The sequence below is a fragment of the Monodon monoceros genome, unplaced genomic scaffold (assembly GCF_005190385.1).
Source record: "Monodon monoceros isolate NGI ecotype Baffin Bay Population unplaced genomic scaffold, NGI_Narwhal_1 Super_Scaffold_14, whole genome shotgun sequence".
NCBI classification, from domain to species: Eukaryota; Metazoa; Chordata; class Mammalia; order Artiodactyla; family Monodontidae; genus Monodon; species Monodon monoceros.
This window is the reverse complement of record NW_021703770.1, coordinates 72,667,942-72,740,030: the sequence shown is the minus strand read 5'-3', so window position 1 is coordinate 72,740,030 and position 72,089 is coordinate 72,667,942.

Below are 72,089 nucleotides of genomic sequence, written 5' to 3'. Positions count from 1 at the left end.
CATATTCTTTCTTCTTTAATATAAGCTTGAGTGTATTACCATAATTTCTCATTACTTCAGTTCTCTTACTGATCAACTCTTGAAGTTCACTCCAAAGAAACCTGGCAAAATTAAATTAAAATTGTAGGAAGTAATATCATACCACTATCAATGTGTTATGATGTTTAGTTAATCTCAGTTATGTTCACCAGGAACCATACATTTTCTAGCACTGTTTTTATTTGTTGCTGGATGATACAAAATTTATTTAACATTTGTGGAACTCAGGTTAATTTATCTATTAATTAGGAATACTTAAAACAATAAGTGAAGAAATTGTACCAGATGACTTTTGAATTCCTAACTTATCTGATTCCAATTTTTATGTTTATATAAATTATTACATAATTTTTAATTTTGGAAAGTAAACACCTAAACTCAAAATATCTTAAAAGGTATAATTCTGAATGCACATGTTGGTTTGGCCAAAAAGTTTGTTTGGGTTTTTCCATAAGATGTTACAGAAAAACCTGAATGAACTTTCGGGCCAACCCAGTGTTATATGTCAGAGCTAAGACTATTGGAGATATTTTGTTAAAATGCTGGGAACTTAAGAGAACTTATATAGTGACTCTCTTGTTGTCCAGGCATGATCAACTATGACAACTTTATTAAAGATCTTCTAGAAATATTCTCCCAGTTACACTGTAGGACATAGTCATTTTATTGAGTATTTATTTATTTTTAGAAAGGATATTCATTTTTTTATAACTTTTATTTTTTAAAATTTTTTTTATTTTTAAATTTTATTTATTTTTGGCTGTGTTGGGTCTTTGTTGCTGCGTGTGGGCTTTCTCTATTTGTGGCGAGCGGGGGCTACTCTTCCTTGCGGTGTGTGGGCTTCTCATTGCAGTGGCTTCTCTTGTTGTGGAGCACGGGCTCTAGGCGTGCAGGCATCAGTAGATGTGGCGCATGGGCTTAGTTTCTCTGCGGCATGTGGGCTCGAACCCGTGTGCCCTGCACTGGCAGGCGGATTCTTAACCACTGCGCCATCAGGGAAGCCTAAACTCTCCCAGCTTTATGATGACCTTTCTTCTGAGTCTTCCATTTTTATAAGTTGTTGTAATTCTCTGTGTTATTTGTGCTTCTTATAGGTGGTAAATGGAAAGTTTCCATAATCACCAGTGACTTGCCAAATGCTGGGACAAGCTCACAGATTTATATTATATTTTATGGACATCATAGAAGTTCAGCCCCCATATATCTTTATGGAACAGATGGAGCTCGATTTCATGGCCATGAAGACATATTTACTGTAAGTAATAAAACTGAATAAAACCTGGTAATATAAGGGATACAGCTAGTAGGTAGGTAGTTTGGAATGAATGCAATCTATGGAATTGAGTGCTTCCTATTATAGCAACGTGTCCTGTAGAAGATCAATCAAAAGTAATTCATGGCAGTTTTTGCTCAAGTGGGTTAAAACACCAATAAAACTGCAATACAATAAGAGACAACAGCTAGAGAGAAATACTGGATGACCAGCATTTGCTGTTTGTATACTCATGAATGCCAGGAGCAAGGGCTGTGCCTTTCTGTCTGAGGCTCTAACAGATGAGCCTGAAAGTCAAGGTCAAAAAGGGAAAAATAAATGATCAAATAAAGGAAGGCGAAGTTGTCATCACATTATTATGTCTTGGCTGGACACATTGAGATCAAGATCTAGGGAGAAACAGAGGTAGCAAAGATGAAGCAGGGGGGACCCGGGTCACATTGTTAAACTAGAGACAGAAAGACTCGCAATCAAAGGCAGGACTTGATGTGAGCCCAGCACCTTGCACTTCAGATGCTTAGCGATGTCCGTGGAACCAACGACTGGAGGTACAGAGGGATTGACTAGAACCGGGTAGAGACAGAGAATAAAGTCACAATCAGAAAAAAGGGTCCTTGAGTATCTTTGATCTGCACACAACACCCCTTCCATGTGGTCCTGGGTGTTTGATTTACTACAACCTGTGTACTCAGCCCACATACATCACAGAAGAGGTTGAGCTATCTAGAATGAAACTAATAGTTTAATTTGAACTGTGCTTTCCATACTTTCTATATGAGTCAATATTTGAATAAACTCTTTCTTGTGTCAATGGTCATTAACGAGTAAAAATGAAAAACGAAGATGTTGTTGTTATTTTGCATGAGTAAGAAATAGTTTTAGAGGTGATTGTACCAAAAGAGTCTGGGCTGTTTTGCTATTTTATTGTTTCACATTTACTTTTAAATCAAATTATACCTTCACATGGTGAAGGGTTAATCATTAAATTTAAGGTGAATTCTGTAGTAAGATAGGAGCACCTATAACCCCCATTCCCTTTTCCTTTCCCACAGGAAACCATTTTCATAGTTTGATGCTTCTGTTTTTCTTAGCACTGCTACCTGCATTTCAGCTGTTTCTGTTGTCTTGGCCTCTCTTGCTTGACCCTGGGATTGCTACATGTATGTCTTGTTTGTAGAAGTGATGGCTTCATTAGCGTTAGTAATTTGTTTTTGATTTTGATCATAGTGTTCATTTATTCTCATGAATTGTTTTATTCTAAGGGTTTTTAAGAAAGCTTTTGTTTTCCCCTTTCCTTTTCTTTTTCCTTACAGTTTCTTTGTATAGGTCTTTTCTTTCCTTTTTTATTGTGGTAAAATCTACAATACAAAACTTACCATTTTAAAGTTAACAATCCAGTGGCATGTAGTACATTCACAATATTGTTCAATTTTCACCACTACCTAGTTCTGGAACATTTTAGTCACCCCAAAAGGAGACCTCATTATGCCGTCCCTCCCAATTCCCTTTTCCCCAATCCCTAGCAACCTCTAATCTGCTCTGTCTTTAAGGATTTGCCAATTCTGGATATTTTATATAAATGAAATCATATAAAATGTGGTCTTTTGTGTCTAGCTTCTTTCACTTAGCATGTTTTCAAGGTTCGTCCATGTTGTAGCAAGTGTCAATACTTCATTCCTTTATACGGTTGAATAATATTTCATTGTATGGAAATACCACATTTTGTTTTTCCATTCATCTATGGATGGATACTTGGTTTTTTCCTACCCTTTGGCTATTGTGAATAATGCTGACATGAACATTTGTGTGCAAGTAATATTTTTTGAATCACTTATTTTGGGGGTTTTTTTTTGAGTATATATCTTGGAGTGACATTTCTGGGGTCATATGGTAATTCTATGTTTAACTTTTTGAGGAACCACCAAACTCTTTTCCACAGTGGCTGTACCATTTTACATTTCCACTGGCAATGTATGAGGATTCCAGTTTCTCCACATCTTCACCAACACTTGTCAATTTTCGAAAAAAAATTCTAGCCAATCCTTATGGGTATGAAGTGGGATCTCATTGTCATTTTGATTTACATTTCCCTAATGATTAATGATATTATCTTTTTATGTGCTTGTTGGCCATTGGTGTATCTTCTTTGGATATATATTTATTCAAATCTTTGGCCCATTTTAATTTCTTGTTTTCTTTTTTAACATCTTTATTGGAGTATAGTTGCTTTACAATGGTGCGTTAGTTTCTGCTTTATAACAAAGTGAATCAGCTATACATATATCTCCATATCCCCTCCCTCTTGCGTCTCCCTCCCACCCTCCCTATCCCACCGCTCTAGATGGCCACAAAGCACCAAGCTGATTTCCCTGTCTTGGCCCAGTTTAAAAAATTTTTTTTTTTTCTTTTTGCTGTTGAGTTGTAAGAGTTCTTTATATATTCTGAATACTAGACCCTTATCAGAAATATGATTTTCTCCCATTCTGTGGGTTCATTCATTTGATAGTATCTTTGGATGCACAAGAATTTTTAATTTTGATGATGTCCAATTCATCTAATTTTTTTTATTCCTTGTGTTTTTGGTGTCATATCTAAGGAACCATTGCCAAATCCAAGGTCACGAAGACTTACCACTTTGTTTTCTTCTATGTTCGTTCTTTGATCTATTTTGAGTTACAGTTTATATATGGTATGAAGTAAAAGTCCAGTTCCATTCTTTTACAGGGACATGCCTAGTTGTCCTCGCTTTGTTTCTTGAAGAGACTATTCTTATTCCCATGAATAACCCTATGCCTTTGTCAAAAATCAACTGGCCATAGATGCATAGGGTTTATTTTTCAATTCTATTCCATTGATCTATGTATATATCTTTATGTCCGTACCCCACAGTTTTCAATACCATAGCTTTGTAGTAAGTTTTGAAATCAGAAATTTTGGGTCCTCCAGCCTTGTTTTTATTTTTTCAAGATTGCTTTGGCTATTTCTGGCCCTTTGCAATTCCATATGAATTTTAGGATCAGGTTTTCCATTTCTGCAAAACAGGCCATTGAGATTTTGATAGGGATTATATGCTGAATCTGTAGATCACTTTGGTAGTATTGATATCTTTTCAATATTAAGCCTTCCAATCCATGAACATGATATGTTTATATTTATTTACTTTCTTTCAGTGATATTTTGCAGTTTTTCTTGTGTAAGTCTTGCACCTCCTTGGTTAAGTTTATTCCTAAGAATTTTATACTTTTTGATGCTATTATAAATAGAATTGTTGTCTTAATTTCTTTTTCATATTGCTCATTACTAGTTATAGAAATCCAACAGATTTTTGTGTGTTGTGAGTATTGTGTAACTTTGCTGAATTCATTTTTTAACTCTAATAGTTTTTTTTGTGTGTGTGTGGAATCTTTAGGATTTTCTATATATCAGATCATATAGTCTGTGAATGGAGATCGTTTTATTTATTCCTTTCCAATTTGGATGTTTTAAAATTTCTTTCTCTTGCCTAATTGCTATACCTACATCTTCCAGTACAATGTTGACCAGAAGTCATGAAAACTGGCATTCTTATCTTGTTCCTGATTTAGGAGGAAACTTTCAGTCTTTTATCATTAAGTATGATATTACTTGTTGGTTTTTCATAGATGCCCTTTATTATGTTCAGGAAGTTCCCTTCTATTTCTAGTTTGTTGAGTGTTTTTATCATGAAAATGTGTTGGATTTTGTCAAATGCTTTTTTTTGCATCAGTTGAGATGAGTTTTTTTTTTTTTTCCTCTTCATTCTATTTATGTGGTGTATTACATTGATATTTGTGTATTGAACCACTCTCCATTCCTGGGATAAATCAGGATGGTTTCGTCAGGATGTATAATCCCATTGGTCAGAGTGTATAATCATTTTATTATGCTTCTGGATTCAGTTTGCTAGTATTTGTTGAAGATTTTTGCCTCTATATATTTTTCTTTTTTTTTTATATTAGTGCATTTTATTTTTATTTTTTAATTTTTTTAACTTTTTTAAAAAAAATCTTTATTGGGGTATAATTGCTTTACAATGGTGTGTTAGTTTCTGCTTTATAACAAAGTGAATCAGTTATACCTATACATATGTTCCCATATCTCTTCCCTCTTGCGTCTCCCTCCCTCCCACCCTCCCTATCCCACCCCTCTAGGTGGTCACAGAGCACCAAGCTGATCTCCCTGTGCTATGCGGCTGCTTCCCACTAGCTATCTACCTTACGTTTGATAGTGTATATATGTCCATGCCTCTCTCTCGCTTTGTCACAGCTCACCCTTCCCCCTCCCCATATCCTCAAGTCTGTTCTTTAGTAGGTCTGTGTCTTTATTCCTGTCTTACCCCTAGGTTCTTCATGACATTTTTTTCTTAAATTCCATATATACGTGTTAGCATACGGTATTTGTCTTTCTCTTTCTGACTTACTTCACTCTGTATGACAGACTCTGGGTCCATCCACCTCATTACAAATAGCTCAATTTCGTTTCTTTTTATGGCTGAGTAATATTCCATTGTATATATGTGCCACATCTTCTTTATCCATTCATCTGTTGATGGACACTTAGATTGCTTCCATCTCCTGGCTATTGTAAATAGAGCTGCAATGAACATTGTGGTACATGACTCTTTTTGAATGATGGTTTTCTCAGGGTATATGCCCAGTAGTGGGATTGCTGGGTCGTATGGTAGTTCTATTTGTAGTTTTTTAAGGAATCTCCATAGTGGCTGTATCAACTTACATTCCCACCAACAGTGTAAGAGGGTTCCCTTTTCTCCACACCCTCTTCAGCATTTATTGTTTGTAGATCATTTGATGATGGCCATTCTGACTGGTGTGAGATGATACTGCATTGTAGTTTTGATTTGCCTTTCTCTAATGATTAATGATGTTGAACATTCTTTCATGTGTTTGTTGGCAATCTGTATAGCTTCTTTGGAGAAATATCTATTTAGGTCTTCTGCCCTTTTTTGGATTAGGTTTTTTGTTTTTTTGATATTGATATACATGAGCTGCTTGTAAATTTTGGAGATTAATCCTTTGTCAGTTGCTTCATCTGCAAATATTTTCTCCCATTCTGAAGGTTGTCTTTTCATCTTGTTTATGGTTTCCTTTGCTGTGCAAAAGCTTTTAAGTTTCGTTATTGCCTCTATATTTACAAGTGGCTTTGTCTCTAGTTTTCTTGTCATGCCTTTGTCTGGCTTTGGTATCAGGGTAACGCTGACCTTGTAGAATGCATTAAGAAGTGTTCCCATCTCCTCTGTTTCTTGGAAGATTTTGAGATGAGTTGGTATTAATTCTTCTTTAAGTGTTTGGTAGAATTCACCAGTGAAGCCAACTGTCCTAGATTTTTCTTTGTTGGGAAGTTTTTGATTACTGCTTCAGTAACTTGTTACAGGCGTCTTCAGACTTTCTTTTTCTTTTGTTTTGTTTGAGTACATTTTGATAGTTTGTGTGATTCTAAAGATTTGTCCATTTCATCTAGGTTATCTAATTTGCTGGCATAACTTGTCCATGATGTTCCTTTATAATCCTTTTTATTTCTGTAAGGTTAGTAGTAATGTCCCTATTTTCATTTATAATTTTAGTAATTTGAGTTTTCTTTTTTTTTCCTTAGGCTAGCTAAAAGTTTGTAAATTTTGTTGTTTTTCTTTGCAAAGAATCAGCTTTTGGTTTTGTTGATTCTACTGTTTTTCTATTCTCTATTTTATCTCCATTCTAGTTTATTATTTCCTTTCTTCTGCTAGCTTTGCATTTAGTTTACTCCTCTTTCTTCTAGTTCCTTAAGTTGTAAAGTTAGAGGTTATTTATTTGAGAACCTCCATTTTCTTCCTCCTCTTCCCACTTTCCTCCTACCCGCACCCTCTTCTTCCTTCATTCTCTCCCTCCCTTCTCCTGCCCCTCCTCCTTCTCCCTCTCCTTAGAGTCTCTGGATTTATTGGATCAAAATCTCCAAAGAAGTTTTCTCTCACAGCAAGCTTGCCAGTCTAGTTGATGGACATTCACCTGAAATGGTTTTCTCCTTTTAAGTACGTTCATATTTTATGGTTTACAGCTAAAACTTCCCTGTGACCTCTGCTTTCAGCAATAGCCACTATTTGTGTTTTTTCATTCATCTCAAGGTATTTTTAAATTTCCCTTGCAATTTCTTTGTTGCTTAAGAGTATGTAGGTTAATTTATATGTATTTGTGGATTTTCCAATTGTCTTTCTTGTATTTATTTCTAGTTTCATTTCATTGTAGTTAGAAAAGATACTCTGTATGATTTCAATCTTACTCAATTTTCAAAACCTCTTTTTTGACATAACATATAGTCTATCCTGGAGAATGTTTTATGTGCACTTGAGAAAACTGTGTATTCTTGCTGTTGTTGAGTGGAGCTTTCTATAAATGTCTGTTAGATTTAGTTGGTGTATAATGTTTTTCAAGTCCTCTATTTCCTTACTGATCTTCTGTTTAGTTGTTCTTTCCATTATTCAAAGTGGGGTGTTAAAGTCTCCAACAATTATTGTAGACTATTTCTCCATTCAGTTCTGTCCATTTTTGCTTCATATATTTTGGCACTCTGTCATTAGGTGTATAACTTTTTATAATTCTAAAACCTTGTTGATAGATTGATTACTTTATCAAAATATAATGTCCTAATATAAGGTTTTAAAAAAAATGGATTTTGTGGGCTTCCCTGGTGGTGCAGTGGTTGAGAGTCTGCCTGCCGATGTAGGGGACACGGGTTCGTGCCCTGGTCTGGGAAGATCCCACATGCCGTGGAGCGGCTGGGCCCATGAGCCATGGCCGCTGAGCCTGCGCGTCCGGAGCCTGTGCTTCGCAACGGGAGAAGCCACAACAGTGAGAGGCCCGCGTACCACCCCCCCCAAAAATAAAATGGATTTTGTGAAATTACATCGAAAGAAGTTCTCTTGGTTCCTTTATAGATCACAGTTGGAGACAATGGAACACTCTTTAAGATTCGTATTGTTCATACGAACTCCAGAGTCTCCCCTTCCTGGCACTGTAAAGAGGTAAATACATATCAATACTTCCATCCTTTGCAAGATCCTCATAAATTCTGCTTAAGAATCAAACCTCAAGGGGGCATTTCATACCTATTGTGAGTGGATGGAGTCAAACCTGGACTTTTTAGTGTATTCCTCAAGGCAGCAGCATCATGTGCCCTTATTAATAACTGTAATCCCTAATTAATTGAGGGAAGCACCTCAACCAAGCAATCCTTTTGCCTCTTTGCAAAGAAAAGAAAATACTTGGGAATCTGGATAAACTCCCATTGCTTCTTGATATGGTTGCAATAATGATGAAAACGTGACTAGGAGGTTGTTACCTGCTCCAGAAGGGCAGTAAAATAGCCCATTCTTGTTGGTGAAATAATTTTCTACTAGACTTGAATGCCAGCCCTCAAATTTAGTCTACTCATGCCAAGTGAGATAAAGCCCCTGAGTGCTTTTAGGAGCAAAAAGAGGCTTCAATTTTCTATATTGTTCAGAATCTAAAATTTTACTTATTACTGTGCTTGCCAATATTGCATGTCTTTAACACTGGATATCATGCAGCTTGTAATCCATTTTTGTGTATGGTGTATTTCCCTCTTTTGTCATTTCCGAATAAATAATCTTTAAACAAGTTCTCAAAATGCAAAGAACACCTAGTCAAACCCCTGATATTCTTGGCAAACTTGATCTACAGTTTTATAACACATGAGAAAATTAATGAAAAATTCATGGTAGATGAGTAATCCCTTAAAAACATATTTTTTCTTTCATTAGCAGAAATATACAGTTGTTAATAATGCCATCTTCTTTACATTAAAGTCACAAGAGATCCTGAAGCAGAATGAATCAATGAAACTCACTTTATGAAAATACAGAATGTAGATGTTAGATTTCAAAATTCAAAATTACTACCTGGCTTCTATATGAAATAATTTTCTCTTTTATGCTATTGATATATAGAGCTTTTGAAGTATAGTATTCAAACTGATACGTAAGTGATCATATATGATAATAATATCTTTTACTTTTTCTCTCCTAGTAAGCTAAACTAATTTATGAAAATTAACACTCATCTCATTTGATCAGTAACCAATAAGCAATATTATATTCGTTATGAAGCTGGGATGCTGAGACAGTGGTTAAGTGATCTGAAGAAATTATATAGTATTGAAGAGGAAAGACAAAAAAATCAGGCTGAAAATTCTTGGTGTCTTTCTCTCTATGGCGAGTACTCTGTCATTGCAAGGCCATGTGTTTGCCTGAGGTTTACCTCACCTGTCCTTCAGTACCAGTGAAGAGGAGATATTCTTGATCCAAAGTCTTATTCCGAGTATATAACGCCCGTATATAATCTACCCATTTGGCAAAATTAAGATGTTAGATAATGAGTTTAGAATTTTCTGTTGAATTTTTATAATACAGTTTAGAAGTTTGAAATTTAAAATTTTAAGTAAGCCAACCTGTGCCTATAAGTTGAAGGGATTTGATTTAAAACACTGAGTCTATTATAGCAATAATGATACAACATTTCCACAATCCATAAAATAATTACATTACTTTTATGAACTTAATCTTGATTCTTTAAGTTTAGTTAAGGAAGATTACAAAATAAAACATTTTGAATGGTGATTTTTTTTGTATTTCTCAAATGATCTGCCTTGGACTGTAATCTAAAAACTGAATCAAATAGTGGTGGCAGCAGTGTTAACCTTGCAAACCAACGGTAATTCTGTGCGGCTCTCAGGGAGCCTTTCTAAAGTGTGATTGCTCCAGAATCACACTTGATGTGAATTTATGAAAGTAAATTTCTGGGCCTTACCAAGACCCACAGAGATAGTAAGTTTAAGGATTGAAAATCTACCTTTATAACAACATGATTTTCTAAGCACATTAAAGTTGAAAATCTCTGATGTAAGGCATTTTAAAGACAGTAAGATTAATTTAACAGATAAAACAATACCTCACAGAAGTTTTTAAAAGAATGATAGTACCCTTCTCATGAAAGGCTAGATTTTAGAATCAGAAAACATATTTCTACTTTTCGATGATTTTTGGCATTCATCTGAACCTATCAGAATGTATTAACACCTTTGTTTAAGTCCAGGATGAATGGATTAGATATAATATGGTATAATAGGTACCCAAATAAATAATTATAGCTTGAATTTCATTAATTGCTAAGGACCCAAGGAGGGAACTATATTAATTTGAATCTGTAGTGCATGGACTCTAAGCTCATGCTAGTAGTCTAGAAAATCACTTTAAAGTAAAAAGAAATTCATTACTAAGAGGTTGGAACAGGGAAGGAATAGATTTTTAAAAATTGTAAGTATCTCTTTCTAGATAGGAAAATATTGATGACAGAAAATTTGGGAGGAAATTGACATGTCTAGCATTTCAATATGGAGAAATTAGAAATAGAAAAATTTCAAAGTAGAGAAAAGAAATGCCATTGTACTTGAGATGGCAATAAAAGAAGAAATTAACACTTTTCTTGTCAAGTATTCAACGACTTATACTAAAAAAAAGGGAAAAGGCCTTCTTAAGTGTCAGGCTTGGATAAAAATTTTTATTTGACTCTTTGATAAAGTATTCTTACATTTTTTATAAGTAATATTGTTGCTGTTATAAACACAATTGTGGGACATGAATGCTGGAAGACAGTTTTATATACCTGTTCAACGATGGTCGGCACGCGATCAAGAGGACAGGGAAGTCTGTTGAGAATTTCCTGTTTTAAACAAAGGGCAGTCGTCCATCCTTCCAGGTAGGGAAGGTCCGCTCCAGGCAGCACAAGTAAAACTTGTTTGCCTAAATGCTGAAGGACAGAGAAGTTCAATACGTGTTGAGTAAATGAATAATTGAATGAATGAGTGATTAAGGAACCGCTTATTCCTCGCCAGTTGCCTCTGCTGGTGTGACAGCTGCATCTAAATATTTTTTAGTTGTTTCATGTACTGGCATTCAGGAGTCTGTTCTTGTCAACAGTTAAACCTGTAGGAATGTCAGCTGAAATGCCTCCTAATCAAAAAAAGAAGATTAATTCTTAGAAGGTCATGAGAAAATTGAATGTCCAATGAAGTTATTCCTGGGTTAAAAAATGCAAAATCAGTGTATGCGTTCCTTATCAGGCTCAGCCTCATTTTTGAAAATTTATCTATTTGATTAGGAAATGAAAACAGAACTGCCCAATGACTTTCTAAGCTTTGGGCCAAAAGCAGAGGTGTGTTTAAGACTCGTGTAAATGTGGCTGAGAAATAGGCTGTGCTCCGTGTCAGTCACTGCTCATGGCCACAAGAATTCAGGGTGACTGTGTCCAGAAGAGCTGTTTGCTCTTGTGTCTGCTGGCTTCTACTTTGGAAGAGAATAGGAAAAGGATATATGAGAATTATTATATGGGCAATTGATAAAAACAGATTTTTCTCCAGTTCACAACATTTTCCATTAAAAATGTGATATCTTAGTTTTCTAAAGAAATAAATGATAAATACTATGTAAAGATTAAGAAAAGCTCCATGATGTCATAGAATCTAATATCAGGTTTAGATACATAATAACTTGTATAACTTAATAGGGACGATGAGCTGCTACACTTGCAGAGACTGACGATTCCTCTGTGGGTTTAAATAAGGTGTAATGAACTCTTTGTTAAGTTTCTGAAGTTAAATTTTTAACTTTTGAAAAGATATGAATAGTTCCATTTGCTGAAAAGTGAAGGCTTGTGTGAGCACTGTTCCCATCATTCATAAGCATTTCCCTCAACATTTATGAGTATTTTTCTCAACACTCTTCCTCGTCAGCCCCCCCATTCACCTGGTAGGAGGAGTTCGCCAGGTGCCCTGTTCTACCTACCGTTAGTAATGATGCAGAGATCACTTTTGCTTCTTCATCTCTCATTTTTAAAAGAAAAAAAATTATTTTATATTGGGATATAGTTGATTAACAATGGTGTGTTAGTTTCAGGTGTACGGCAAAGTGATTCAGTTATACGTTTACATGTATCTATTCTTTTTCAAATTCTTTTCCCATTTAGGTTATTACAGAATATTGAGCAGAGATCCTTGTTCTATACAATAGGTCCTGTGTGTGTGTGTGTATATATATATATATTTTTTTTTCTTTTTTAAATTGTGGTAACAAATACATAAAATTTACTGTCAGACGTTTTGAAGTGTGCCTTTCACTTAGATATACTCACATTGTTGTGCAGCAGACCTCACAAAGGTGAAATTCTGTTTCTTCTTGTGGGAGCTTTGACACAGTGTGTCTCTCAAGGGGTTGGTCCACTTCATCTAGGTTATCAAATTTGTGGACATAGAGTCCTTCATGGTATTCTTTTATTATCATTTAAATTTTCCACGGGATCTGTAGTGGTTCTCCCTGTTTCATTTCTTTTTCTTTTTTTTTTTTTTTTTTTTTGCGGTATGCGGGCTCTCCCTGTTGTGGCCTCTCCCGTTGCGGAGCACAGGCTCCGGACGCGCAGGCTCAGCGGCCATGGCTCACGGGCCCAGCTGCTCCACGGCATGTGGGATCTTCCCGGACCGGGGCATGAACCTGTGTCCCCTGCATCGGCAGGCGGACTCTCAACCACTGCACCACCAGGGAAGCCCAGTCAACTGTATTTTTAAGTGCGCAGTTCAGTAGTGCTAAGGATATTTACCTTGCTGTGCAGCAGATCTCCAGAAATTTTTCACCTTGCAAAACTGAAACTCTATACTCATTGAATAACAGCTCCTCGTTCCCCTTTCCCCCATCCTTAGTAACAACGATTCTACTTTCTGTCTCTCTGATTTGAATATATAATCGGAATCATACAATGATTGTCTTTTTGTGAACTAGCTTATTTCACTTAGCATAACGTCCTCAAGGTTCATTCATGTTGTAGAATCTAACAAGATTTCCTTCCTTTATAAGTCTGAATAATATTGCATTGTATGTATACACCACCTTTTCTTTATTCATTCATCCATTGATGGACATTTTGGTTATTTCAAACTTTTTTGTTTTTTTACTTTTTAATTTTTTTGGCCACACCACGTCTTGCACCATCTTACTACCCTGTCCAGGGATCGAACCCGGACCCCCAGCAGTGGAAGCGCAGAGTCCTAACCACTGGACCGCCAGGGAAGTCCCTCAAACTTTGGACTGTTGTGAATAATGCAGTGGGTGTCCTCTGCATACCATTGAATTGGTATCCCCAGTTCAATTCTTTTGGGTATATACTTAGCAGCAGGAATGCTGGATCATATGGAAGTTTTATTTTTAATTTTTTTGAGGAAACAGTATACCGTTTTCAATAGCGATTGCACTATTTTACAATCCCACCAACAATGCACAAGGGTTCAAGTTTCTTCACATCCTTGGCGACACTTGTTATTTTCTGTTTTTTGACAGTAACTATCCTAATGGGTGTGAGGTGATATCTCATTGTAGTTTTGATTTGCATTTCTCTAATGTTAAATTAGGTTGACATCGTTTCATATGCTTGTTGGTCATTTGTATATCATCTCTGTAGAAATGTTTATTCAAGTCTTTTGCTATTTTAAAATCAAGTTATTTATTTGTTGTTGAGTTGAAGGAGTTCTTTGTATATTTTGGATATTAATCTCGTGTCACATATATGATTTGCACATATTTTCTCCAACTCATATAGCTTTGTGTTGCTATTTATTATCCTTTTTATTTTTTTTCAACTTGAAGGACTCCCTATGGCATTTCTTGTAAGGCAGTCTACTGGAAATGAACTCCCTCAGCTTTTGTTTTACCTGGGAAAGTCTTAATTTCACCTTCATTTTTGAAGGACAGTTTCATCTGGTATAGAATTCTTAGTTGGCAGGTTTTTCTTCCAGCAGTTTGAATATATTATCCCATTGCCTTGTAGCCTGCATGATTTCTGCTCAGGAATCCACTCATAAACCTGTAGAAGCTCACTGGCACATGATGAGCCACTTTTCTCTTGCTGCTTTCAAGATTCTCTCTTTGTCTTTGACTTTTGACAATTTGATTATAATGTGTCTTGGTTTGGGTCTCCTTAGGTTTATCTTAGTTCAGGTTCATTGATCTTGAATTTGTATGTCCATAAAAGCTTTTTGCCCCTTTCTCTCTCTCTCTCTCCTCCTTCTGTGACTCCTACAATGCATATACTATTCCGTTTGAGGGTATTCCAGAAGTCCCTTAGGTTCTCTTCACTTTTCTTCATTTTGTTTCTTTTTCCTCCCATTTTGATGGAGTCCCCTCTTCATTATGCATGGGACTGGGTGCTGCAGCTTCTTATCGGTGTTCAGAACTTTCACAGAAGTATTCTAGTCCATACACTGTGTTTAAAATGGTGTCTCCATGAGGAATGAGGGCTTGGTTCTCCTTAGTCCACCATCTTGCTGAAGTCATTCCCAATTGTCTGATTTTTACACCTACTTTTATACTGTTAAATGAGGATTACTATATACAGTTGACTCTGAGCAACATAGGAGGTTAGGGGCACTGACGCCCATGCAGTTGAAAATCTGCATATAACTTTACAGCTGACCCTCCACATCCATGGTTCCACATCCATGGTTCCGCATCCGAGGATCCAACCAACTGCGCTGATTGTGTAGTGCTGTAGTGCATATTTATTGAAAAAAATTCATGTATAAGTGGACCCGTGAAGTTTAAACCTGTGTTGTTCATGGGTTGACTGTATAACAACTTTCGTTGTCAAATTTGGAAACTGAATATGTTATTTTTTTTACTATTACTAATATTAATATGTAAGTAATACTTAATTTTTTAACTGAGTAAATTATAGAGGGCCCATTGTATTTTAGTTATCTCAGCTTTCTGTGATAATCCAAATAATTTTAAGTATATCAGAATATTTTCATTATGTTTCCTCTTTTTTTCTTAGCATTCTCTACATCAATCATCATAAATATTGTAACTCATGATTTTCTTTGCTAGTATTTTCTATTATTACATAGGATGTCCTCCTTTTCTAGCAGATCCCTTTCATGATAAAGAGATGGCAGTGTTATCCATTAACCTTTATCAGGTATTGACTGTATTCTTTGTAAATAAATGCTAATGGCTTTATCTGTTATTTATATTTTTTATAGTCCACTTATGCAGAGGCAGAGTGATTGCAAAGGAAGGTAGTATTATTACATATCAGAGGAACTGAGCTCTAACACTGGTTCCGTGCCTCACTGTTCTTTATCTCTAGAGTGGATATGTTTTTTTCTCACTGAGTGACTTTTAAGGATAAAATATCGCTATGTGTGAAAATATTTCAAAACATATAAGACACTGAAATGCAAAGCTTATTTTTTGTTTTTGAATTATTTTTCAACCGCTATGCTACATCATGTATTTTCTTGCATTTTAACCTGTATCATTATCGTAGGTTTTATCAAAAGAACTTTGGCTCCTCACTTTTACCCATATTCTGAATACACAAACCATTGGAGCACAAACATGAACAGTTTTGATTGTAGCAGTGCACTGGGACATTGTTCCAGATAAATGTTATAAATTTTCAATAGTTTTTGCATCAATATTCTAAAATTACTTTAGAAACATTATTTTTGCAAATGACCCATAAACATTGCTAAAAAATTCCATTCAGGACAGATAAGAGTTTGTTGAATTCAAATGAGTGGAAACATTTAGTATACTTTATAATTATTACATTTATATTATCATTATTTGAAAACATATTTGTAGAGAGTCCTCAAATTTATGCTTTTATAATGAAAAATGGGCAAGAAGGAAGAAAACTTATTATGTTCTATAAATTAATATTATTGTTTTAACTTTTACTTTCTTAATTTAGACAGATTTGTGTATTTACTGAATGAACCTAATCCCTTTCACAATGAATTTTTGCTGTATCTTAATTTATACTCATTAGAAATCAGACTCATAGTCTGGATCTAACTATACTTTTTTGATTTGTTACAGATTGACACCTTCTCCCTAGAAGCCATGACCCTTGAGAATTTGTACAGGATTGTCGTAGGCCATGATGGGCTTGGACCAGGTAAGAGTCTTCCATAGGTAGATATTGAAGGTCTGATTCTGCTCTGTTCATGTGAAGCCCTGTACAAATCTAGAAAATAATTGTGGAAAACTCGTAACGAACTGATCTCTAAGTATTGACTATCTGAAATTAAAATATTGTCCCAAATATTCTTTAAATTTTAAGTGGATGTATTGTTTTTCAAAATTATGTAGGCTTTTTCAAGTAGATGCTCTGCCTAGAAAGCTAGAAAGAATGATGCATAAAAACTGGGGGAATTTGGGATTTATACGCTGTGGCACGTGGCAGTGTTCCAGAATGCTGCTGGTGGACATAGCGGCAGTGTCCTCTGACAGTGACAGTCCATTAAGTGCTAATGATGGTGCCAGCAGTGACACCTTCAGGAGGCTGTCCTGGCAGCCTTGCTGTGTTTTCTGCTGCCAACTTGTTCATGCTTCTATCTCAATTTTCCCAACTGTGGATGACCAGTATTTTCATTTTCTGCTACTGTATAAGATTGCCATAAGATAAATAAAATCCTTTAACAAAAGTGCATATACCACAAAAAGCATTAAAAAAACCCCAAAACATGAAACAAGACAATAAACTCTTTTACTTGAAAGTGTCAACATATAACTTGCAAAATGTTAAGAACAAAGTTCTCATACCAATATATAGTGGACATGTGTTTAAATAATGAGGGAATTAGCCAGTTGACAAAGCTCGTTCAAAAGACGTTACACAAAACTGAAAAATATATACTTATAATCAGTGAAAACAAAAAGAATGATAAGATTGATAAATTAAATTAAAGATATGGCTAATGTCCTAAGATAATAAAAATATAACTTAGAGGTTATTTTCTCTCTTGGGCAAAATTCATTTATATTTTGACCAGACCCAAGTCTTTTTGCATCTTATTTTTCTGTCAGTTGACAACTAATTTTAAAGAGTTTGGGCTCCGATCCACAGTAAATACTAAGGTAATATTCCATTTCTGCAGGGAGTCAGGCAGGCTTGTAGGACAGTGAATGCTCTGGTACAACAATAAAAGGATGTGTTAATATGCCCAACTAACACTTATATGGCAACTAATTCAATTTTGTAAATATATTTGGTGGACCTGCTATGTATCAGGTGCTGTACTGTGTATTTTCTATGGTAAATATGGAAATAATTTTCTGTTGTTTATAAGCTACCCAGTCTGTGGTATTTTGTTATAGCAGCCCAAGCAGATGAAGACAATATTTTAATTTGACAGGTAAATTTCTCATTTTGCCCTACCTCAAATATCCAAATAAAATTGAACTAATGTTACTTCTGGGGATATTCACTGTTGGTGGCACAATGTGAGTATCCCATGGAGTCTGCATTGTCCAGAAGAACAGCTGTAGACCAGCAGCACTGCTACATGCATGTGCAGGTATTCAAAGGTAAACGTGTACAAAGTGAATCAAGAAGTATAATAAAGGAATAATGCATAACAACTAAGTAGGGCTCATGCCAGGAAACTGAAGGATAGTTCAGCATTAGGAAACCTATTAATAAAGTACATCACCTCAGAAGGTTGAAGCAGAAAAATTATTCATAAACAGTCAAATAATACCATTATTAAAAATTCTTTGAAAATATGGAACAGAAAAAATACTTTAAAATTATTTAACTCAAGATGACCACTTAATAAACAATGAAATCCATTAAAATACAATAAGGATTTTTCTCATTATGAGATAGTCATTCTTTGGAAAGCATTTGTATATATATATTTTTAAAGTTATAATTTTGGAAAGAAGAATGTGAATTTATTGCCTGCAGGTGATAGAAATGTCTATTAAAATGCAAGGAAGATCAACTGAAAAATGGATGAATGAAGAGAATTTATAAAGCGATTAGAATTTAAATCAATATACAATAACTGGAGGCTGTTTTTCTTACATTGAAAATATGAGATATAAAAGATCTTATTCAGAGTAACAGCGAAAAAATATATAATATATAATAATTAACATCAACAATAAGAAATACATGCCCATCTGAATTATTAGACTGGCTTTGTCTGAAAGTCATATTGAGAAGTAGCAGGAAGTTCTAGCCAAGAAAGTTTGGTTTATAGATTCTGTCCCTCTTTCAGATTAAGTGAACCTATTTGTTCTTTAACGATTTATTTACCAATGATCTCAACTAGCTGTAGATCCAGTCGTTGTTTGCAGTATTCCAACAGCACTGTTTTTTTGTTTTGATTTGTTTTGTGTTTTGGTGAGAGAGATGAAGGTTTTGTGCTTACATATATTTACATATATAGTTTAGGCCCCAGGTGCCTGTGTCTGTGGTGTATCGGCAGTTATAAAACTACAGAATTTTGTTTAGCCAAATTGCACCCAGGTGTGTCCGTTTGTTTGGGCAAAAACAATCTGCTGCAAGATTTATTTTGCTCTCAGACTATGATGGAGAGAATCTCCTGCAATGGTTTCTTTACAGGAAGACTATCAGTTACTCCGCAATCAAGTGGAGCATCACAAGTGAGGAGATGACAGAGAATTGGAAGGAGGTGGAGGTGTACTGCATGGATATATCTGCTAATTTTGATCAAGAGTTGTCACAGACTTAGAGGAGAGAAAATCTGAAATACAGGGCAATACAATTAATCTAAAGGTAAATCCTGAGATAGATAGCTGACTTCCTTTTTCTATCCCTACGTGAAATATGCTAGTCACAAAAGACCACATGTTGCATGATTCCATTGTATGAAATATCCAGAGTAGGCAAATCCCTCAAAGTCAGAAAGTATATTAGCGGTTGCCTAAGTCTGGGAGAGGGGAGCCAGGTGGTACTTGGGAGTGACAGTGAATAGGTACAAACTTTGTTTTGGGGGTGATGAAAATGTACTAAGTTTGGATTATGATGATGGTTACACTACTCTGTAAATATACTACAAATCACTGAATCCATGTAAATAGGTGAGCTTTATAGTATGTAAGTTATTTCTCGATAAAGCTGTTAAAATTATTGTTATTTATCTGGAAAAATTAAGAGGATATAATAGACTACAGTATCACATTTTGAAAAACACTAGCACAGAAGATGCTCACTTTAAAATGTATAATGATGACAGTTTTTAAATATAGTTTAGTAAATGTCATGATAATAGGCAGACCGATAAATCAGACCTGAACCAGATTTTAAATGGATTTAATACAAATGAGCAATGCATATTGAAAAAGCAATTCCAAGTGGCCACATATAAATTTTTATTATTCAAAAAACTAAAAATTAAAAAAGTTATAAGCTACATTTTTTTACTGAAGTGTAGTTGATTTACAATATTGTATTAGTTTTGGGTGTACAACATACTGATTCAGCATTTTTACAGATTATACACCATTATAAGTTATTTCAAGGTAAGGGCTATAATTCCTTGTGCTGTACAATACATCCTTGTTACTTATTTATTTTACACATAGTAGCTTGTATCTCTTAATCCCATAACTCTATTTTGCCACTTGCCCACTGTTTCCCTCACTGGAAACCACTCGTTTGTTTTCTATATCTGTGAGTCTGTTTCTGTTTTGCTATACACATTTGTTTTTTTATTTTTTAGATTCCACATATAAGTGACATCATATAGTATTTGTCTTTCTCTGTCTCACTTATTTCAGAAGCATAGTACTGTCCAGATCCAGACAGTGGTTTTCAAAATGTGGTTCCTGGATCATCAGCATTGCCTCGGATCTTGTTAAAAATTTAATTCTGGGGGTCTCTTCTAGGATGACCAACCATGCTGGTTTGCTTGGGGCTATCTTGATTTTAGCACTGAAAATCCTGCATCCTGGGAAACCCCTCTGTCCAGGGCAAACTGGGGCATTTGGTCACCTTAGGCTGCCTATCCCAGGCCCACAGTGTCAGAAGCTTGCTGTACGGCCCAGCAGTCTGTGTTTCCATCACCCCTCCTGGTGGTTCTGAGGCTCACTATAGTTGGGGAACCACAGATCTAGGGAATGATGACGAGTGTGACCTGGCTCAGCAATGGGAGTGTGATGAGTGATGAAGCCCAAGAGTAAGCAGAGACCAGGCCGTGAATGTGTGCTTTGGAAGAGTTTACAGCTGATGAGCATTCCCTCCTCAAGACGAGCAGTTTCAGTAAAGGAGGATAGGGTTTGAACTGGCTCTTTGTATAGATAAAACCACGATGAAGGGTTAAAATATTGCATCTTATCTATAAATAAAAGTAAATTGTATTTTAACCAACTCCAGTCTGCAAATTAATATAAGATTAAATGTTTAAAAAGAGATTTAAATTTTTTATTTATTTATTTTTATACAGCAGGTTCTTATTAGTTATCTATTTTAGACATACTAGTGTATACATGTCAATCCAATCTCCCAGTTCATCCCACCACCACCATCCCCCCCCAACTCCACCCCACCTCGCTTTCCCTCCTTGGTGTCCATATGTTTGTTTTCTACATCTGTGGCTCTATTTCTGCCTTGCAAACCGGTTCATCTGTACCATTTTTCTAGATTCCACATATACGTGTTAATATATGATATTTGTTTTTCTCTTTCTGACTTCACTCTGTATGACAGACTCTAGGTCCATCCACATCTCTACAAACAACCCAATTTCATTCCTTTTTACGGCTGAGTAATATTCCATTATATATATGTACTACATCTTCTTTATCCATTCATCTGTCGATGGACACTTAGGTTCCTTCCACGACCTGGCTATTGTAAATAGCACTGCAATGAACATTGGGGTGCATGTGTCTTTGAATTATGATTTTCTCTAGGTATATGCCCAGTAGTGGGATTGCTGGGTCATATGGTAGTTCTATATTTAGTTTTTAAGTAACCTCCGTACTGTTCTCCATAGTGGCTGTATCAATTTACATTCCCACCAACAGTGCAAGAGGGTTCCCTTTTCTCCACAGCCTCTCCAGCATTTGTTGTTTGTACATTTTCTGATGATGCCCACTCTCACTGGTGTGAAGTGATACCTCATTGTAGTTTTGATTTGCATTTCTCTAATAATTGGTGATGTTGAGCATCTCTTCATGTGCCTCTTGGCCATCTGTATGTCTTCTTTGGAGGAATGTCTGTTTAGGTCTTCTGCCCATTTTTTGGTTGGGCTTTTTGTTTTTTTAATATTGAGCTGTATGGGCTGTTTATATATTTTGGAGATTAATCCTTTGTCCACTGATTCATTTGCAAATATTTTCTTCCATTCTGAGGATTGTCTTTTCATTTTGTTTATAGTTTCCTTTGCTGTGCAAAAACTTTTAGTTTCATTAGGTCCCATTTGTTTAGTTTTGTTTTTATTTCCATTACTCTAGAAGGTGGGTCAAAAAAGATCTTGCTGTGATTTATGTCAAAGTGTGTTCTTCCTATGTTTTCCTCTAAGAGATTTATAGTGTCCGGTCTTACATTTAGGTCTTCAATCCATTTTGAGTTTATTTTTCTGTATGGTGTTAGGGAGTGTTCTAATTTCATTCATTTACATGTAGCTGTCCAGTTTTCCCAGCACCACTATTGAAGAGACTGTCTTTTCTCCATTGTATATCCTTGCCTCCTTTGTCATAGATTAGTTGACCATAGGTGCGTGAGTCTATCTCCAGGCTTTCTATCCTGTTCCATTGATCTATATTTCTGTTTTTGTGCCAGTACCATGTTGTCTTGATTACTGTAGCTTTGTAGTATAGTCTGAAGTCAGGAAGTCTGATTCCTCCAGCTGCGTTTTTTTCCCTCAAGATTGCTTTGGCTCTTTGGGGTCTTTTGTGTCTCCCTACAAACTTTAAGATTTTTTGTTCTAGTTCTGTAAAAAATGCCATTGGTAATTTGACAGGGATTGCATTGAATCTGTAGATTGCTTTGGGTAGTAGAGTCATTTTCACAATATTGATTCTTCCAATCCAAGAACATGGTATGTCTCTCCATCTGTTTTGTCATCTTTGATTTGTTTCATCAGTGTCTTATAGTTTCCTGAGTACAGGTCTTTTACCTCCTTAGGTAGGTTTATTCCTAGGTATTTTATTCTTTTTGTTGCAATGGTGAATGGCATTGTTTCCTTAATTTCTCTTTCTGATCTTTTGTTGTTAGTATATAGGAATGCAAGAGATTTCTGTGCATTATTTTGTATCCTGCAACTTTACCAAATTCATTGATTAGCTCTAGTAGTTTTCTGGTGGCATCTGTAGGATTATCCATGTATAGTATCATGTCATCTGCAAACAGTGACAGTTTTACTTCTTCTTTTCCAATTTGTATTCCTTTTATTTCTTTTTCTTCTCTGATTGCCATGGCTAGGACTTCAAAAACTATGTGGAATAATAGTGGCAAGAATGGACATCCTTGCCTTGTTCCTGATCTTAGAGGAAATGGTTTCAGTTTTTCACAATTGAGAATGATGTTTGCTGTGGCTTTGCTGTATATGGCCTTTATTATGTCGAGGTAGGTTCCCTCTATGCCCCCTTTCTGCAGAGTTTTTATCATAAATGAGTGTTCAGTTTTGTCAAAAGCTTTTTCTGCATCTATTGAGATGATCATATGGTTTTTATCCTTCAGCTTGTTAATATGGTGTATCACATTGATTGATTTGCGTATATTAAAGAATCATTGCATCCCTGGGATAAATCCCACTTGATCATGGTGTATGATCCTTTTAATGTGTCGTTGGATTCTGTTTGCTAGTATTTTGTTAAGGATTTTTGTATCCATATTCATCAGTGATATTGGTCTGTAATTTTCTTTTTTTGTAGTATCTTTGTCTGGTTTTGGTATTAATGGTGGCCTCATAGAATGAGTTTGGGAGTGTTCCTTCCTCTGCAATTTTTTTGGAAGAGTTTGAGAAGGATGGGTGTTAGCTCTTCTCTAAATGTTTGATAGAATTCACCTGTGAAGCTGTGTGGTCCTGGACTTTTGTTTGTTGGAAGATTTTAAATCAGAGTTTCAATTTCCTCACCTGTGATTGGTCTGTTCATGTTTTCTATTTCTTCCTGGTTCAGTCTTGTAAAGTTACACATTTCTAAGAATTTGTCCATTTCTTCCAGGTTGTCCATTTTATTGGCACAGAGTCGCTTGTAGTAGTCTCTTATGATGCTTTCTATTTCTGTGGTGTCTGTTGTAACTTCTCCCTTTTCGTTTCTAATTTTATTGATTTGAGTCCTTTCCCTCTTTTTCTTGATGAGTCTGGCTAATGGTTTATCAATTTGTTTATCTTCTCAAAGAACCAGCTTTTAGTTTTATTGATCTTTCCTATTGTTTTCTTTGTTTCTGTTTCATTTATTTCTGCTCTGTAAAAAGAGATTATCTTTATGTGTATCAGCTCATGTGTATCATTCTGTGTGCTTGGACAGAGTTTCTGAATGACTGCTCTTTTTCTAGCATATATATATATGTATATATATATATATATACATATATATATATATACACATACATACACACATATATAATTAATTAATGTAGACTTGGTCCAGATTTGAACTTTAATAACTTTCTATGTGTATGCATTTTGGACATCGACAGTATTGCTAACTCATCAGATATATATTTTTTGGATGATGTTAGGTCCAGGATTATAAATGCAGTTTATGAAATGAAGAGCAATTGCTGAATTGTTCTCTTTTCAAATGTTTGGAAAATCATATTGAAGTAGATACTGTAAAACACAAAGCATTGAAATATGCTGTGCTTTTGTTACATGTTTAAGAAATATTTTTAAATGCCTCTTACAGTTTACCTCTCTTGTATCTTGCTTTATTTGAAGCATTAAAGCTTAAAGGTGAACAAGACCTTTATATATTTGGAAGCTAGGGCATCTTTCTCAAAACTTCCAGCAACACCTGGTTCATATATATACACACCACATTTTTCTTTCTTTAATTTGTGTTTAGGAAGCAGCTGGTTTCTGGATGATGTTGTGATCAAGGATCCCACAATGAGCCACGAATATGCCTTTTTCTGCCACAGGTTCGTAAGCCTGCTTTGCATTGAACACATTCATATTAGTCAGTTCCAAGTTTATGTATTTTGGAGAAATGGATAGTTTATTCAATCATTCCTGGTCACCGATGCTTTGTTGGGTAACTTTTTTGAACATTAATTTTAAGGGCTGCTTCTTCTATTTAGAAAGATATCCATTATGTTTACTATCATTCCTGATGATACAAATTTAAATCTTTTTTGGTAAACTAATATAGATTTTAAAAATATGATTTCTCTTTCTTCATCAGTAAGGAGAATGAAAATCTCGGGTAAGAAAAGTTGTTCCCTTTGGACTGAGTCTCAAATAGCTCAAAAATAATAAATGTACAAAATAAATGTTGCATGGGACTTTTTATACAACCGTGCATTGCTGACCCATGGTCACTAAGTCTTGATTTTGGGGTTATTGTCGCAACAATAGTGATAGATTTGCTCTTTTTTTTCAACACTCTCCTTTCAACCAATAATAGTTGTACATTAAATAACTGGCTATAGTTTGACCTGTAGTTGGTGGCCAAAGAACAGGATAAAATAAATTGTCCAGTGGATGTAAAATCTATGACTTTGGCAGGCTAACTGGTTGAGTAATTCACTTGTGAGTTAGGGAAAAACATATTTCATCCTTACCTGTTAGCAGCTTCTCCTGTCTCCCTTGAACTCTCATAATCATTTAAAGTGTTTCCTTTTCCAATTTCTAGTCTGCTTTCATCAGTTAGGTATCTATGGCTTTTTCTAACTCCTGTATCCATTATTTCTGACTCGGCTAGATAATTGCCAGTGGTTAGTGTAAATATAAATTCAGAATATACTTGATACATTTTTCTTTCCACAGATGGCTGGATCAAGGGGAGAATGATGGTAAAATTGTCAGAGAACTGTATGCCAGGGATAACAGTATCATCTCTGCAAGTGAGTGTCAGACATGTGCTGGAAAATTCTGTTTCATGATGATTGAGGAAAGCATGGCTCTGCTGAAATTAATGCTCCTCTCTCTCCTTTGTATCCTCAGGGCAGAAGCTGGAAGTTAAGAGAAAAGAAACAGTAAGATTTTACTTTCGGCCTTAAATTATTTGGTACAAAACAGTGTTCGAACAGCTACTTGATGTGTTAAGACAGTATATAATGTTTAGTAAGTGGTGTTTCCTAGCAATTTCTTCTGTTTTCTCATACTGGTGTTGTTTGTTTATTTTGATTTTCTATTTAGTGGGCTGTGGAAAGCTGGAAGTTTATGAAAGGAAATACTCTTCAGCTCTATGTCTGTATCCAGATGGCACAGCTGATGCAGTTGGAGAGAAGACAGGCAAATATGGTAAAATCACTGGGCGAAGAATGTGGTGCCGTGGCAATTTTGGGAGCTGGAGGAAAGCAGGTTTCCAGACCCAGCTTAAAGTTTGCTTCTTATTTCTCAGACAGTTTTATACCAGTCTTAGACCATTGAAATGATTCACTATCTACATTAATACAAAGGGTCAATAGACAACAGACTTTAAACCTGGGCAGACAATACAATTATGCAGACAGTGCACCATGAAAAAACTTACATTTTACATGAAGAATAAAATGTAGGCAACTAACATAAAGTGTTCATAGAAAACAGCAGTTGTAGCTCTTGAATTGTATGGCCATTTGAGGAATTCAGGTGGTTCTACTAGACACCGAGTACCTGTTATGTCAAAGCACCATGTTGAATACTTTGAGGACCACAGAAATGACAAAGACATTATTTGGAATTCCAGAGACTCATAATCTGATACAGAAGACAAACACATACAACAGTTCTAATAATGGCTGTTTGTAGTGTCATAATGAAAGCACAGAGGGAAAACTAGGCAAAGAGAAATTGGATTTGTTGTTTAATATCAGCGTGTCATGAAGCCGTGACCGTAAAAATCAATGAAGAAGGAGTAAAGCCGATAATGGTAGACTTTCACCACGAACCCAAACCTCCAGCTCCTCTTGAAATTTACACCTGCACTATTTAAACAAAATTTGCCTGCTGCATCTATGGATGTAACCTTGCTGTACTTTGTTAGAAACTGCCATTCAAATAGCCTCTAGGATGTGCAGGAGACATTAACCTGTAGCATTTCCCCAAAATGTAACCTCCACCTCATATTAGAGATCCCAGGGAATAATCCAACTTTCTCTTCTATGAAAATATGTGGGAATCTAAGAATATGTCCTAGTAGCTTCTCTTTTCAAAAGGAGTCTATTTCTTAGACATTTTTCTTACCTATCGGTTCCCATTTGGGATCACTTATCTACTTAGATCAGTCAAAATGGTCCTTCATATCCTGCTCCCTGGGGCCCCTGGGGCCAAGGCTGGCGCTCTTTTTCCTTACTGAATATAGTCGACTGTATTTCCAAATGTGGTCACGCAAATGTCTCCCATTGTTAAATCAGAAACTGAAGGATCTAAGTTTTAGCCTACTTGCAGAAGCCACAAGAGCACTGAGTCAAAGACCAAGACCATCATTTCTCAGAGCAACTGCCGCAGCCAGAACAGCATCTTACACTGGCTCCCCCAGCCCCCATCTCACTGTGTCACGAAGTGAGGGCCTGATGTTGTGACCGTATGTGGGTGGGTGCATTAAAGGGGAGAAATCCCCAAGTTAGGAAACTCTGATTTTATACAGAGTTGCCCATTCTTCCTTCTAGAGAAAGAGAAACAAAGCGAGATACAGAGACAGAGAAAGAAGAGACAGAGAGAACCTACCATTATTCTGGAATGTAAGCAAATCTTCTCCAGGGAAGGGAAGGAAAGGTCTTTATCTTTACTCCCCTGGAATGTTGAGGGAGAGGGAGAGAGGGAGAGAAGTAGATACCTAAGCTTTACTATGCTGGAATGTTTCCGTATACAAATATTTGCAAATGCCTTTATTCAGAGGCACTGGACCATGCAGGAAAATGACAAATGTAGGGAGACTTGTCTTCTAACGCTCATCCCAACAAGCTGGTTTATAAATGGAACCTACCAGTCCCACATCAAGAAGTGGAGCGACTTCCTCATCCCTCGCTGGGTCAGGCCTTTCCACAGGTTTTGACTAACAGAATGCAGACGAACCCACACTGTAACTCCCAGGGTTCGCATCTTCTGCCTGCACTTCTTGGATTAGTCCTTCATGGAAGCCAGCCCGCATCATACGAGTAAGCCCAGAGAGCTCTGCAGAGAGGCTCCCTGGGAAAGAAGTGGTGCTCTGACAGCCCCAGTTGGATTTCTGTCTTGCAGCCAGCACTGACAGCCAGGTGTGTGAGTCTCTGTGTAGAATGAGCTAACTGGTAGATGATGAAAATAGAGAAATTTTACCCTTAAATGTTCCCAGCATCTAAATGTGGTAGTCCTGTAATACATAGAGCAGAATGAGCAGTCCTGAAAAAGGCAGGTGCAGGATAGGAGGAGTAATTTTCTTCAGCATAACTGACATTTGCAGCAGGAGGTCATCTATGTGTGATAATTACTTGCAGCATTATTTCCTGATGTTATGCTCAGTGTCCCATAAATTCATACTCATGAATCAGTTTTCACATGCCTGGAAAGTATTGTGATGAACAATGCTGACCCATGAACATCTTTTCAAGAAAATATTTTAAGAATATGTCTCAGATATATTGGCTTAAATTTTCACTCCACAAAAAAATGTTGTTTTATCACCATGTACCAATCCTCTATTTTGTTATCAAGCTGGTTGTGAATTTAGGTATTTCCATACTCAGAGAGTTAGAATGCTCATTTCTTTGAGAGCTACTGAACCATTTCTTGGCAATAGTGGACCTAAAAGCAGATACTCAGCATGAGAAGATCTTTGAAATACCACAGGGGGCTTCATTTTATGATTACAAGCTCTTAAGTATAAAAAACAACACTGTACCAACATTGACAATGGCAATCAAAAACAAGTCTTCTTGTCTTTGGTGTGGGATCCTAGAACTGAAAGGAAAGGACCAGACAACCAAAGTAAATCAGTTTTTAACTCTAAACCATTGATGGCTTCTCTGTGTCAGGGCCAGTTTCACAAACTTCCCATTCCCCCAAATTTCAAAAGATTTGCTATAAAATACAGATTTCACATCGTTTTCTCACTTTATAGTTGTACTTTCTTTTAAAAAAAGATCATAATCTAAATTCAGATTCGTTTGACATATTCCTCAAAGGATTAAGAATGCATTTAAAAATGTACAAGGTAGCACATCACTGGAAGTTTCTAATGTGTTATTATTTTTCTGTTTTGTCTCTATGGAGCTATATAAATAGTTGTACCAGGTTGAGTGTTTATTGGGTGCCATGTCAGACTAGTGCATGTGGGAGAGGTGGCTGCACTCTTCAGCGTGGAGCTTGCAAAATATGTCCACAAGTTACGTGAGGCTGCCCTCTTCTAAAGGTGGGGCGTATTCCTCTCCCTCTGCGTCCCGGCTGCACTAGGTGACTTTCTGCCAGCAAGCCGGATATAGTGGAAGTGACTGCGTGTGATTCTCGAGCCCAGGTAAGATAGGCATTGCAGATTTCTCCTGGCACTCTCTCTGGGATCGCTCGCTCTGGAGAAAGTCAACTGCCATGTCATAAGGCCATCAAGCAGCCCCATGGAGAGGCCAGCTAGTCAAGGAACAGAAGCCTCTTGCCAGCAGCCGTGTGAGGGGCCCTTTTGCACGAGGACCCTCCAGCCTTAGTCATGCCTTCAGACGACCGCAGCCCCAACCAGCACCTTGAGTGCAGCCTCACGAGAGACCCAGACCTAGAGTCACCCAGATAAGGTGTAAGCTGTGACACTGCGTGTGCCCCATTTACCTAGCCCTGCTCTGCATTGCCCCCATGGGACTCGGGGGTTGGGGGCCCGGTAGGAACCTGCAGCCCCTGCTGCCTGCTGTGCTGGGTGTAATACTCTCTCACTCCACCTGGGCCTGCTGTGTCCTTCCTGACTGAATTATGGAAGTATGGCCACCTGACTTCACAGCTGACCGCTGCTTAGGGACCGCTTGTCCGTGTGATAAACTGGTGTTTTCTCTCAGGCCAGCTGTTTGTTGGATGGCGAGAGAAGAGTGGACCTAGAGCCACTAGATCGTAGGGAAGGCCTCTAGGAAGGCACAGCAAAGTAGGAGTGGTCAGAGGTTGACCTGAGCCCCTAATTTCTCTTGAATCTGATGCATGGATCCTTGGGTTTTCAGCGATTTAGACCAAGCGTGGCTAGAACATGTAAGCAGGTGCCATCTGGCCACCCCAAGTGGCTGTCCAGTGCAAAAAGGCCTCATCTTGAAAGGGCTCCCCAGTACCAGGAGGCAGTTGCCGTACTAGAGGAATGCTAATCTAGTGGGACGCACTCATGGCTCACTGTGTGACCTCTGCACTGCGGGATGGAGAAATGGCAGTGACTGACCAAAGGCGGGGCCTGCAGTGCTGCCTCCATGGTGACTCACGTGAGCAGGTGAATCACCTCCCAACCTCACCTGGTAGATGAAGGTGAGGGAGACTGGGAGACCAGGACAGGGAAGGCAGGCCAGGCCCTGTCCCTTCCAAGGAGCTTCTAGCAGCTGTACACGAGCGGAGGGCGAGTGGCATTTTGAAATGTCAGACAGTGACCTGAGAGTCTAATACTCAAACTACAGCACAGAGCATTGATCAGAGTTAATGTTTATGGTTTTTCTGACAAACTGACTTTATTTCATCGTTCCCAAGAAATCCTGAAGGAAATTTTGCTAAAATTATGTTAAATCTATACAGTAACTTGGAAGGAATTGATGTTTTCACAGTATTCAGTCTTTTTCTTTAAGAGTTTGTCCTCTGTCTATTAATTCAGGACTCCATGTATGTGTGTGTGTATATACATTCATTTTTTCTCTCTTCACATAGGTACTACATCGTCTTATTAGTGTTGTTCCAAGGCTTTTGGTTGCTATTGTAAATAACCCCTTTTTCCATAATAAAGCTAACATATATACAAATATATAGAAATCTGTAGTTTTTATATGTTTTGTTCATTCAGTATTTATTAAGTGCCTATTATATGTCAGGCGCTGGTCTAGATATATATTTATCTTGAATCGTACCACTTTACTCCACTCTAATTAAAGAGTTTCTTCAGGTTTTACAAATATAATAAATTTATCTACTACTTCCCAGTAGTTCTATCTATCGATTTGGTTTTAAGCACTTTTCCACTGGTGAGAACATCCTTAAGAAAGTGAAATAATGTTGGTAATATTGGCATTCTCATTTTGTGATTAATTTTAATGGGGTGTTTTTATTGTTTTTTAAGAGTTGGGTATTAGAAAAGGCATCGATAAATAATACCATTTTCTTCTGCTCCTGTGTGCAGAATCAACTGAGATAAGATACAGAACACAGATGAATAGAAATCAAAATCTCAGCTTTATTACTGATGGAATCAAGGGAGGGGTACTGGCTCTGTTTGTGAGCCCATAGGACTTGCTAACCGTCCCCAGAATGAGACAAGCTTACCTCCCCAAATGTAGGCAGTGTTGGGCAACCACAGGCTCCCCTAAGGGGGCTGCGCTCGCGGGTGACGGAGAACGCTAGAGAAAGGGCCTTCGTGATGGCGGCTCCCCTGGGGTAGAAAGGGCAAAGCTGGAGTACGTAGCTCCTTTCAGTCGCCAGCCCAAGGGCTGCACCCTGTTCTCTGGGCTTGGTGGAAGGGAACGTGAGCACGGGCATGGGGAGGGGAGGCCCCCCTTACGTTACTCGTGATCTTTCCATACTTGTCCTGTACGGCGGTAAGAGAGTCATCTATTTCTAACTTTACTAGGAACCCTATTAAGATGATTGAAAAATGAACGTGAAGACATTTCTCTTTGGCATCTACTGGATTCAATACGTTTTTTCATGTTGGGCTTAGAGTTATGTTACTTGAATAAATATATTTTCTTAAAACTAAATAATATTTCCATTCTTAAACTCTTCACTCATGGTGAATAGCTCCTTAACTCTATAATTTAAATGAGATTTCTAATTTTTTTATTTTTCAACAAGTTTTGAACACTTAACCTTTTTATTTTTAATTGAAAGATAGTTGACATACAATGTCATGTTAGTTTCAGGTGTACTAGGTAATGATTTGACATTTGCAAACATTATGAAATGATCACCATGAGAAGTCTAGCAAACATCTGTCCCCATACAAAGTTATTACAATATTATTGACCATACTCCTTATGCTACATTACAAGGCTGACAAGGATATAATTACGTTACATCCTTGTGACTTAATTATTATATAGCTGGAGGTTTGTACCACTTATTTCCTTCACCTATTTTGCCTACCCCTCTACTCCCTCCCTCTGGCAGCCACCCATTTGTTCTCTGTATCTACGAGTCTTTTTATTTTGTTTTGTTTTTTAGATTTAACATGTAAGTGAGATCAGGCAGTATTCGTATTTGTATTTGGGGATCTAATTTAGTGATTTTACCTAAAGAATATTTCTGAGCGCGTACTGTGTCCTGGGCATTGTTCTGAGTGCTGGTATGTAGCTATACACAGAGTAGACAAAAATTCATGCCCCCAAGAAGCTTACATTTCAAGATAAAATGACATGTAAAGGTATACTGAAAGCTAAAAACCATCAAATATATGATGACATAATCTTTATCATCATAACCATACAAACTAGTCACCAATGCCCAAATAATATATATTTAATTTTATAATGTATCCATTTATTTTACCTCAAGTCTCTGAGACTTATAGAACAGAAATGGGTTTTTACACTAGGATAATCTGTCTTTCTGGAAACAGTTCCGTTGAGTGTTATTTGGGGTGGGGTGGTCTCAGGGGCTTACTGACTAGCATTGGGAAGAAGGCATTAGAGATTTTCCATGGAAATGCCACCAGATTGCCAAGCAGCATGTAGATTATTAAGGGTTACTGGCATTCTACCTTTTGACTAATTAAATATATTTAGCTGAGAGATATTATAGAATGTATTATTAGGAGGTTTCAATGTATAATTGAATAGGAAGAAAAGCTTTAAAAGCAAGAATTACTTGCTAATACTTAAAACGTTTTATAGGTCTCTTTGATGTTATTTTCAACAAAGGAAATGTATGCATTTTCCAAAGTCATGAAATGAGGCATCTTTCTCTGGCTCTTGACAACGGCTCTGTCACTGGAATGGTATGTAGAAATTTTTCTTTTTGCTGTTTGTCAATCGTATTGTATCCATATATACTATATTTTTGCATAAAGCATTTTTTTAAGATTATCAGTTTATATTTTCCTTTGGCTTTTACTTTCACTTTTTTCATTGTTCTGTTTTGCCTCACTAATTTTTGAGAAACTGATACGTAAATGGTCCTAAGTTTCAGCAATTAGAATTTCTACAAGAAAAAGTAGACCACGTCTCTGATAACATTCAAAATTCTAATGAACCTCCTAAAAGAGACAATCTGATGTCTCAAAGGCCCCTTGGGGGACCACGTTATTAAGGAAAAAAACAATAATTTCACATAACTATGCTTTGTTAGTCTAGGTTTGAAACGGAGCTTTTAATATATAAGGCTTTAAAAAATGTCTTAAAAATACATGCATATTATTTATTTTGAAAAATGAGAAGGCATAGGGTAGCATGCACTGTTCTAAGTGCTTAATGTGTGTTACAACGTCAGCCTTTGTATCTGCCCTTTGGGAGAATGCATTGTTTCCCTTCGGACAGGTGAGGAGCCTGTGCTGCCCAAGGTCTCACAGCTAGTAGGTGTGGCAGCAGGATGAGCCCAGGCCACCTGACTTCAGCTCTCATTCTGCAGCCTCTCATGTGACGTTACGTAATTTACACAGTGCTCCTTCACTCATGCATGTAATTTGTCAGGCTGAAGTTAAGGCTAAGTGATAATCAGTCACATTTCCTTCATGAAAACTTTTCTTTGCTCTGGACTTAGAAAGTTACCCCCTACTGTATTTTACAGCACATTCTGCTTAGTAAAGGTCCTAGTCAATCAGAGCTTAATAAATATGAATGTAGTGGGTATGGAATCTACCCGATTAAATTAAGAGTTCAAAAAATGTTCTGTTACTTTATTTTTCTAAAATCAAATTAAATCTACCTCTAAGCCCCTATCCCACTAGGTTGGAGAGAGATTCCATCTTATTTATAATGAGGTTCATCTTCTTGCATGCAAGATTTCACCTGGTATGGGGTCTCAGAATAGCTGGTGACAGCTCTCTTAGTTCCAGTCCACAGCTTTTCTACTTCAGCAACTTTCCTAGAACCAGTCTTGTTGGCAGCTTGCCGGGTGAGGGACTGGATCTGGAGTCGTGTCCTCTCAGCCTGTCCTGTGTCTGAACCAGCATGAGGAGCCCCACCTCCTTCCCCGATGGGCTTCTCAGCCCGAGAAGCTAGGTTCAGGCTTTCCTGTGCACTTTGGAACTGAGGCCGGCAACCGTGTGTTGGTGTTTTAAACTCAACTATCACTTCTTAAAGATTTTTAATAACTTGTAAAAAGTAGAGGCATCTGTTCTGTTTGCTTTGGGACAGAGATAGCCAAAATGGAGAACCCGGTGAGATCTGTTGATCACGGTTTGATTGCATGGAATTTGATATTTAGAGCATTAAAGTAGGGCGTTCAGTCCATTGCAGAGCGCAGTGCAGAGATGCCCCAGGCCTTTTGGAAATGAGCATGCCACGTCTCAATTGCATGTGTTTGCCCCAAAGGCTGAGGCCCTTCCTCGGAGGCCTCGTGAGGGGGCACCCGTGCGTGAAGCAGGAGCTGAACGGAGAAAACCCTTGTCTCAAAGGGCAGACCGGGAAGGACAGGTCTGCGTGAGTCACAAGCCTGCCTTTAACAGCGAGCTCAGTCCGCCGCCACTCCTGCGAGTACAGCTGAGAGGCAGAACAACGAGCAGAGGAGCCCGGGGGCTATCAGCACAGGGGGGTAGCGCTGATGCCCGTGTTATCTATCGGGACCCGGTTCCTCCTGCTGGGGTCCAGCCCGCACCCCACAACACCAGGAGTGGGCCCCGGCCCCCCGGGCTCTCGCAGGCCAGAGCAGTCCGAGCACTAGGACAAAGTGGCGGATCAGACCGCAGCTCCTGACCCTCTAGAATGGAAGTGTTTCGGTACTTACAGAAAGAGTGGCTCTCCTGACGTGTGCAGTACGCTATCGGCGCCCACACACGGGGAGGTGGCTGCAATCCTTGAGGGCGGCACTGGAAATCTTGTCACTTCTTTTTTTTAAAACATCGGTAAAAATCTTCAGCTTATAGTAAGGTTTTAGAGGTCTCCCTGGCTTATGACGTACTCAAAGGTCAGTTACATTTGTCCATCTGCCTCCTAAAATCGGGGGCTCAAACATTCTATACAGGTCTCTAGCTTTTCAGTATTTCTGTTAAAAATTCAAAGCCTGGTCTTAGAAAAATTATTGCATTGGAAAGTTATCGCTAAAAGATCTGAAATTTTAAAGAGCCTTTCCAGGAAGCCAGAGTACTCTGTAAATCACAGGAAAACGTGCCATAATTCTGGCCAAAGGTGAATTTCCTGATTGTGTAAGAAGATCAGCAAGGAGAGCTAGGAGAGGAGATGGACTCATGTGCTTGGGTGTCTGTTGCCTGGAAAAAAGGCTGAGCTAGCTTTCTCGTATTTGTACGACACCCATAACCCCTGAATAATCAGACAAGCAAACAATAGTAGCGTGTCTTTACCTAAAACCGACCCATCAAAATGATCTAAGGACTCCTTTGGTGTCATTAACAGATTGGCCAAGACTGAAGCATTTCTAGTCTAAATTTAAAGCTGTTACCCACCAGGCACAGCCCAGATTGGCCCCTTGGTGTGGCCATGGGACATCGAGGGCAGTGAGGGCTCCTCCTGTGGGTCCTGTGTGGCCACCTGTTTTGTGCATATGGACCCGCGTCATGGCTGGAGGACTGTCTGTAGCCACCTCCTAATAGCGTCTACCCTTTAAACAACATTGATGTTTCACCTTTATGTTGGTATTAAACAACATTGATGTTTCACCTTTACATTGGTATTATTAGAAAGAAGACCACAGGCCCAAAACAGAGTCACTTATGCTAGACCATGTCGCCAAACTGGGACTTAATACCTCACCTAACTGAAGTTTTACCCTCCTCCAGAAATGTAGTCTTAACTGGTCAGTCAGGAATTTTCTGGAATTACCTCAGTTCCAATGAGGTAATCTGTCACATGGGCCCTCTCCATCCCCAAAGGAAGATGGGGTAACCCACCTAATAAGACCCTTTTGTCCCCAAAGGGAGATGACTTAATCCGAAAAAATCTTTTTGTTTATGACTCCCTTGTCTCACCTTTAAAAACCTCTCCCTCTCTGCAGCCCTCTGAGGCTCCCCTCTACTTGCTACATGGGAGGTTGCCTGGTTCATGAATCATTCAATAAAGCCAATTAGATCTTTTAAGATTTACTCTGTAGATTTTTTGTTATTTAACAGCACTTTCGTGGAGAAGGTTCTGCACGGAACTCTTATATGTATTTTCCTTCTGCCACTTACATCGTACTGTTTTCTTTATATTATAACTTGTTTAGTGACACATTGATACGGTTGTCTGACTAAAATTTTCCACCTGAAATTTTGGTAGTGCTGCGCACCAGGGTTCTTGGCCTCTGTAATCAATAGAAATTGACTAGAGGCCAGACAAGAGGTTCAGGCGAGGCTTTACTGGGACCCCTGCAGCCGCAGGAGGGAGTGAGAACAAGTACCAGGTTCCCTTGCTCGCTCCCTGAGGGGGGGGCAAGCTTGTTTCTTACATGGGGTGAGGGGAGGGGTGTGTCCAGGGGTCAGACTGGAGGGGTGGCTTAGGTGTTTTGCCCACCGCTTATGTGGTGCTGTGTGCAGGGGGCATGCGCAGTACCCTGCTTTTGCTCCCAACACCCTGCTTTTGCTCCTGGCTCTTCAGATTTAGCAGCTGGGTTTTTTTTGGTCTTTTTGTATCTTTTGTCCAGAATTTGCCCCAAGTGTGCATGCACGCAGTTATTTTTAGTCCCATATAGTTTCTTTGTATTTTTGTTCCTTGAGGAGAGGTGTGTCCAGGTGCAAGCATTTCAGCACTGCAGCAAAGGGTCCCAGGTTCCAACCTGTCTCAGTAGTGGGTCTTTTTAGTCAAAATACGTGTGCTTTTTTGCTCTTAGGATATAGTACAGATGCATAACAACAGGCATATTATTGTTCACTGTCACTGTATCTGACCAGAAATCCCTGGGCTGGAATGACTTTACTTTTGAAAATAGAATGGTAACAAATATCTTAATTATCGTCATTTGCATAGAGCCTGTGATAAGGCTTGCTTACTATCTCCAAAGGAATTTAAGATGCAGCCCGTGTTACTATAACTTAAATACCTAACAGTGCCTCATCCTGGTAGCAGCTCAACAAATGCTGATTGTATAAATTGAATTGAATAAAAGCACTAATGTTTCCAATGTGTCTGCCATTATATATTTCTCATAGGCAAACACATTTATGTTTAACCAAGCAATGCTGATCGGATAACAAACAAACGTTTCTATTTCTGTTGCCATAGAATTGTTATGCTGTAGGAATAAGTCACTTTAACAGACTCTGGTGGAGTAGGGATTCAAGTTAGCATGCATGCAAACAGCATGCCATTCACTAGCAACAACTGTAAGGTTGTCAATTTAAAGAAGCAAAGCCTCAAAACAACATGGGTGGAACTTGTCACTACACATGAATACAAAGGGAAAAAAGGTGTAGGATTTGTAGGAAAGACAAGCTGAAGAGTGACCAGTATAGCAAAGACAGTGCACACGCAGATACACCCTATACTGGTAGGATCCTTGTTTGTGGGCGAGGGTCTAGTTTGTAGAAACTAGGAATGATTCTCTCATCTCAGATTTATCTAATTTTGCCTCTTCACTCAAAATATATTTCTACACATGCAAATAACTAAAAAGTTAAAGACTATTCATATTTTGACCAATTTGCTTATGAAGCATATAGATGGGCTAGGTATATACAGTGCTAGACCAGTGGGTTGAAAAGTATAAAATTCAGTGAAAGACATACTTAGTTTCATGCAAATAATGATAAATCATGTTTTTAGTGGGTCTATGTCTCTGTCAACGAAAAAAATTAATCAATAGTCAATATAAGAAAGAAATAGAAAATAGAGTCCGAGCCAAACTGAGGACTGTAGTCCGGGAGACGGCCTCTCGGAGAGCTCTGAGAACTGTTCCAAAGAGGTAAGTGGGGGAGGTCAGTGTGTGTGTGATTTTGGACGAGGGGTACCGTGCAGTCAAGCATGAATCCCAGCAGAAGTTTGCTGCTAGTCACAAGGAAGAGGCATCTTAGCTAATGGTTTTAGTGCTATTCGAAGTATGGGAAGATGCAAAAATCCAGGTTCGTAAAAAATTTCTCCTGCAAATATCTAAACATCTGAAGGTCTGTTCTGCAGTTTCCCAGAGCACAGAGCACCTCATCCTGATCTTCGCCCTGAACTCCTTTCAGGATGTGCTGTAGGTCAGTGTCTGCAGTGGCTGTTGACTTGATTCTTGTAGAACCGGATGGTGGGCAACATTCTTTATTTTACAATCCCCTCCCTTTTGGTCTTAATTTTGACCCAGGTTTGGAAGGCATTTAGTGATCAATTTGTCCCACGGTGCTAGGAATGCTCACTCCCAGGTCAGGTGAGGATTTCGTCGATAAGCCAATCAGTGCTGTTCCTGGACTAGGCCCTGTTAACGGTAACCAAAAGCCTCTTGGCCGCCTGTCCTACTGGTATGTTATGGTCCAGGAAATGCTTTCCTCTCATTGCTTCCTCCCATAGCTAGAGTTACACGGTTACAATCACTGATCTTATAGAACTATATATTTGGTTGATTGTTTCAAGTTGCCTAGTCATCATTAATTTTATCTGAGGCTTAGTCACACATTTGGTAAGGCAAGAACCAATAATCTCGTAAAATAGGCAAGTAATGGAGCTAATAACATTAATATGGTCATAAGTAAGTATTTAAGCTAAGAACTTAGGTGCAGCCCAGGATCTCCCCAGGTCCTCTGACCGGTCAGTTCTGCACTAATTGCTCTCTTGAAGGGAAATGGTATATTGGCATTTTACATAAAGTTCACCAAAGATGTCTGCACGTACAAGTGAGTGGAGGGTCATTGTGACCCCTTATAGGATTGAGAAAGAAATGTTATATTCTAAAGACTTACAAGGCTAGCTCCAGAAGGAGAAAAATTGATCTTTATGGTTGAGCAGGTATTTCTGCCATCAGGGAGGTCTGGTTAAGGCATAATGAAGGTGCACAACACACACTAGAAGGCAGAGAGACAGCCAAAGGGCAGAGAAAAAGTTTTATGTTTAAATTTTTCTTGTCTTGCCTTAAAATGTGAATTTTTATTTCATCACCTCTGGACTGTGAACTTCACAAGTGCTTCTTAGTTCTGGGATGGCTAGAGGGGGCTGGAGCTGGATAATTCCCTTCCCCTAGTTCAGTTGGGCTCTGATAAAACCTAAAAAGATTAGGCTCTGGGTAACTAGTTTTTCCTATGGGCAGTCCTTGTTAAGAAGAACAGAGTGAAGCCCTGAAGTAGTGGTTAAACCTGAGTGTTCTTACGCTGGGTGTGATAAAGAGTGGAGGAAAGAAGTGAGAGGACAAAGAAGGGTATGAGCTAAATGTGGTGAACTGGGGAATGAGCAGGATTTGTCCATCAAAGTCCCTCTGCCTTTGGAGATAGGATGCTCTGGGAGGACACCTCTCACATGAGAGTTTTATGACCTGCTTCGTGGGAAGGTCAGGAAACCCTTCTTGCACCTGCCAGCTTGAAATATTCAATACACCAACGTGCCATATTTTTGGGTAGCATGTCCTAAACCCGATCACCTGGAATGGTGAATTTTACAGGGAATAATGCCATTTCTCATTGTCAAAAGGAGAGGAAAAGACATTACGTGAAGAAATTATGAGATTAGAAATTAGCAAAACAGAACATTTTTTAGAGCTAACAAAACGTTTATTGAGTTTCTTCCTTATTCTCCTGAGTTGAGTGCCTTTTCTCTCCCCAAACCCAAGGAATTCACCTTTATCATGCTGTCCTTACATATTATATTATTATTTGTATATGGGGTTGTGGCCTCTACTTGGCCATGGACAAATAAATCAAAGCCAGAGTTTTATTATATCCGTAACAAGAACAAAAGGTAGAAGTTGCTTAATTTATATTTATATTATAAGAGAGAGACGGACAACAGCATTTGGTTCTTACCTACAAGAAACTCACATTGGAGGGCAGAGATCAGAATGCAATTATCTTTTACAAGTAAAATAATAGATGTTATTGGAAATTTTAATTCATTCTCACAAAACTTATTTTCTAGAACTCTTAAATCTTATAAGAAAACTTTTTAAAGCAACAAAAGGTGAAAAAAGTGAAATGTTTTCTAATATTAGATTATAAGTGCCGTGAAAACGAGGTGATTTTGGTGATCTGAAGGGTGTATAGATCACTCCTATAATTTATAATCATCTAATTGTTGAATGCTTTGCTCTACAGTCTTTGAGTAATTTGTGTGAACTCTGTTTACTGGTGAAAGTTGGTTTATGTTTAAATGTAAACGGCCTTGTAAGAATTGCCCTCTTTTTCATCAATATTTTAGAGTGTTTTCCAAAAGGGAAATCTCGCATTTCAGCATCCCCTAATCACTTACAGAGGTGGGCAGCTCTGGAGGGAATCAGCACACACTGCACTCAGCTTACATGAAGCTTCTCTGAGATTCAGGGCCCTTTGTCCTCTTTCTCAGCTAATCTCGTGGTCCCTGTTTCTGGATCTTATGGAACAGGGTGAAGCATCTTCTAGATTTCTCATGAGGACTTGAAAATGAAGCAAAATTATATTCTTGTGAAATGACTGGTTTTAAATTCTGTCCTTCAGTGTTTGCTTATATCTATGAAATAATGTTCTATTAATTTTAGGGTACAGGAGACACTGACTGTCATTTTAAAATTAAGAAGAACTTGGAAAATGCATGTATAAGCCTGGAATCTGCGAAGAGCCCAGGGTTGTTTGTTGGACTTCAAGCAGATAGACAGGCAAAACCAGTTGCGTATACCGAGAATGGGAATGTTTTCTTCTACCCACAGGTCATGAAATGTACGTTTACCCTGAAATACTTCCCTTTTTGTTTGCTTTGCTATGGTTTGTGTACAGTGTCTGATAATCTCATCATATTTTCCTATTTGTTATTCTAGAAACAGTGAAAAACACCATAATGAAGACCCTTGCCTCAAATTCTCAGATATTTAATGTTAGGTATAGAGTTTTTGCTACATTAAGCTCCTTTATAGTTTTTTAAATTGGGTGTGTGTGTGCGTGTGCACTTGTATTTTGTTATTTAAGGATGTCTCCATATACACTGAGAGGAGATGGGGCTGTTGGAGACATTCTCAACTTCATTGCTATTAATTTTTAATATTCATTGTGTAAAAGGAGATAAAAAGATCAACACTAATGGGATTTGAATTAAAAATAGGATTTGGGACAAAAGTCCAAGGATAGGACAGAAATGTGAATATTTTGAAACTGGTTTCTCTCATATTTAAGTTCAGATTATCTAGCAAATTGAAGTAAGGATTTGAGGAATTTATTTAAACAGTTTAAGCTTAGAATGTATTTGCGTGAACAAAGCTTAATGAGGTAACTCTGTTGTGTTCTTAGATTACCTCAAATCTCAGTTTACTATCTAATTTTTACCTGATTTAGTTCCATGGATTTTGGCTTAATCAAAATCTAGATGATTTTCTTAGTCAGTCTGACTCTTATTTAACTTTTCTTTTCTTAGCAAGGTCTACCTATAGTTTATAGGGAGACATATAAAATTCTGTAAGTTTTAAAAATATATATCCTATCAGATGGGTGATATATAAATATAATATATATCTTTAGGGTAGTATACCTATATCTATATATCTTTATTTATATTATATATTATTGTGTATATTTATATATACAATATCCTATAGAAGATAGTTTAAAATAAGAACATAATGAGCTTGATTTAACGTGATGGTGTATCTGGCCCTGTTCTTTGTGTTATCGGCATCAGTTCCTTCTCAGCCTTTAGTTGCCATATTTAAAATTTTGCAAATTGTTGGGCTAGTACACCTTAACTGACTGCCACCCACACCCACTCCCTCCACTCTCCGTTTCCCACAGGCTGGCACAGAGTGGCACTTCTACTCAACGAAATGGGTTTGCCATCTGTCTCTGGAGCTCTTGAGAGACAGCAGAAAGACCCAGGGTGGAGTAGTCGAGAAAGCAGGGAGAAATAGCTAGCAGGGGACAGCAACTGTGCTGGAAGAGCACGGGGGGAAGGAGGAGTGACCCAGAGGAAGGGTCAGTGGGGAAAAGATGAGGAAGGAGAGACAGCAATAATTTAGAAAAGGAGAAGAGTAGAAGAAAAATAATTTGTGTCAATAAAGGAGAGAGATCATAAAAGGCCGTGTTTGCCGATTTAGGGTATCAGTACAAACATAACAAATAGAAACAAAGTCATTCTTTTTTATAGGCTCTACAATTTAGTTCTTTCACTAGAGCATGGATGATTTGAGTTTTCTTCTCTGTAGACCAGCTGTGTTGTCTTGGTGAAGCCAGCTAACATGGGAGAGCTTTGGTTTCTGTGTCTGTGTAACCCAGATAGCAGCAGTAACTTCCCTCTCTCCCCTGGAGAGCTGGTGTATATGTAACTGTATATGAAAGTTCTTGTTTCGGTAATAATAGCTAAAATTTGTGGGCAGTTATTTTAATGCAGACGCTGCAAAGCATGGGTTATCTAATTTTATGTCACTTTGAAAAGTAGGTATACTATTTTTATTGTGTTTTGAAACTGCACTCTTATTATTTGATAATGTTTTTGAAAAAATAATTGAATATCTCAGTGATGTGAATTAACTTTAAAAGCTTATAGCCAATAGAGCTGGGACTGATTCTTTTGATGCTATGCTGATAGACATCTGTAATCTGTTTATATAATTGATTTTCTCCCCTTATTATTTTTATTATACAAATAATACGTGTAATTGTGGAAAGTTTTGAAAATTTGCTCATGTAAAAATCTATCCAGAGATAAAAACTATTTACATTTTGAGGTATATCTTTTCATGATTTTTTTTCTATGAAGTTATCAACTTTTTTCTATAAATATACTCAAAGTATTTATATATATATATATATATATTTTTTTTTTGCGGTACGTGGGCCTCTCACTGTTGTGGCCTCTCCTGTTAAGGAGCACAGGCTCCGGACGCGCAGGCTCAGCGGCCATGGCTCACGGGCCCAGCTGCTCCGCGGCATGTGGGATCTTCCCGGACCGGGGCACGAACCCGTGTCCCCTGCATCGGCAGGCGGACGCTCAACCACTGCGCCACCAGGGAAGCCCAGTATTTATATTTTTAAATATAAAATTGGGCTGCAGTCTTGTATATGTAAAACAATTTTATCTGCCTTTTTATTTTAAAAATGATTTTGATCAATACACATAGATTTATACCATATTTTCAAATGAGTTTCATTGATGCATTTATTACAAATTATTTAACCAATCCCCTGATGTTGGATATTTTATTGTTTAATTTTTTGTTATTATAAACAATATTGGGAAGATCATTCATGTACATACATATTTTTGTAGTAGACTGAGATTTTTTCTTAGCATAAGTTACCAGAAGAGGAATTTTTTGCTCAATTTAGATACAATAGACCTTTTAAATCTGAATGTCCCATAGCGATACTAGCAGTCTCAGCAATGAGAAGTGGGCCTTTGGCACTAGTTGTCAGTCCTGTGGCGAATTGCCTAAAGGTTCTCGTTTGTCTTGGCTGTACAGAGAGCTTCCTCTTGTGCTGAGTTTGGACTATTAGGTATCATGCTTAGATCTTACAGGTTATCCTTAGATTAGATGCAAATACATGATGGTACTATTTGACAAAACTCATTGAAATTATTATATGTAAATTCTATCCCAATAAAGCTGATTTAAAATTTAAAAAAGATCAATGATCACAGATCACCATAACAAATATAATGATAATGATAACGTTTAAAATATTGTGAGAATTACCAAAATGTTTCACAGAGACATGAAGTGAGCAAATGCTCTTGGAAAAATGCCACCAATAGACTTGCTCAATGCAGGGTTGCCACAAACCTTCAATTTGTAAAAAATGCAGTATCTTCAAAGTGCGGTAAAGCAAAGTACAATAATATGAAGTATGCCTGTATTTTTTTAGAACAGTTTTGGGTTCTCAGCAAAATCGAGGGGAAGGTACAGAGATTTCCCTTATACCTCCTGCCCCACAAATGCATAGCCTTTCCCATCAACATCCCCCATCAGACGGTACATCTGTTACAAACTGATGAACCTACATTGACATATCATAATCACTCCAAGTCCATAGTTAACACTACGGTTCATTCTTGGTGTTGTACATTCTGTGGGTTTGGACAAATGTATAATGACATACATCAATCATTATGGTATCTACAGAATATTTTCACTGACCTAAGAATCCTCACATTAATTGATTTTTGAATATAGAAACAGCCTTGCATACCTGGGATAAATCCCACTTGATACTGGTATATTAATATTTTTATAGATTGTTGGATTCAATTTGCTAAGTTCTTGTTGAGGATTTCTACATTGGTGTTCATCAGAGGTATTGGTCTATAGTTTTATTTTCTTGTGATGTCTTTGTCTGGTTTTGTTATTAGGGTAATGCTGGCCTCATAGAATGGGTATGAAGTATTCCCTCTGCTTTCATCCTCTGAAAGAAATTTTGGATAATTGGAATTGGTATAATCTCTTCCTTAAATGTTTGATAGCATTCTTCAACGAACCATCTGGGCCTGATGCTTTCTGATTTAGAAGATTATCAAGTATTGGTTCAGTTTCTTTAACGGATACAGGCCTATTCAAATTGTCTACTTCTTGTGTGAACTTCAACGAATTGTGTTTTTCAAGGAATTGCTCCATTTCGTCTAGGTTATCAAATCTGTGGGTATAGAGTTGTTCACTGTATTCCTTTATTATCCTTTTAATGTACATAGGATATATAGTGATGCCCCTCTTTCATTTCTGATGTTAGCAATTTGTGTTTTTTCACTTTTTTCTTAGTTAGCCTGACTAGAGGCTTATCGATTTTATTCATCTTTTCAAAGAGCCGGCTTTTCATTTCATTGATTTTCTCTATTGACTTTCTGTTCTGTCTCCATTGGTTTCTGCTCTACTTCATTATGGTGTGTATTTTACAACTTAAATAGACTTTATAGGTTCTCGGAAGACAAGAGATACCTCTCATTCCCTCTTTTAATCTTTTTTCGACAAATTACTTAACTTCTCTGTGACTTGGTTTCTTCACCTCCAATTTGGTTAGGATTTGGTTTAATTAATTAATTGTGTATTGAGACTTTATAATAAAAGCCATTTATTCCACTACTATTTAGCTGGTGCAGCAAAACTTCTTCATTTGCTCTTTCATAAATTTACATTTACAGTACTATGAACCTTATGTATAGGAGAAAGTGTGAAGAGATCTGACTTCATGTGCTTGCTATTGCACCCATGGAGACGGTTCTCAATGCATTATCTGGGTATATGGATGATTTGAAAGTTCTGTTCATTCTTACTGTTCCAGATAATAAGCCCATCCTTATAATTCCATATAAGACCACACTGTGCCAGGTATCATTTAAAGAATGTTTAATCGACGTAACTTGTGACTTTTCCTTAACGTCAATGTCCTGTTACTTTTTTAGAACATCTAGGTAATAGTGAACATATCTGAGTTTTATAGGTATCATAACAGAGCCTTAAATTATGCACAGTAATTATGCATAATAATCCTTTTGCTCCAATTCCAGCCCAGTTTTATGGCATCCTCTGTATACAAATTGTGAGGCTCTGGGTATTAGTAACATGAAAAAATGCAGCACCAAAGATATGGTTCAGATGTTACATTTTTTATTGCACTAAGAGGAATTTCAGGTTCAAGACTTATGGAAGTTTTTATTGAAATATGTTTGGAAAATTCATTTTTGCTTCATGCTAGTCTTCTAAGATCACTCATGTTTCAAAATCTAAATGAAATACTGTTATATACTTGATTCATCAGATCTTGAGTATGTATATTATGTTCTTATTTTGGAAAATATGTTTTGGATAATAAAATAGACTTCCTGGATTGAAAATACATATGCCATAATAACATGACCCATTGCTGTTTTGTAAGTTTTAGCTGTTTTAATTTTTAAATAGCTGGTATTAAATAAAAGTTGTTTTTTTTTTTACTGGTTCACATTGTAGAATTGCAGCTGTTTTGTCTGGTGGATCTTGATACTATTAAGCTTTTGCATATAATGAGACACTAGCAGAAGTGGATAAATGAATCATTTAATTCCAGCTATATGTGTAATACTGTACATACATTTTGATAGTATTTCCAGCTAGACAATTCTGGTTTTTTGACCTTCATCACAGGTTTTATTTTATGTTATAGTGGATATATTTTCACATTCCTTTATCAACTGTGAAAGTGAGACAAAGAGCATAGCGGTAAGAGTTACTCCAGTTCAGAGTCGGTTGTGAATCCACTGGAGGGCCATTTGGTACTTGGGTTTTGGACCTCCATCTGTAACCTACTTGGCCCCAAGGCGGAGCATACAGCCTTCTGCAGAGGACAGGAACCTCCTGAAAGACCTTTCCAGAAAAGATCTTCCAACCCTGAATTTCCTTCTATTAAAGCAACTATCATGTTTATAATAAAATATTGACATTGTTTTTGAGGGTGAGGCAGAATCTTGAGCAGCCAGTGGTGGGGGGTGGTAGAGAGAGGAAAGATGCTTATCCCATATCACAGTCTGCTTAGGTCGACCCTGTTGTGCAACCCTTTCTGTGCCTGCCTCTAATTTCTAGATGGTCACATTAATTGTTTTCTTCTCTGTCCTCCCTAGGGACTCTGTGCATGTGTCTGTTATAGCACTCATCAGTACATACCAGAGGTCATTGTTCACGTATTCTCCTTCTGGGCTGCAGCCCCATCAATGTCAAAGCCATGTCTTGTGCGTTGATTTATTCCTATGCTTACGGCAGTGACTGCAAGAGTTTATCTTGTCTTTGTAAATCCTGGGTTTCTACATTATTTATAAATAATATAGACACTTAATCATGGGTTCCTTAATTGGACAACAGTAAAGTGGACCCTAAATTATATTTAGAATCTTTTTTGATTGTTTTCCTCTCCAAGTGTTTGTTTACCCTAAGTGGACATATTTCTAGTTATTTCTGATCTTCCTTGTAATATTTTAAAGTTCCTTTATTAGCATTAATCTCCAGTGTCTATGTCTTGCATTATAAATAAACCACATGGAAAAACTTCTGTTTTATAGGGTTTGATGTTTAAGAGCTTATTATTGTCTGAAGTGATATAATCCTTGCAGGATATAAATGACAATATGGTCATGCACAGTCCTTCAGGCACTAGTAGTGTATGGTGTCTGCCAGCATTCTGCATGGTTAAGTGCTGCTGATTCCCATTAGCCACACCTATGAGGCTGTTATGCCTTTTCACGCCAACATACATTTTATGAATCACCTTAAATTATTGACTGCCTTGTGGTATTAAGAAGTGGCTGCTATTATTATTATGTACAATCAGACATCTGTATAGTTTTTTGTCCCTGATGAGGCCTCTAAAGTCTGACAATCATAGTATGAATTACTACCATTAAACAATGGCTGTACTATGCCTGGTCATTAAAAATGAGACACAGACAACTTGAACTTTGAAATCCTAAATACAGATAGCGCTCGTGAGCATATACTATGAAATTGGACTCATTATTCAGCTAGGTTGGAGACATCCTGTTTTGAACAAGACACCGAAACAGCTTGCTTCTAAATAAAAGGCAGAAAAATAGCTAATGCTTTCTTCACTTATATGTATACTTCTTTCATTCTCACATTTCAGTAGAGTCACATGAAGAATTGTTTGAATGACGTGTTCGTCAGTTTTCCCTTTTGCTGAAAGCAATGTACATTATCAAAGGAATTCCAATTTAGAACCTATAAGAAAAACATCTTGAATAAGTCATCTGATTCACACTGTGGCGTTAAATTATTGCTTGGATTTACAAAGCAGTGAATAGATTTAATAGGAATACCACTCATGTGCAACCTGCTGCTATAAAAAATCATTTTCTGGTCACTATGTAATACAGAGTAAAGAGATTTGACTATGCATTGAGGTGGAAACAATAGCAAAACTTAAACTTGAAGAGCTGAACGTATGGTGGTTTTCTGAGAAGAAACAAGTGGTTTTGAGAGGGTAGAATCTTTGAAAATCTTAATTTCAGTTGGCAGAGAAAACCCAGCGGGTATGTCTGCAACACCCAGCCAAGAGGAGGAAAAGATCCTTGAGTTGATAAACCAGCAAGAAATGCCACCAGAACCTGAGACCAGAGGAGCTTTTCTTTCTTCAACTGCAAGTGAGAAACAGCTGTTTTTCTTCTTTTTGTTTTGTCTGTCTGCACTGCTTTTTTTGTGGCCACCTCAGGGAGAACACCGAATTATTTTTATAATAATATAGGTGACATTATACCACGTGAACTTGCTTTTAAGATGTTACCTTGCTTTTTCATGCTTTGGTTTTATATTGCAAAGAATATGTATATTTTAAAATGTGCTTATTTCTTTCTCTTGAATTCAGTGTTCACTCTAGAGCAATACTTGAAAGGAAGGTAGTATTAAATTGTAACATCATATGGGACTGTCACTTAAAAATATTTTATGAATATGTTTTATGAGTAACAGCAAATTCTCACCAAAGTCTAAGCAACAACAAAAATAACCTCCTCCATTTCCGTGATATAGAAACTGAGGCATGAAGAAAGTACTCTAGGCCGCAGAGGTCTGAATTTTTAGTCCGTCTCTCAGTATGTTTGATTATTTTTCTTGCTCTTAAATGTATTAAATTCCATCTGACTGAGAAGTAAAATGAATGCTATCTGACAGATTCTGTGCATCAGAGTCTAGTCATCTTTGGGCAAAATGAAATGTGACCACTGTCTCTGAACCATTTTTTTTTTTAAAACCTATCCTGAGAGACAGATATAATGTTATCTTTAAAAAAAGTGTTTTTTGAAAATTAGTTACTGGGTGTGCTCTCTTTTCTCTCAGATAGTAACAGAAAATATATGTCTCTTGCTGACAACCCAGGGTTACGGTTACATCAACCAGAGGGAAGGGAAGTTAGCCTTTTGATTTTTGTTGCATTGGACTAGGCCCAGTTTTATTTACTTATTTATTTTTGGCTGCGTTGGGTCTTCATAGCTGCACGAGGGCTTTCTCTAGCTGTGGTGAGCGGGGGCTACTCTTTGTTGCAGTGCGTGGGCTTCTCATTGCGGTGGCTTGTCTTGTTGCGATCACGGGCTCTAGGCGCGTGGGCTTTGTAGTTGTGACACGGAGGCTCAGTAGTTGTGGCTCACGGGCTCTAGAGCACAGGCTCAGTAGTTGTGGCACATGGGCTTAGTTGCTCGGTGGCATGTGGGATCTTCCCGGACCAGGGCTCGAACCCGTGTCCCCTGCATTGGCAGGCGGATTCTTAACCACTGCGCCACCAGGGAAGTCCCAAGGCCCAGTTTTATATTTCTATATTGTGGCATGAATCCATGGAGCAATGTGACAAATCACACTGCATAAGAAACATGTACTTAGTTAAATTTTTCACAGAAGGAGAATTTAATCTTGTGTCAGGAAGTAAGGGCAACTAAATCTGGGAAAACCACCTTAAGTAAAATTTTCCTTGGTTGAAAATAGCATGCTAACTGAAATTTCTAGGAATATTTTTTTTATGAGTAGCAAAATGCTTAACAGAAAATCTTTTATATATTTTATGCAGATTTTTTCTGGCAGAAACATTTAAAAATGTTACCATTGTTAATTTTTTTTTTAAGTTTAAGGTGTACAACATGTTGATTTGATACATTTATATATTGCAATATGATTGCCATTGTAGCATTAGCTAACACCTCTACAGTGTCGTTTATTTACTTCTTCTCTGTGATGGGAATAATTAAGATCTAGTCTCTCAGTAAATTTGATGTTTATAATAAAATATCATTGTCTATAATCACAATAATGTACACGAGACCTCCAGGTCTTATTTGCATGTTTGTACCTTAAGTATTCCTCTTATTATCCCCCTCCTCCCAACCCCTGTCCTTGGTGACCACCATTTTACTTTCTGATTTCACGGGTTCAGCTTTTTTAGCTTCCACATGTAAGTGCCATCATATCTGTCTCTGTCTGACTTACCTTACTCAGCGTAGTGTCCTCAAGGTCCATCGTGTTGCTGCAGATTTCCTTTTTTCTCGTGGCTGAGTAATATTTTATATACATTATTATTTATGTATTGTATATGTTTTTGCTCTCTGTTCATCTGTTTAGGGGCACTTAGATTGTTTCCACATCTTGGTTATTTTGAATAATGCTGCAGTAAACATGGGAGTACATATATCTCTTTGACATCCTGTTTTCATTTCCATTGGGTAAATAACCAGAAGGGGAATTGCTGGATTGTATGGCAGTTCTATTTTTAACTTCTTGAGAAACCTCCATAGTGTTTTCTATAGTTACTGCACCAATTTACATTCCCACCAACAGTGCACAAGTGTTCCCTTTTCTTTTTTTTTTTTTAACATCTTTATTGGAGTATAATTGCTTTACAATAGTGTAAAGCTTCTGCTGTATAAAAAAGTGAATCAGCTATACATATACATATATGACCATATCCCCTCCCTCTTGCGTCTCCCTCCCACCTTCCCTATCCCACCCCACTAGGTGGTCACAAAGCACCAAGCTGATCTCCCTGTGCTATGCGGCTGCTTCCCACTAGCTATGTATTTTACATTTGGTAGTGTATATATGTCCATTACACTCTCTCACTTCGTCCCAGCTTACCCTTCCTCCTCCCCATGTCCTCAAGTCCATTCTCTACATCTGCATCTTTATTCCTTTCCTGCCCCTAGGTTCTTCAGAACCATTTTTTTTTTTAGATTCCATATATATGTGTTAGCATACGGTATTTGTTTTGCTCTTTCTGACTTACTTCACTCTGTATGACAGACTCCAGGTCCATCCACCTCACTGCAAACAACTCAATTTCGTTTCTTTTTATGGCTGAGAAATATTCCATTGTATATATGAGCCATATCTTCTTTATCCATTCATCTGTCAATGGACACTTAGGTTGCTTCCATGTCCTGGCTACTGTAAATAGAGCTGCAGTGAACATTGTGGTACATGGCTCTGTTTGAATTATGGTTTTCTCAGGGTATATGCCCAGTAGTGGGATTGCTGGGTCATATGGTAGTTCTATTTTTAGTTTTTTAAGGAACCTCCATACTGTTCTCCTTAGTGGCTGTATCAATTTACATTCCCACCAACAGTGCAAGAGGGTTTCCTTTTCTCCACACCCTCTCCGGCATTTATTGTTTGTAGATTTTTTGATGATGGCCATTCTGACTGGTGTGAGGAGATACCTCATTATAGTTTTGATTTGTATTTCTCTAATGATTAGTGAGGTTGAGCATCATTTCATGTGTTTGTTGGCAATCTGTGTATCTTCTTTGGAGAAATGTCTATTTAGGTCATCTGCCCATTTTTGGATTGGGTTGTTTGTTTTTTTGATATTGAGCTGCATGAGTTGCTTGTATATTGTGGAGATTAATCCTCTGTCAGTTGCTCCATTTGCAAATATGTTCTCCCATTCTGAGGGTTGTCTTGGTCTTGTTTATGGTTTCCTTTGCTGTGAAGAAGCTTTGAAGTTTCATTAGGTCCCATTTGTTTATTTTTGTTTTTATTTCCATTTCTCTAGGAGGTGGGTCAAAAAGGATCTTGCTGTGTTTATGTCATAGACTGTTCTGCCTATGTTTTTCTCTGAGAGTTTTATAGTGTCTGGCCTTATATTTAGGTCTCTAATCCATTTTGAGTTTATTTTTGTGTATGGTGTTAGGGAATGTTCTAATTTCATTCTTTTACATGTAGCTGTCCACTTTTCCCAGCACCACTTACTGAAGAGACTGTTTTTTCTCCATTGTATATTCTTGCCTCCTTTATCAAAGATAAGGTGACCGTATGTGCATGGGTTTACCTCTGGGCTTTCTATCCTGTTTCATTGATCTATATTTCTGTTTTTGTGCCAGTACCGTATTGTCTTGATGACTGTAGCTTTGTAGTATAATCTGAAGTCCGGGAGCCTGATTCCTCCAGCTCCGTTTTCTTTCTCAAGATTGCTTTAGCTATTTGGGGTCTTTTGTGTTTCCACACAAATTGTGCAATTTTTTGTTCTAGTTCTGCGAAAAATGCCATTGGTAGTTTGATAGGGATTGCACTGAATCTGTAGATTCCTTTGGGTAGTCTAGTCATTTTCACAATGTTGATTCTTCCAATCCAGGAACATGGTATATCTCTACATCTGTTTGTATCATCTTTAATTTATTTCATCAGAGTCTTATAGTTTTCTGCATACAGGTCTTTTGTCTCCTTAGGTAGGTTTATTCCTTAGGTAAGTATTTTATTCTTTTTGTTGCAGTGGTAAATGGGAGTGTTTCCTTAATTTCTCTTTCAGATTTTTCATCATTAGTGTATAGGAATGCAAGAGATTTCTGTGCATTAACTTTGTATCCTTCTACTTTTCCAAATTCATTGATTAGCTCTAGTAGTTTTCTGGCAGAATCATGTATAGTATCATGTCATCTGTAAACAGTGACAGTTTTACTTCTTCTTTTCTGATTTGGATTCCTTTTATTTCTTTTTCTTCTCTGATTGCTGTGACTAAAACTTCCAAAAATATGTTGAATAATAGTGGTGAGACTGGGCAACCTTGTCTTTTTCCTGATCTTAGTGGAAATGGTTTCAGTTTTTCACCATTGAGAATGATGTGGCTGTGGGTTTGTCATATATGGCCTTTATTATGTTGAGGTAGGTTCATTCTATGCCCACTTTCTGGAGGGTTTTTTATCATAAAAGTGTGTTGAATTTTGTCAAAAGCTTTCTCTGCATCTGTTGAGATGATCATATGTTTTTTCTCCTTCAGTTGGTTAATATGGTGTATCACATTGATTGATTTGCATATATTGAAAAATCCTTGCATTCCTGGGATAAACCCCACTTGGTCATCGTGTATGATCCTTTTAATATGCTGTTGGATTCTGTGTGCTAGTATTTTGTTGAGGATTTTTGCATCTATGCTCATCAGTGATATTGTCCAGTAGTTTTCTTTTTTCATGACATCTGTGTCTGGTTTTGGTATCAGGGTGATGGTGACGTTGCGAAATGAGTTGGGAGTGTTCCCCCTCTGCTGTATTTTGGAAGAGTTTGAGAAGGATAGGTGTTAGCTCTTCTCTAAATGCTTGAATTCACCTGTGAATCCATCTGGTCCTGGGCTTTTGTTTGTTGGAAGGTTTTTTTTTTTTTTTTTTTTTTTTTTGCAGTACATGGGCCTCTCCTTGTTGTGGCCTCTCCCGTTGCAGAGCACAGGCTCAGCAGCCATGGCTCACGGGCCTAGCTGCTCTGCGGCATGTGGGATCTTCCCGGACCGGGGCACAAACCCGTGTCCCCTGCATCGGCAGGCGGACTCTCAACCACTGCGCCACCAGGGAAGCCCTGTTGGAAGGTTTTTAATCACAGCTTCAATTTCACTGCTTCTAATTGGTCTGTTTGTATTTTCTGTTTCTTCCTGGTTCAGTCTCAGAAGGTTGCACTTTTCTAAGAATTTGTCCATTTCTTCCAGGTTGTCCATTTTAGTGGCATATAGTTGCTGGTAGCAATCTCTCATGATCCTTTGTATTTCTGCAGTGTCAGTTGTTACTTCTTTTCCATTTCTAAATCTATTGATTTGAGTCTCCTCCCTTTTTTTCTTGATGAGTCTGGCTAATGGTTTATCAATTTTGTTTATTTTCTCAAAGAACCAGCTTTTAGTTTTATTGATCTTTGCTGTTGTTTCCTTCATTTCTTTTTCATTTATTTCTGATCTGATCTTTATGATTTCTTTCCTTCTGCTAACTTTGGGGTATGTTTTGTTCTTTCTCTAATTGCTTTAGGTGTAAGGTTAGGTTGTTTATTTGTAATGTTTCTTGTTTCTAGAGGTAGGATTGTATTGCTATAAACTTCCCTCTTAGAACTGCTTTTGTTGCATCCCATAGGTTTTGGGTCGTTGTGTTTTCATTATCATTTGTTTCTAGTTATTTTTTGATTTCCTTTTTGATTTCTTCAGTGATCTCTTGGTTATTTAGTAGTGTATTGTTTAGCCTCCCTGTGTCTGTATTTTTTACAGATTTTTTTCCTGTAATTGATATCTAGTCTTGTAGCATTGTTGTCAGAAAAGATACTTGATACGATTTCAATTTTCTTAAATTTACCAAGGCTTGATTGGTGACCCAGGATATGATCTATCCTGGAGAATGTTCCATGAGCACTTGAGAAGAAAGTGTATTCTGTTGTTTTTGGATGGAATGTCCTATAAATATCAATTAAGTCCATTTGTTTAATGTATGCTTTAAAGCTTGTGTTTCCTTATTTATTTTCATTTTGGATGAGCTGTCCATTGGTGAAAGTAGGGTGTTAAAGTTCCCTTCTATTATTGTGTTACTGTCGTATTCCCCTTTTATGGCTGTTAGCATTTGCCTTATGTATTGAGGTGCTCCTGTGTTGGTGCATAAATATTTACAATTGTTATATCTTCTTCTTGGATAGATCCGTTGATCATTATGTAGTGTCCTTCTTTGTCTCTTGTAATGTCTTTATTTTAAAGTCTATTTTGTTTGATATGAGAATTGCTACTCAGCCTTTCTTTTGATTTCCATTTACATGGAGTATCTTTTTCCATCCCCTGACTTTCAGTCTGTATGTGTCCCTAGGTCTGACGTGGGTCTCTTGTACACAGCATATATACGTGTCTTGTTTTTGTATCCATTCAGCCAGTCTGTGTCTTTTGGTTGGAACATTTAATCCATTTACATTTAAGGTAGTTATTGATATGTATGTTTCTATTACCATTTTCTTAATTGTTTTGGGTTTGTTATTGGAAGTCTTTTCATTCTTTTGTGTTTCCTGCCTAGAGAAGTTCCTTTAGCATTTGTTGTAAAGCTGCTTTGGTGGTGCTGAATTCTCTTAGCTTTTGCTTATCTGTAAAGGTTTTAATTTCTCCATTGAATCTTGCTGGGTAGAGTAATCTTGGTTGTAGATTTTCCCCTTTCATCACTTTAAATATGTCCTGCCACTCCCTTCTGGCTTGCAGAGTTTCTGCTGAATGATCAGCTGTTAACCTTATGGGGATTCCCTTGTATGTTATTTGTTGCTTTTGCCTTGCTGTTTTTAATATTTTTCTTTGTATTTATTTTTTGATATTTTATTTATTATGTGTCTTGTCATGTTTCTCCTTGGATTGATCCTGTATAGGACTCTCTGTCCTTCCTCGACTTGATTGACTATTTCCTTTCCCATATTAGGGGAGTTTTCAACTATAATCGCTTCAAGTATTTTCTCAGTCCCTTACTTTTTCTCTTCTTCTTCTAGGACCTCTATAATTCGAATGTTGGTGCATTTAGTGTTGTCCCAGAGGTCTCTGAGACTGTCCTCAACTCTTTTCATTCTTTTTTTTTATTCTGCTCTGTGGTAGTTATTTCCACTATTTTATCTTCCAGGTCACTTATCTGTTCTTCGGCCTCAGTTATTCTGCTATTGATTCCTTCTAGAGAATTTTTAATTTCATTTATTGTGTTGTTCCTCATTGTTTGTTTGCTCTTTAGTTCTTCTAGGTCCTTGTTAAACTTTTCTTATATTTTCTCCATTCTTTTTCCAAGATTTTGGATCATCTTTACCATCATTACTCTGAATTCTTTTTCAGGGAGACTGCCTATTTCCTCTTCATTTGTTTGGTCTGGTAGGTTTTTACCTTGCTCCTTTTTCTGCTGTGTGTTTCTCTGTCTTCTCATTTTGCTTAACTTACTGTGTTTGGGGTCTCCTTTTCACAGGCTGCAGGTTCGTAGTTCCTGTTCTTTTTGGTGTCTACCCCCAGTGGCTAAGATTGGTTCAGTGGGTTTTGTAGGCTTCCTGATGGAGGGGACTGGTGCCTGTGTTCTGGTGGATGAGCCTGGATCTTTTCTTTCTGGTAGGCAGATCCACGTCTGGTGGTGTGTTTTGGGGTGTCTGTGACCTTATTATGATTTTAGGCAGCCTCTCTGCTAATGGGTGGTGGTGTGTTCCTGTCTTGCTAGTTGTTTGGCATAGGGTGTCCAGCACTGTAGCTTGTTGGTCGTTGAGTGGAGCTGGGTCTTAGCATTGAGATGGAGATCTCTGGGAGAGATTTCACTGTTTGATATTACGTGGAGCTGGGAGGTCTCTGATGGACCAATGTCGTGAACTCAGCTCTCCCACCTCAGAGGCTCAGGCCTGACACACAGCTGGAGCACCAAGACCCTGTCAGCCACACGGCTCAGAAGAAAGGGGAGAAAAAAAATGAAAGAAAGAAAGACCAAAAAATAAATAAAATAAATAAAGTTATTAAAATAAAAAAGTAATAAAAAAAGAAAGAAAGAAACATGAGAGCAACCAAACCAGAAAACAAATCCACCAATGATAACAATCGCTAAAAATTATACTAAAAAAAAATAAAAACCCCCAAAACGGACAGACAGAACCCTAGAAGAAATGGTAAAAGCAAAGCTATACAGACGAAATCACACGAAGAAACATACACATATACACTGACAAAAATAGAAAAAGTAAAAGAATATATATGTGAAAAAAAAGGAAGAGTACACATATCAGTACACATATCTACCAATGATAAGAAGCTCTAAATACTAAACTAAGATAAACATAAAACCAGAAACACATTAGATGCAGAAGGCAAACCCCAAGTCTACAGTTGCTCCCAAAGTCCACTGCCTCAGTTTGGGATGATTCGTTGTCTATTCAGGTATTCCACAGATGCAGGTACATCAAGTTGACTGTGGAGCTTTAATCCGCTGCTTCTGAGGCTGCTGGGAGAGATTTCCCTTTCTCTTCTTTGTTCGCACAGCTCCTGGGGTTCAGCTTTGGATCTGGCCCCGCCTCTGCCTGTAGGTTGCTGAGGGCGTCTGTTCTTCACTCAGACAGGACGGGGTTAAAGGAGCAGCTGATTTGGGGCTCTGGCTCACTCAGGCCAGGGGGAGGGAGGGGTACGGAATGTGGGGCGAGCCTGCAGCGGCAGAGGCCGGCGTGACGTTGCACCAGCCTGAGGCGCACCCTGCGCTCTCCCAGGGAAGTTGTCCCTGGATCACAGGACCCTGGCAGTGGCGGGCTGCACAGGCTCCTGGGAGGGGAGGTGTGGACAGTGACCTGTGCTTGCACACAGGGTTCTTGTGGCTGCAGCAGCAGCCTTAGCATTTCATGCCCGTGTCTGTCATCTGCGCTGACAGCTGTGGCTTGCGCCTGTCTGTGGAACTCGTTTATGCAGTGCTCTGAGTCCCCTCTCCTCACGTACCCCAAAACAATGGTCTCTTGCCTCTTCGGCAGCTCCAGACCTTTTCCTGGACTCCCTCCTGGCTAGCTGTGATGCACTAGCCCCCTTCAGGCTGTGGTCACACAGCCAACCCCAGTTCTCTCCCTGGGATCTGACCTCCGAAGCCTGAGCCTCAGCTCCCAGCCCCCACCTGTCCTGGCAGGTGAGCAGACAAGCTTCTCGGGCTGGTGAGTGCCGGTCGGCACCGGTCCTCTGTGTGGGAATCTCCCCGCTTTGCCCTCTGTACCCCTGTGGCTGTGCTCTCCTTCATGGCTCCGAAGCTTCCCCCCGCCCAACCCCCATCTCCGCCAGTGAAGGGGCTTCCTAATGTGTGGAAACCTTTCCCCCTTCACAGCTCCTTTCCCGAGGGGCAGGTCCCATCCCTATTTTTGTCTTTGTTTTTTCTTTTGCCCTACCCAGGTACGCAAGGAGTTTCTTGCCTTTTGGGAGGTTTGAGGTCTTCTGCCAGTGTTCAGTAGGTGTTCTGTAGGAGTTGTTCCACATGTAGATGTATCTCTGATGTATTTGTGGGGAGGGGGGTGATCTCCACGTCTTACTTCTCTGCCATCTTGAAAGTCCCTCCTCAAGTGTTCCCTTTTCGCTACATCCTCACCAACACTTGTTATCTCTTGTCTTTTTGATAACACCATTCTAACAGGTGTGAGGTGACATCTCATTGTGGTTTTGTTTTGCAGTCTGCTGCTGATCAGTGATGTTGAACATCTTTTCAAGTGCCTGTGGGCCTTTTGGTTGTCTTCTTTGGAAAATGTCACTTTAGTTCCTGTCCTTTTAAAAATTGAATTATTTGTTTTTTGTTATTGAGTTGTTCTTTATATATTTTGGATAATATTCCCTTATGTGATGCCATTGTTAAATTTGCAAGTATTGGAAAGTGTAAGTTTTATACTGAGGCAAGGCAGACCAAATCATTTTCAAAAATGATAAAATTAGGCTTCATGATAAATATAGACCTGTACAAATCATTCTTTCATTTAATAAATCATCAAATATGCGTTGCATGCCTACTAAATGTCAGATATAAGGAAATATAGTGATGGGTACAACATCTGACCTCTAGAAGTTCAGTCTAGTGATCCAGATAAGCATTGAACCTTTACACAGAAATATACAGTTAAAAATAGATAAATGAGATGAAGAAAAATATCTAAGGCAAGCTAGACACAAAATAAAATTTGTCATTAATTCATTGTGCAAAGACATAAGTGCTGTATTATAGTTGATGGCAATACAGTAGAAATGAAGAGTGAGCGTAATTTATGAAGCTTTTTTTTTTTTTTTTTTGGCTGAGTTGGGTCTTAGTTGCTGCGCGTGGGCTTTCTCTAGTTGCAGCGAGCAGGGGCTACTCTTCGTTGCGGTGTGCAGGCTTCTCATTGCGGGGGCTTCTCTTGTTGCGGAGCACAGGCTCTAGGCGTGCGGGCTTCAGTAGTTGTGGCACACGGGCTCAGTAGTTGTGGTTCACGGGCTCTAGAGCGCAGGCTCAGTAGTTGTGGTGCATGGGCTTAGTTGCTTCTAGGCTTGTGAGCTCTCCCCGGACCAGGGCTCTAACTGACGTCCTCTGCATTGGCAGGCAGATTCTTAACCACTGCACCACCAGGGAAGCCCCTATGCAGCTATTCTAAATGCTGACATGGCACAGACTTTGGATTTGGACATGAAATCCTGAAAATCCAGATGATAAAGCTCTCCTAATACAAATGCCATCTACGAAATGCCCATGACTTGTTTAAACTTTGCCGGCTCTGGTTGCAGTAGAAATGATTTTTATAAGCATCCATGCCTTAAGTGGAGAAAACATCTCTTCCCATATGAACATTACCTAGAAGACTCTCATTCATTGCTGATTAATTAGATCATGACTCTCTTCAGTTGTCTTCTTTCTACCTCTACCAAACCATAGTTAAAATTTGTTTCTCAAAAGAATACCTTCCTCTTGTGTTTGCAATTTAGCTGTCGTGCTAGATAGATTTGGGTTACATTAGCCATTCATATTAAAATCATGTTAGTTGAAAAATACTTCAGAAGACGTATTTCATACTTTCAAAGACATCAGAGACAGCTGTCGCCTCCTGCAGAATGAGATTATGTTTGTCAGTGTACTTTCAGGGTAGGGCAAGGTGTTCACCCATTGTTCAGGGAATTAGGTATTGTAGATAAAATAAACCTGTCCTCTGTATTCAAAATGCTCATTTAGTAAGAAATAAAAATGGGGCTGTTCTCATCTACACCACAGGGAGACAAAGGTTTAGAACTTACAGTACCGCACATACAGTAAACGGCGCTTTTATAGCGGTAAACAGAGGTGCAGTGCTTGAATTTGCACTGCTCTCCTGAGGGCTATAGGTTGGATTATGTTGCTGGTTCTGTTAGGGAAAGTAGAGCTCAAGGAAGAAATCTTGTTCTTTAAAAGAAATTTTTAATTATGGAAAATTTCAAACATAAATAAAAGTAGAGAGAATGGAATAATGAATCCTCAGGTATCCATGGCTCAGTTTCAAAAATTACCAATACCTGCCTCATCTTGTTTGTTTAGAACTATAGGTTTTATTCGGAAACACCCTGAAGGGGTCTGTCAGTTAATCCAGAGTCCCCATCAAATATTCTTCCAGCTTAGAATATTTTGAATCTCCAGTCGACAAAATCAAGTGCTTTTATGTTTCTCAAATGGATAAATTTATGGTCTGAGACTAATGGACTTTGGTTCATTTCCAAAAGATCAGGGCATTGAATTGAATTCATATTTAATTGACAACAGCACAGACTTTGATACATTGTTCTGTATTACAGGTTACACCACGTTCAGTCGTCAATTTTTGTAAGGTGAGTGCACTCTGAAGATGTGCTATGTTCGTGAAAATGCTTTATGTTTGTGAAAATGCTAGAACGGGAAGAAGAGGCTTTGGAGACTAGCAACTTGTTTGCAGGTTAAATCACACAAACAAGCTGAACTCAGACACATACGCACACACACACATGCAGACACACACGCTTGTGTGTGCACACCTGGAAAGCTAAACCCAAGTAACCACGGTCTGTGGACCCTACCCCAGCGTTTGTTCGTCTGTTCGCGGTTCCCAGTTCATCGTTTGTTCGCTGGCCTTCCTGCCCGGGTCTCTCCCTGCTCCATACAGGTTACCCATTTCAGGCCGATGTTTCTAATACTCCGATCACCTCACCACCAGACTTTAGCAGATGGTGCCCGCACAACTGTGTCCCGACTCCCTCCCCACCTGCCCGCGCCGTCTACCGCCTCACTGTCTCTCCTCTTCTCACGTGACATCTGTGTGATGTCATGGTCAACACATGTCACCACGTGTGGTCCTCCCATCGTGCCTGCTGCTTCAAGCCTTTGTACATGCGGGCCTGCTGTTCCCGCCACCTGGAATGCCCTTCCCCTTCTTTCTGCAAAATCTTGATTCATCGTCATACATCCAGCACGTGATTCCCTCAGGGATGCCCCTCCTGCCTGCCCGTCCACAGTAAATCACTCCGTGCTCTCTGCTACATCTCAGCTTCATAGCATTTCTTTTGTTTTCTATGAGTGCGTCTGCTTGTTGGAAATCAAATACCTATACATCTGCCTTTCCCACTAGGCAATGTGTGTCTCCAGGTTGAGATTTTCATTATTTTTCAAAATGTTAATCTCTGTCATTAGTATTTAGAGAGCCATGAACCACACACAGTGCCCAGCAAAATAATAGGAACTACATAAAGTTTTCTTGAATGCGGTAAAAATAATCCTTTTTGATGACTAAGATGCTGATTAAATGATTAGCCTCCTACAGCATCTCTTACTGACCTGGATCACTGGTTGCTCTCTGGGACTCACGAACGTGCTGTGGAGTTTTCCTCACTAGAGATCTGACCGCGCTCTTGTCTTGGGTCTGGAGAAGTTCCAGGTGGGTTTGCAAGGCTCCTGATGGTGCTTGACTAGAAACAGCGAGAAGAGCAGTCATGTGTGCCCAGCCAGCATTAGGGTGTTGAAGGTTAGATTGTGTCAGCAAGTTTCGTTGGACCGATTTTTTGTGATCTTTCCCAGGGCAGCTACCTTTGCTACCTCATCCAGGATGGCATGGGGCTCATGCTTGTCTGCCTAGGGTTCACGTTGAGTTCTTTGTTGCTGCCTGTGTAGCTCTGGGCAGACGATTCAACCTCTGAGTTCTGACCTGTCCACCTGTTTAATAGGGCCCCGTGCCTCTTAGGATAGCGTGAGGGATGAGCAAGGTTGACGTGACGCTGCACGTTCAGTGTGTAGGACAGTGCTCGGCACAGGGTGAAAGGCCTCGTGTCCCGGGGAGCCCGTGTCTAGTGGAGCAGACAGCACCCATCTGGCTTGTTTAAGCACTGAGGCTTTGGAGTGTGACACCCCATCGTTTCCTTATTACATGACTTGGGCACGTTAGTTAACCTCTGCCTCTTTTTCTCATCTTAAAATGGACATCAGAATTTGACTTCATGGGGTGAGAAATGAGTATGAAGTATTCATCACAGACCCTACTATATAGTAGGAGCTTGATAAATGGTGATTATTATAATTGAAGGGAAAAAAATGCCGGCTGTTATAATGACAGAAGTTACCCAGTATAGTAAAGGAGGAGCAACTATTACAAATGAATGCCAGTTCTTTCTTAGGGCTTACAGTTTTTGTGTGTGTGTAGTTTTTATTTTAACATTTCTTCATCAGAGCAGAAAATAGCTAGTTATTTGCTGGGTTTGTTGTCATCCTTGTTGGTGCTGTACTGGTGAGACCCTAGGTGCTACCTAGGGTTGCCTGTAGTTTCAAGGAAGAGTCTTGGCTTCCTTTTAGCCATTTGACCTGAGGAAATCTGTCTCATTTCCTAAGTCTGCAATATTTCTACCTGAAAGTATCAGTGAAGAGCTGACGTGAGGTTCTTGGGTCAATGCAGACACCAGTGCCGTGTAGCTTGGTACCCGGGATCTCCTTAGATGCGGGTACAGGCTAAAGCGAGTGCAAAGAGGGCAGCAGTTGTAACCCAGGTGTAACCGGGGCCTCGCTTCCTAAGCATCTCGTGCGGATGAGGAGTGGCTGTTTGGTGACTGCCGGCAGCTGCAGCCGCTACCGGGCAGGACCTGTTCCTCCCGCCACTGCAGCCTGGCCTGCTCAAAGCACCTCGGAAGCCATTTGCATTTGTGACAATCCTATCTTCGGCTCCAAAACCTTTCACTGTTCTCTCTGATAGGGTACTTTTCTTTCCAGAAACAGTTCAAAAACTTTTCTGTCTCTTTCATTTGTCATTCTTACATCTCATTTGAAAATGTGTTTTAATTGCACTTTTCTTTCGTTAATTTATATTGTAGTCGTTCTGTCTAAGACTCTGTAAGCCAGGCGGGCAGATTCATGAAAAAACTGCAAATTCCAGCACGTACCCGTGTTGTGTTGAGGACAAGTGAAAGATTGCTAGGCACGTCAGATGTTTAACGCTCTAATTTAATTTACTTCAAGCAGTTGAGCTTCAGCTGACCAGAGCCCTGCTGTGAGGAGACAAGCACAAATCAACGCCCGGGAGTTGTAGCAGCTTGGAGCCTCCCTGTCCCACCCCAGCCCTCCCCGCTCAGGGTTGATGTCCTTGGGCTCCAGGTGACAAAAGATACTGTCAGCCTGATGTTGCATCTGATGTGCTACTTTTTCCCCATTGCAGAAATCAGACCTTCCCAAAGCCGTGAGACTCCCCTGTCGGAAGATGAATGGAAGGTGTTAGTGTGACGGGAAACACAGGGACTCGAGCCAGCGTCCCACTCTGGGTATATGGAGACCGGGGTGTCGCTGGACCAATCCCTCTCAGCAAGGACAGCCCAGAGCAGCTGTTCCTTCCCAGACAGGAAGATACGTTTCAGGTGAGCAGCATTGACCATCCTGTTGGTTTTATGAACATTTCAAAGGAATTTCTGTAACACAGAGGGTGTGATTGTGTGTGTGTCCTATATAAAGTAAATCTCCGTCCATTAGAATCCCCGTGAATGATGCTAATGCCTATTGTAATTATCAAAGGAAGCATTTTTTCCCCTACATATCTTATATTAGCCAAGTTGTAGAAGAAAATTGCTTTCTTTAAAAACAGCTCATGTTAAGCCATTGGTTTGAAACTCTCCCCATAAACTGTCAACCTCAACTCAAATTTTAGCCGGATTATTAGCCATTTAGAGATGGTTCTGATGACGAAAACCCTTCTTTTATATGCTTGCGTATACTCGTAGATGTTGCTCTGCTGACCTGTGTGGGTGTGAAATCATTTTCTTGACATCTTCAGAGGCTGTTTTTTGAGGTTCTGCCAATGCTCATTTGAATATCTCTCTCCTTACCATCAGAGAACACTGAGCTGCATTGTTTTGAGAATTTTGAGAATCGCTGGTTGCTTCCCCCAGTTCCTCAGGGCTTTGGACAATTACATTCCACTTCGCTAATTCACCGCACTCCCACAGGGTGAAAGCCAAACAGGTCTTTGGTGCATTGTTCAAGGGCAGTTTTTCTCCCTGGGGAATGTTCCTTTGTGTCCTAAGACTAGACAGAGAATAGGGAATGCTTGGGGCCAACTCAAGTCACCAGGAAGCTCAAGTCACTACAGCTTAGGCTGTAGTACGTGGCCATCACTAATACTTAGGTAGTTTATAGATTTTCAGACCTGAACCTGGCATTCTTCTTTTGCAACCACTAGGTTTTCAGTCAAGACTGCAGTCATGAAGGAGCACTTTGGACCAGTTCACAGGCAGTCATACCTTATACAACACGTGCATTTCAAAAGATTATTTGAAGATGATTGTTTAGAGTTCAATATGCATGCGTTACGGCTAGATCCCTGGGCAACCCCACAGAAGTCTATTACGGAGAGTATACTTTGTGGCGTATGTATTTAATGTGTCGGTAAATCCTGTCAAGGTTTTCCTGGGAGGGTTCACCCAGGGTCCTATCTTGGAGTGGATGGTGTGGATTCTCAGTCTTGATTGCACATTGGAATCATCTGGGGAGCTTTAAAAACCACCAAAGCCTCCTTGTTTTACCTCCAGACATTCCAATTCTAGGGTGCAGCCTGGGCGCTGAGGTTTTTAGAAGCTCCCCAAATGACTGTAAAGTGCAGCCAAGGTTGAGAATCCCAGTTGTAGCATTCGACTGCAAATCAGGTGAGCTGGATCAGAGCCCTAGCTTTCTATGTATTCACTGTGTGACCTTGAATGTGTCCCTTATTTTCTCCAGGCCAGGATTATATTTACATATAGAATGGAGGAAATGATATCTGTTTTTTCCCTAAATTCCAAGGTAGTCTGATGACAAAAAGGGACAATGTATATACATTTAAAAAATCCTATGGAGATATAGAGAATGTAGTAAATTGGTTAAGAACAGAGGTCTTGGAGGTATAGAGACCAGTTTCGAATCCAGATGGGACACTCATTAGTTCTGTGTGACCTTGAGCAGATTGCTTATTCTCACTAATCTTGGATTTCCTTCCTAGTAAAGAGGGGGAGGTGGGTAATAATTCTACTTATTTAAAAGGCTCGTGAGGTTTAAAGACTGTCTGGGAATGTGTGTGATGGGCAGTGCCCCTGGGAGGTGGGTGTCAATTACGGTTGCCGAGGACTCTCTCCTGGCCAGTGGCCCCAGCATATGTTCCTATTGGCTGTGAAGTGAGAGCAGGACTTACCCAGCTCTAAGCTACTACCTCAACTGCAGAGGTTAGGGATGGGTACAAAAGTCCCCAGGAGTTTAGGGCCTTGTGGACCCTCGGCCAGCAGCATGGGCATCACCTGGGAGCTTGTGAGACATCCAGGCTCTTGGGTCCCACACCAGACATGCTGCATTTTAACAGCATCCCCAGGTAATCTGTGTAGACACTAATGGTTTTCTGCATCCCTCACTTTCTTTTAATATTTTTTATTGAAGTATAGTTGATTTACAATATTGTGTTAGTTTCAGGTGTACAGCATAGTAATTCAGTATTTTTGCAGATTATACTCCATTATAGGTCATTATAAGATGATGGGTATAATTCCCTGTTCTGTGCAACATATCCTTGTTGATTATCTACTTTCTATATGGTAGTGTGTATCTGTTAATCCCTTACCACTAATCTGTCCCTCCTCCTTCCCTCTCCCTTTGGTAACCACTGCTTTGTTTTCTGTCTGTGAGTCTGCTCCTGTCTTGCATATATATTCATTTGTATTATGTTTTAGATTCCACATATAAGTGATATTGTATGGTGTTTGTCTTTCTCTGTATGACTTATTTCACTTATTTAAGTTATTAAGTAATAAGGTGGTGTATTGCCCTTTTGAATCCTCACAGTCCAATGGCCTAGACATATCTTATTATAGTGAAAATGTCTGCTTATAAATCTACCTCCCTCACTAGACTAGAAATTTCTCTGAGTTAGGAACTATACCATCACCTTCATCTTTGTATACCTGTGGCCTTGCACATTTCCTACATTATATGTTAAAAAAACATTAACTTAGTTGAACTGAAAATTGTATGCAACAGACATTATGTCCATTCAACCCATAAAGAAACTGAGGACCAGAGATGTAAAACAACCTATTTTACCCAGATCACAACGTCCAAGATACCAACGGAGCCCAAAGTGATTCCAGAGCCAGTTCTCCACAATGCCACCTGGATAACAGATAGTCTTGGGTCATGTCAGACACTAAGCAGGTGCACGTGCTGTGTGTGCAAGTTTGTTTCTCTTCCTTGAACTTTAAACATCTATGTCTTAGCCTATGAGTCTAACTGAGAGGATTTTCAGAGTAGAAGGAAGTTCTAGACTCACTGGTACTTTTTCTTCAGCTTGTGGAAATAGCTATATTTAACTTTGATGAAAATTGGGTTTTTTTTCTTCTTAAAATAAGAGCCCATCTTTCTGTCATTGGAACTGAGCTCAGAAGACGTTGGCTTCCATGAGACTGCGGTAGTCAGAGGGCTGAGCATATGCATGCTCTTATCCTGTTCTTTCAGCTGACTCCTTCTGCATATTTTTTTTGTCAAGCCTCATGATATTTCTGTCTCACATTCTGTGTCTGTGGTGCCCACTGATAGCTTCTCGAGAGGGCTTAATCTGTAGACTCTGAAAGGGTCCCTGAGAGCTATTCAACTACGAGGAACAAAGAATGCATTTCGTTAAGAAGAGAAAGAATTTTTTAACATGCTTAACTTAAAACAGTCTTCTAATTTTTTCTTTGCATTTCATTCAGGTTGAAATAAGAAGCGTTGGTAAGATATATACGGATAGGACATGATGGAACCGAGTGGAGCTTACAGAGGGTAATGTTTTTTATTTTGTACTTCGTAGTTATTCCATTATGAAAAGAAATAAGCAGGATTATTAAAGCAATGAGAAAGATAACATATTTCTCTAGTTGTGCAAAATGTGAACAAAATTTTGTAGATATTACACTTCAAATACCTATGGTTCATCTTCGAGAGTTTTTTAAAAGTAGCATTTTAATTGTATTTGCAAAGGCAATGTGCGTTCATGGGAGATCTGAAGAATACAGTGAAGTATAAGAATGAAAGTAAGCAGTTATTCATTGATCATCAGGTGACCACTGGAGTGGTTCTTTTTCTTCAAATCCTTTTTCTATGAGTCTCTCTCACGAACTCTGTCTCCCTAAACACACAGACACACACACACCCCTAAACACGTAGATGTTATATGTATGGAAGAATATATATTGTCTATGTACGCTTACACATATCTTGCCCTTTTATGAAACTGAATCATGCTATGTGTGCACTTTGGAATCCTACCTCAGCAGTAACAATAGTAGCGATACCAATAATCGTAAGTGTGTGCTGAGTGCTTAGCATGTACCAGCTGCCTTACAAATGCTATCATATTCCTGTTGCCTAACGGCTACTCTTTGGTTTAGGTGCCATTGACATTCCTATTTTACAGATGAGAAAACTGAGGCTCAATAAAGTTAAATAATTGGAAATAAAGTAATTTTAACCAAAGTCACTTAAAAATGGTTTTACTGTATTTTGGGCTCTGGGGACTGAGCTCTTAAGCACCATCATGGGCCTCAAGTTTGTCTTCAGAAATAGAGAGCAGTTAAATTCTTAGAAGCCATGAGATTTCTGTATGGAAGCAGTAATTATTGTAGGGTCAGATAACATGGTTTGAATCATAGAACATCTCTGCTTTCTAGCTTTAAATGCCGAGTCTGTCACTGATCCCTTTACAGGAATGTTATGATACGTTATTTAAAATTTTTTAAGGTTTAAAACTTTGAAAACCACTGACAGAATCTAGAAAATTTATCATTTTTCCATTTAAAAGTTTCTTGGCCTTATCTGTGATTTTTAACCTTGTGTGTTGGGTCATATAATGAAAGTAAACGAGAAAATGTTAAATTTGCTGAAATGTTTATTGTAGCATTTCTTAGCACATAACTAATACTATAATGAAAACTGGCATTCTTACCATATAGGAGCAGGTAAATATGTTCCAGTGAGTTAGGCAAGAAGTATTTTCCGAGCACCTAATATATGACTTGCGTTGTGCTAAATGCTGGTGAGAACGGGAGAAAACCATATGGAGGCTTTAAAGTTTTTCTAGCCAGAAGCTTTGAATGGTTTCAAAGCAGAGACAGAAAGTGACCTTTTAAGAAGAAGATGAGAAACCCATAGAACCTGCAAAATTTAGCAAAATTACCAATTCTGTACTTGTGAATTACTGGGAAAGACAAGTCAGAACATCTCAGAAAAGACCTGCCCGTTTGTCAAGTTGGCCTGTAGTTACTAGCATGACTTGTGCTTTCTCTGGGGCCCTGGAATGAGAAGGGTGTTCAGGGTTACGGCAACATCACTGCGCAATGATCCTCCAGCTGGAGGGGAAAGCATCCCTGGGCAGGGGGCAGGGGCGCTGAGGGGAGGCAGGACTCCAACCCTGGCCAGGCCTCTGCACGCACAAGATGCTCCCACTAAATAGTTCCGTGGTGAAACACTGAGTTTTCATTCCTCTCTTGGAGATCTGCAATGCATGTTGATATGGCTAAGGCTCTGAGATGCCCTGGAGTAAAAAAAATCTCACAGCATTTCCAAACTAAATTCACCATCAGACCATATTTTGCAGGTAGAATCTATTAACATCCCTTGAAATGAATATAGAGTATCATGCATTACTATAGAGGTTTGAGGTATTTGGGGGCCAATCGAGGGAAAACACATGACCACAAGAACAGCAGCAGTAGCACACCCGAGCTTATTGTGTGAGGCCTCGCCAGGTTTGCACATGGGTGTGTCCCTCATAGCAGGAGTCTGTTCCTCAGAAAGGGCAGAGGGCACAGGAGCTCCCGGGGAGAGGAAGATCTGGGGAGGGGGGTTTATACGTCTAGATGATGTCTCTCAGCAGCACAGTGGGGCGTCTCTGTGTCCCCGAGCTCCAAAGGACAGCAGATTGGGGCCTTATAACTGCAAGGCCCTATTTTCTCAAGGTAAGAGCTGTTGGGTGAGGTTTTTGTGGGGTATGCAAAGCAGGCAGACTGTAAATTGCTACAGTTTTGCTTGTTGGAGCTTTTTTTTTTTCTTTTTATTGTGGAGAAAATCATTTGGGCTGTTTTAAAGTTATAAAATTTGAGTTTGCTGCCAGTGGGTTTTTGAGCTAATGGGTCTGTGTCTGCAGTGAAGAAATAATCAACCTATGGGCCAGTATACAGAGGTTACCTTTGACTCATTTATATAACAATTCCACACTGGGAAATGTGACAAGTTTATATGAATCCAATCATAGTTAATAATATGTAGGGGTTTATAATTTATATGATTTGGAAAATGACTAGCTAATGTCTAATCCACTCTTTTGAGCTCTCCAGGCCTATGGAGAGCTCTAGGAGAGGTAATCAAAATGATCCCAAGGGACCATCTTTAACCTGGAAACAGCGCGGTGAATTATTGGGTTGCGATGGTATATCCAAGAGAAAATGATGGACTCACCACAGGTCTGGCTTAGCCATTGCAGTGATACAAAATTAGAGTCAACCGTGGTTTCTGCTTTCAGTCTGCGTGGAGAAAGAAGACCCAGTAGCAAACATGCACAGAGTAGGGGGCAGTTAAATGCTGAATTGCATGTTCAGGCCCTAGTCGCAGTAGGTTTCCATTAAGAGGTACCCGTGTGCCCTAGAGGAACTGGGAAGGTTTGTGGACAAGGAGGTGTGAACAAGGGCAGAGCAGGGAGACGCGGGGAGAGGAAGGCTGCTCGGAGATGGCCTGCTTCAGTTATCAGTGCTGCACATACGTTATCATGAAATATTATATAATTACGTGCGTAAAATGACTTGTCCCCCCACGAGGGAGAGTGAAGCTGAAGTAGTTTCCTCGTGTTTGAACAGTACTTTAATAGCCTAGAGTTTGTCAGACACAATTTGCTTGAGCTTGTTTAGGTACAGTGGATAAATGCATTGACTTAAGGACCTTCCATCACCACGTCTTGCATTCCTAGAAATGAATCTGTGTCTGTGACCAACATCTTCTGTTGATAATTACCCTCCAGCCATTATATCCTTTCTCAGTATTTCACAACTACACGGGAAGTTCATGTCTGTGCAATAACAAGCTTTAGTCATCTCTGTGCCTTGCCCAGAGGAGCAATGCAGTGATGTTTACATCTTCTCCATATTTTTCTTAATCAATATTTCCCTTTTCTTCCAGGACACCCCCCCGCACCGCGGCTTTTTTTTTTTTTTAACTAGGACTAGCATAGTCCTACTTAAATTAGCTCTACATTTTAGGACAGAGCAGGACCAAGATAATTTCCCTTTTATATTTCAATATACCTGGGTGGGAGGAAGAGAGCAACAGATCTCTCCGTTCTGGACTTCGTTGCTCAAGTTAATAGTAGCGCAGCCACATAAAGTTGTGTATAATTGCACTCACACTCCAAGTACTCCAACAGGTTGTGCTGGAGCCCCCATGATGTAGAAGGGGTTCTGCCAGGAGTTCGAGCGTGCCAGCATGACTAAGACGCAGCTCTTGTCTTCGATGAGTTCATTCCACAGTTAATCCGACTATAAACCAGGTTGTGGTTTAGTTCTCCTCAGAGTTTTAATTTTAATAGTCATATATCCAAGGCAATGCCTGTCTCACTACATCTTTCTTCCAAAAGATTTATTGAAGGAGCTAATTGATTTCTGCCGTTCTCTCAAGTTCTGAGCAGAAATGGTGGGTAACCTGACTGAGGTGTTATAACCTCAGTGTTGAATTCTGATGTGTTAATTCAGGCCTTGTAAGTAGTACTTTGTGGCTGTTCCAGTTAGCTATTTTTGGGACATGTATGCACTCGGTTGAACTTTCTTAAAGTAATCCAGGAATTTTAGGTTTCTAAGAAAGCAGGAGTGAGTTTTTACGGTAATATGTTCTTGTAAAACGACTAATTTTTGCTGCTGTAAATCAGTAGGGGGAGCTCAGCAGATGAACTTTAGTTTCTACTGAAGCCATTCCTAAAATTCTTTCTATTCATTCAGAAAATTAAAACAAATGCTGAAGATTTCATATGATAAAGACACTGCTGTTCCTTAAGCGTTTTATTTAGTTGTTTGTTTTAAAGGGGAAATGAATGTATGTTTCCATGAAAAAATATTTTTGGAAACTCACCCTTTTATTCCTCACACCTATGCCAACAGAAGATGGCTTTGAACCTTAATATCTCTGTATTTTTTTTTCTCAGCCATACTGACCTTTTGTAGTACTCACATCTGGCAACTTTGTCTCAGAGCTAAAGCAACAGTCAGGGCTTCTGGTTTTTTCAGTAGAGAAGTATACTGAGGATGCTCTGGTCTGAGAGCCAAAAGGAAATACTGTTTCCAAAAAAAGAACGGTGGGTTCTATATAGATCAAAGGCTACCTTTTGTGGACTGAGAAAAATCTGTAAAGTCTGCCATTATTGGGATATGTGCTGTGAGGGTTTTTCCCCCACTGATAACGATGAACTGTTCACAGCCAACAGTTTCTTGCGATGAGCAACGAGAACACTTACCGGACATTACTGTCTGGGGGAACCAGTGCTTCTGACACGTGTTTGTTGGAATTATTCCTAGTATCCCGAGCTGAAATGGGTGAAAACATGCTCTTTTGCTTAGCATTTAGATTTTCAGGAGGGAATACCTGCCGCATTTCGTGACGCTCTGGCAGTGTGGGGTCTAGTGGTAGATTTTTATGTCATTCAGAGTTTGAGAGTTTTCCTTGATCATACTTTAGGTACCGCTTTGGAGGTCTGACTTGCTATTTCAGTCACAGTAATAACACATTAATACAATTGTGCTAGCTAGCTTCCAAAATACTGATATAAATTATTAATCCAAGGCACTGAATTGATTCCAGGTAACCGATAGCTTGGAGCCCAAATAAAATGGCTCTAACTGAACACTGTCATATAGTAATTAACTTTGAATATTGAACAAAGGAGGGGTGCAGTCCAAGATGGGGCACAGGAAGATCCTAGACTCACCTCCTCTCACAGACACACCACATCTCCAGCTGCCTTTCAGAGGAACAATTCCCTCTGAAAAAACCCTGAAAACTAGCTGAACTGCTCCTCCACAACAAAGGATAAAAGGGCACATCAGGCCGGATAGGAGAGGCAGAGATGCAGGTAGCCAACAACCCTACCCCCAGCGTGGCATCCCTCGATAGGGATGGACTCAGCAGTCCGGAGCTTCTCCCAGAGGAGCTTCTCCTAGACCTGCACGGGAGAGATGAGTCCCCAAGGCATCTGGCTTAGGAAACAAACAGGACTGGTTCTCCTTTCAAAGGGCTTACATGTGATCTCTTTTGCCCGGGACCCAGCACAAAAGCAGCAGTTTGAAAAGCACCTAGGCTATATGTGAGGGGGATTCATTTGCTAATCTTAAAGCATCTACTGGAGGGGCAGGGGACGACTGGGACTCTCCAGGGACAATGGTGCTGATGGACACGGTTTTTGAACTCTCCCTCTACCCTGCTGGCATAGGCAGGAGTGTGCAGACATGGCACCTTCCTGATCCCCAGCTGAGGCCTGCAGGGACAAGTGGTCATGGCACTATCCTGCTGCCTCGAAGAAGCAGGCAAACACAGGGGGTTGTGTCACTCTTACCACTCGCGGTTGGGGCTGGTGAACACACACACACACACACACACACACACACACACACACACACATCACAGCATCCTCCTGATTCTTTGCTAAAGTGGATGGGCACCCACAGACTAGGTATTTTCCTGCTGCCTTGCTGAAGCCGGGAGTGTAT